Raw genomic sequence first — 72,089 nt, 5'->3', positions numbered from 1 at the left:
TCTGGATTGGTTGAGTGGTCCAGTGCTTTGCTATGGGAGTTCAGTAAGGTTTCGAGCAGAGTGTGAGGCCTGGAGGCCAAGAAACCTGGAGACTGTGCATGAGGCCTCAATCAACTACATTTCTCGCTGGTCTCACTGATTAAAGCATTGAGCAAGATTAAAATCAATGAGGACAAGAGCAGAAGGTGAGTGGATGTCTAACGTCATCTACCTACATTTGACTGGTCTCTCTCTCCCTCTCCATCTCACTTGATGCCACTGGAGGAAGGTGCCTGCATTTGACTTTTCCCTCTCTCTCTCTCTCTCTCTCTCTCTCTCTCTCTCCCTCTTGCTTGCTGCTGCTGGAGGAAGGTATTGGGAGTCTTGAGTCTTGGGCAACATTTAAGAAGCATGGTTGTGGATTTGTGTTATGTACTTCATGTTATGATACATTTCTGGTTTCAGATAGCTCCTTTTTTATTGCTACTGTGTGCAATTTTGATCAGGGTGGATAGGCTGTGTGGCCTGCAGTCAACAAACGACAGCACTAACTTATGACTTAATGTCAGTGGTACGTTTTTTACACAGAGAGTGGTGAGTGTGTGGAATGGGCTGCCAGCAGCGGTGGCGGGGACAGAAACGATAGGGTCTTTTAAGACTCCTGGATGGCTACATGAAGTTTAGAAAAATAGAGGATTATGGGTAAAGTCTAGGTCGTTCTAAAGTAGGGACATGTTTGGCACAGCTTTTTGGGCTGAAGACACTGTATTGTGTTGTGTGTGTTTTAGCTATAAAATCCCCCTTGTGATGAATAGGTGTATGGATTTGTGCCAAGCTTGAAATAGTGCAAGTTGCTGAGTCTAAACCAAACAGCCTCATTGTCTGACCTGGGTGGATGTTTGGATCATCTGAGCTTGTATGATTTCTATCGCAAGCAATCTACCCAGTGAGAACGAGTGTTGACATAATTGAAACACTCAAGGTACTCGAGAAGGGTTGACAAGGTAAATACCGAGTGTTCACTTCATGGGAAATTCTTTTTTTTAAAAAAAAGTGGGTGTATTTTTTGAATAGGAATTTCCCATTTAAGGTGGAGATGAATGGATGTTTATTTTCAATGGAAGTGCATTTATTAAAGTAATGTGTGTATGTGGTATATAACCCTAGAATCCATCTTCCCACAGACAGCCACAAAGCAAAGAAACACAATGAAACACATTCAAAGAAAATATCAAACACCCAACACATAAAACAAATCGTGCAAATGGCAAAAAATGAGCAAAAAACATGATTGGTGACAGCCAATGCATTGTATGCCTTCTTAACCACAGAGTCGACCTGCACAGCAGCCTTGAGTGTCCTATGGACCCCGATCCCAAGATCCCTCTGATCCTCCACACTCCTCTGGTTCCATACACACTTTCCCACTGTCACACTTGATTGGACCTATTCCCTCACATTTTATCTTCTTGCTCTTCACATACTTGTAGAATGTTTTGGGTTTTCCTTAATCCTGTCCACCAAGGCCTCCTCATGGCCCCTTCTGGCTCTCCTAATTTCATTCTTAAGCTCCTTCCTGCTAGCCTTATAATCTTCTGGATCTCTATAATTACCTAATTTATTGAACCTTTCGTAAGCTCTTATTTTCTTCTTGACTAGATTTACAATAGCCTTTGTACACCACGTTTCCTGTACCCTACCATCCTTTCCCTATCTCATTGGAGTGTAGCTATGCAGAACCCCATGCAAATATCTGCTGAACATTTGCCACATTTCTTCTGTACGTTTCCCTGAGAACATCTGTTTCCAATTTATGCTTCCAAGTTCCTGCCTGATAGCCTCATATTTCCCCTGACTCCAATTAAACATTTCCCTAACTTGTCTGTTCCTATCATTCTCCAATGCTATAGTAAAGGAGATAGAATTGTGATCACTATCTCCAAAATACTCTCCCATTGCGAGACCTGACGCATCAGCAGGTTCATTCCCCAATACCAAATCAAGTACAGCCTCTCCTCTTGTCGGCTTATCTACATATTGTTGTAAGAAACCTTCCTGAACACACTAACAAACTCCACCCCATCTAAACCCCTTGCTCTAGGAAGATGCCAATCGATATTTGGGAAATTAAAATCTCCCACCACAACAATCCTGTTATTATTACACTTTTGCAGAATCTGTCTCCCTATCTGCTCCTCGATGTCCCTGTTACTATTGGGTGGTCTATAAAGAAAAACACTCAGTAGAGTTTTTGACCCCTTCCTATTCCCAACTTCCAGCCACAGAGACTCCGTAGACAACCCCACCATGACTTACTCCTTTTCTGCAGCCGTGACAGTATCCCTGATCAACAGTACCATGCCCCCACCTCTTTCTCCTCCTTCCCTGTCCTTTCTGAAACATCTAAAGCCTGGCACTTGAAGTGGCCATTCCTGCCCTACACCATACAATTCTCTGTAATGGCCACCACATCATAGCTCCAAGTGCTGATCCACGCTCTAAGCTCATCCACTTTGTTCATAATACTCATTGCATTCAAATAGATACATCTCAAACCTTCGGTCTGAGCGTGTCACTTCTCTATCACCTGCCTATTCTCCCTCTTGCACTGTCTGCAAGCTTTCTCTATTTGTGAGCCAACATCAGTTCGGTTCCCATCCCCCAGCGATTCTAGTTTAAACTCTCCCCAGTAGCCTTAGCAAACCTCCCCACCAGGATATTGGTCCCCCGGGATTCAAGTGCAACCCGTCCTTTTTGTACAGGTCACACCTGCCCCAACGAGGTTCCAATGATCCAGAAATCTGAATCCCTGTCCCCTGCTCCAATCCCTCAGCTGTGCAGTTATCCTCTACTGCCTTTGTGGTCCTGCTTCTCAGCTTCCTTCCTAACTCCCTGTAGTCTGTTTTCAGGACCTCCTCCCTTTTCCTGCCTATGTCACTGGTACCAATATGTACCACGACCTTTGGCTGTTCTCCTTCCCACTTTAAGATATCATGGACACTATCAGAAACATCCCAGACCCTGACACCTGGGAGGCAAACTACCATCCACGTTTCTTTCCTGCATCCACAGAATCATCTGCCCGACCCCCTGACTATAGAGTCCCTTATCACTACTGCCATCCTCTTCCTTTCCCTCCCTCTGAGTCACAGGGCCGGACTCTGTGCCAGAGGCACGGCCACTGTTGCTTCCCCCAGGTTGGCTGCCCCGCCCCCAACAGTAGTCAAGCAGGGGTACAGCCCCAGGGGTGCTCTCTAGCTTCTGACTCCTGCACTTCCCTCCCATGACTGTTATCCACTTATCTATCTCCCCAGGCCCTGGTGAGACTACCTGCCTATAGCTGATCTCTATCACCTCCTCACTCTCCCTGACCAGACAAAAGTCATCGAGCTGCATCTCTAGTTCCTAACGTGGTTCCCAAGGAGCTGAAGCTCGATGCATCTGGCACAGATCTGGCTGTCCGGGAAGCTGGGAGTCTCCCGGACCTCCCACATCTGACACCGAGTACAGAAAAACCGGTCTCACACACGTACTTCCTGTCTGTAATCTACACAGATAACCTACCTCGTCTTGACCCGTTATCGCCGATGCCCCGTTGAGCCAAAGCCTTCCTACTCAGTCTCCCTCTACTCCGTCACCCGGTCCTCTGACACCCGCTGTTTAAATCTGTCTTCTTCTTAAACTCTTCTCGCTGTTCTCACTGGCTGACATCCACACGCTTGTGCAGTCGTGCCCCGATCAGGCTGCTGAAGTAGTAACTGGGAGCTTAATATCCAAAGATACGTATTGTATTGAAAAGACAGGCAGGTAGGCAGAGAAGTTGCGGTGCCTCTTTTGGTAAAAAATGAAATCAAATCCTCAGAAAGAAATGACATAGGAGTAGAAGATGTAGAATCATTGTGATTAGAGTTAAGAAGCTACAAGTGTGAAAAGGGCCTAATGGGGTAACAGACAGGCCTCTGAACAATATCCAGGATGTGGGCTACAAATTACAACAGAAGATTGAAAATACATATCAAAGGGCAATTTTATGATCATGATAGAGAATTACAAAATGCAGGTATATTGGGAAAATCATGTTGATGCTGGATCCCAAGACAGAGAGTTTGCAGAAAGCCTGCGAGATGGGTTTTTAGAGACCTTTGAGGTTGAGCCCACTAGGGAAAGGCTATTCTGGATTGGGTGATGTGTAAAAAACTGGATTTGATTAGGGAGCTTAAGATAAAGGATCATAATAAAATAGACTTTACCCTGCAATTTGAGATTGAGAAATTAAAGTCGAATGTAGTAGCATTTAAGTGGAGTAAAGAGAATTATAGAGACATGAAAGAGGAACTGGCTAAAGCTGATTGGAAGGGGGACACTAGCAGGGAAGGCAGTAGAATAGCAATGACTGGAGTTTCTGGGAGAAATTTGGAAGGAGCAGGATATATACATCCCCAAGAAGAAGCATTTTACAGGCAGGATGAGGCAACCGTGGCTGACAACTGAAGTGGAAAACAATATAAAGCAAAAGAGAGTTCATATAATAGAACAAAAATTAGTGGGAAGTTAAAGAATCATAGAACCATAGAACATTACGGCACAGAAACAGGCCCTTTGGTCCTTCTTGACTGTGTTGAACCATCCCTCTGCCTAGTCCCACTGACCTGCACCTGGCCCATATCCCTCCATACACCTCTCATCCATGCACCTGCCCAAGTTTTTCTTAAATGTTAAAAGTGAGCCTGCATTTACCACTTCATCTGGTAGCTCATTCGACACTCCCACATCTTTGTGTGAAGAAGCTCCCCCGAATGTTCCCCTTAAACTTCCCCCCCTATCACACTTAACCCATGTTCTCTGGTTTTTTTCTCCCCTAGCCTCAGTGGAAAGAGCCTGCTTGCATTCACTCTATCTATACCCATCATAATTTTATATACCTCTATCAAGTTTACCCTCATTCTTCTACGCTCCAGGTAATAAAGTCCTAACCTATTCAACCTTTCTCTGTAACTCAATTTCTCAAGTCCCGGCAACATCCTTGTAAACCTTCTCTGCACTCTTTCAACCTTATTAATATCCTTACTGTAATTCTGTGACCAAAACTGTACAAAATACTCCAAATTCAGCCTCACCAATGCCTTATACAACTTCACCATAACATTCCAACTCTTATACTCAATACTTTGATTTATAAAAGCCAATATACCAAAAGCTCGCTTTACTACCCTATCTACCTGTGATGCAACTTTTAGGGAATTTTGTATCTGTATTCCTTGATCCCTCTGTTCTACTGCACTCCTCAGTGCCCTACCATTTACCTTGTATGTTCTACCTTGGTTTTTCCTTCCAAAGTGCAATACTTCACACTTGTCTGTATTAAACTCCATCTGTCATTTTTCAGCCCATTTTTCCAGCTAGTCCAGATCCCTCTGCAAGCTTTGAAAACCTTCCTCACTGTCCACTACACCTCCAATCTTTGTATCATCAGCAAATTTGCTGATCCAATTTACCACATTATCATCCAGATCATTGATATAGATGACAAATAACAATGGACCCAGCACTGATCCCTGTGGCACACCACTAGTCACAGGCCTCCACTCAGAGAAGCAATCCTCCACTACCACTCTCTGACTTCTCCCATTGAGCCAATGTCTAATCCAATTTACTACCTCACCATGTATACCTAGCGACTGAATACTCCTAACTAACCTCCCATGCGGGACCTTGTCAAAGGGCTTACTGAAGTCCATGTAGACAACATCCACTGCCTTCCCTTCATCCACTTTCCTTGTAACCTCCTTGAAAAGCTCTAATAGATTTGTTAAACATGACCTACCAGACACAAAGCCATGTTGACTCTCCCTAATAAGTCCCTGTCTATCTAAATATTTGTAGATCCTATCTCTTAATACTCCTTCCAATAATTTATCTACTACCAATGTCAAACTTACTGGCCTATAATTTCCTGGATTACTTTTAGAGCCTTTTTAAAACAATGGAACAACATGAGCTATTCTCCAATCCTCCAGCACCTTTCCCGTAGATACTGACAGGGCCACTGCAATTTCAACACTAGTCTCCTTCAAGGTCTGAGGGAATACCCTGTTAAAGGATTGGGAAGCTTTTAAAAACCAACAGAACACAACTAAAAAAGTCATAAGGAGGGAAAAGATGGATTATGAAGGTAAGCTAGCCAATAATATCAAAGAGTATATGAAAAGTTTTTTTCATATACATCAACAGTAAAATAAAAGAGAAGTGAGAGTAGATGTAAGACTGGAAGGATATGTTGCTGGAGACATAGTAATGGGAGACAAGGAAATGGAATAAATAATTTGATGAAATTAATCAACATTTTGCATCTGTCTTCACTATGGAAGACACATGCAATATGCCAAAGGTTCGAGAATGTCAAGGGGCAGAAGTGAGTACAACTGCAATTACTAGAGGAAGGTGTTTGGAAACTGAAATTTCTAAAGGTGGATAAGTCACCTGGATCAGATGTACTATACCCCAAGGTTCTGAAAGAGGTGGCTGGGCAGATTGTAGAGGCATTACTAATGATCTTTCACGAATCACTAGACACTGGCATGATTCCAGAGAACTAGAAAATTGCAAATATCACTCCAAGAAGGAAGAGAGGCAGATCAAAGAAAATTATGGGCCAGTTAGCCTGATCTCAGTGGTTGGGAAGATGTTGCAGCCGATTGTCAAGGATGAGGTCTCAGCACACATGGAGAAACAGGATAAAATGTGGTGTAGTCAGCATGGTTTTCTCAAGGGAAAATCTTGTCTGACAAATCTGTTGGAATTCTTTGAGGGAATAATAGCAGAATAGATGAAGGAGAGTCAGTGGATGTTGTGTACTTGGACTTTCAGAAAGCCTTTGACAAGGTGCAACACATAAAACAGCTTAACAAGTTAGAAGCCCATGGTATTATAGGAAAGATACTAGCATGGATAGAGGATATACCAAAATGATAGAGCATTGGCTGATTAGCAGGAGGCAAAGAGAGGGAATAAAGAGGGCCTGTTCTGGGTGGCTAGTGGTGTTTTACAGAGGTCGGCATCAGGATAGCTTTTTTTTCCATTATATGTCAATGATTTTGATGACAGAATTGATGACTTTGTGCCCAAGTTTGTGGACAATATGAAGATAAGTGGAGAAACAAGTAGTGTTCAGCAAGTAGGGAGGAAGGATTTGGACAGATCAGGAGAATGGGCAAAGAAGTAATACAGTGTCGGGAAGTGTATGGTAATGCACTTTGGTAGAAGGAATAAAAGTGCAGACTATTTTCTAAATAGACTGAAAATTCAAACATCAGAGTTGCAAAGGGACTTAGGGATCCTTGTGCAGTATTCCCTAAAGGTTAACTTGCACGTGGATTTAGTGGTGAGGAAGGCAAATACAATGTTATCATTCATTTTAAGAGGACTAGAATATAAAAAGAAGAATGTAATGCTAAGGCTTTAAAAGGCACTGGTGAGGCCTCACTTAGAGTATTGTGAGCAGTTTTGGTTCCCGGCCCTAAGAAAGAACGTGCTAATGATGGATAGGTTTCAGAGGAGGTTCACAAGAATGATTCCGGGAATGAAAGTGTTATCATATGAGGACTGTTTGATGCCTTTGGGCCAAGACTCACTGGAATTTAGAAGGATGAGGGGAAACTCATTGAAACCAATTGAATGTTGATAGGCCTAGATGTGGAGAAGATGGTTTCCATTGTGGAGATGGCATAGCCTCAAAATAGAGAGACACCTATTCAGTACAAAGTCATGAGAAAGAGGAAGGAGAAGGGGGTTGAATGGAAAAAGGGATCAACCATCATGAAATGGCAGAGCAGACTTGATGGGCCAAATGCCCCAATTCTGTTCGTATGGCTTATGATTTTATGGTCTAAAAGAGCAGCAAAACATTTTGGGCTGAATGGCCTGTACTGTGCTGTATTGTTCTATTTTCTACGTTAACCCATTAAATCCCATTCTCAGTCACAGTGCAATACCAGAAGATGTGAATCTGGAATTCCCATTTATGGAAGCAGACACCAATTAATTTTCTGAAGCTGGAGACGATAAACATATTATCTGCCTCAAATGGAGAGATCCTGGTGGTTCAGTTTCTACAGGACGACACCAATTCACAGGAACAGAGTAACCACTGAGTCTTTCCAGCCCATCTCACCATCCAAAGGAATCTGGGTTATCTTCAGCTTAACACCACTTGACCTGACAACTTCAAGTGTTTTTCTAACCTGGAAGTTAATGAAAAATCCATTGATTTCTGTAGTAAAACTGAGCTTTCATCTGTTGCTTTTTGTGAGTAAGAGTATTACCAGTTATCTTCCCAAGGGAGTTTCCTAACCTTCTTCTGGATGGCTGTGGCTTTGACTTTACTCTTGTGCCACCTTGTCTTGGATGCACCAGGTCATAGAAAATACTTCTATTTACTCAATTAATTCCCTTCAAAAGCCAAAATAAATTAACCTGAGCCTTCCACACCCAGATCATAGGAAGCTGGTTTTCACAATTTCTAACAAGAGAAAATCTGCTGATGCTGGAAATCCAAGCAACGCAAAAAACAGTGGAGAAACTCAGCAGGCCAGGTAGCATCTATGGAACCTGCTCAGTGTATCCCTTGTAACACTCTACTCAAAGTGTCCCTCAATTCTTCTGACATCAACTTGTTCTTTCAAAGCAGCATTGGTCAAAATAGTGCATTTCTTTGGATACAGTCTTCCTATAATTATACCATAACTTTATATATTCAATATCTCATGAAGGGTCTCAGACCAAAACTTCAATTTGTTATTCCTCTCAAAAGATGCTGCCAAACCTGCTGAGTTCCTCCAGCATTTTGTGTGTGTTACTCTGATCTTGCTGCAGATCTCTTGTGTCTGTATCCAACATTCTAGCTTCCTACTTATAAAGTTCATGACTCCATCAGACTTCATTGGCATAATTTCTCATCATAAGGCAATTATCTCCTTTCATTGGTAACAGCAAAATTGCACAAAATACTCCTGGTGCGGTCTGACCAAGGCACTGTATACAGTTCACTAACCTTGCTTGTGAACCTACACTGGGTTCAGTTTGTCACACTGTAGGAGTGTTAAATTGGTGAATATGTAATGCTAAGGTTGATAGGCCCTTGATTAACTAGGGTGTCAAATATTACGGGGAGAAGGCAGGAGAACAGAGTTGAAAGGGATAATAAATTAGCCACGATAGAATGGCACTGCAGATTCCATGGGTTGAATGGCCTAATTGTGCTTCTATGTCTTATGGTCAAGGGCAAGTTCATTTGACACTGGTGAAAATGTAAAAACTGGAATTTCTACAGCAGATTCCAGACATTTTGGGTGGCCATGTAGACCTGAGACAGTGTGGAGTCTTTTCTTGTTTCCCTTTGGATAATTTCTTCCATAAAAGGGAGACTTTCGATTTACATTAGAGAGGAGATTTGTCAGAAGGAATGCCCACTTTCATAAATTTTTCAGGATTTCTTTTTCCAAGGGTAAACAGGATCATCTGTAAGCATTTCCATGATTAGCTGTCCTCTTAAATTCCATCTTATAATTGTATCCTCCAAGAAACACTGCCCATCTCTGCATTCATGCTGCTGCTAGTGGTACACCAACCTGTGGATGGACAATGGACACTAGTAGCTGATGTGCAGTAATAAAGATAAACTCTCTTCCATAGAAATACCAGTTGAAACGTTTTACACCCAAAACCAAACACAAGGCCACTCAGACAATCTGTGTGTAATTCTTCTCTGCAGTGGCTAGGGAATGTGATGCAAATACTATGTGGCACTTACTTCCATCACTGATAACATGGGATATGACTGGACCTCTACCATAAGACGAAGCGTCACCAGCAAGCTTCACTGGATGAAGTGGATCATGATGTGTGAGTACAGCATCTGAAGTCACCATTTCCTTTACCATTTCTTCCCAATCTGTAGTAATATGTTCAAAGGGTGGAGCACAGTAGCTAGGTTTGGCAGGATTTTGTTATAGTAATTGACAAATCCTGAAAAAGGACCACAACTCTGATGTCCTTCGAGCTTGGGGCATTCACTGCTGCTGGACTTTACTCTGCACACTTGCATAATTCTTGAGTGCCAGTGATGTATCCACAGTAAGTGATGATTGGTTCAAGAATTCATTCTTGTTGCATTGTTCTATGTACCCATAATAATTTTAACACTGCCTTGAGATTTTGGAGACGCTTCCTGTCATCTTCACTGACAACAATGTGGTCATCCAGGATACACTGAGTACCTGGGCAGCCTTGTAGCACCTGGTCCATAGCTTTCTGCCAGAGTGCAGGTGCAGCAGCAACTCCAGAAATATGTGTATTATAGTGATAAAGTCCTTTGTGGGTGTTTATAGTGAGAAACACTTTGGTCTCTTCTTCCATCTTTATCTGTAGGTAAACCTTAGACTTTGCTGAAGAGTTTCCCTCTAGTAAGTTTGCATCAATATCCTCTAACCTGGGCAGAGGGTATTGATCTACTTTCAGTACTGGGTTGATGGTGACCTTAACATTACCACAGATCATGATAGACTCATTTTTCTTGGCTACTTGGACCACTGGCATTGCCTGTGAGCTCCATTCGAACTTGGAAATAATTCCTCAGTCTCCATGCAATCGAGCTCACTGGCTACTATCACAGTTGATAAAAGGAACTGGGCAGGCTTTGTAAAACTAGGGGGTGGCATTTTTACCCTTGATGTGTTTGAGTTTTCCAATACCATCCTTGAAATCTACTGTGATATCATCCAGTGCCTTTCTTAATTTGCTTTCAGTTCAAAGTAGATTTATTGTCAAAGTACATATTAGTCATCTTATATAAACCTGAGGTTAATTTTCTTTGTGGACATACTCAATAAACCCATAACAAAATAATAACCATATTAGAATCAATAAATGACCATACTACCATGGATGCTAAACCAGTGTGCAGAAGAGTGCAAAAAACAAAAAGAAATAATAATAAGTAAATAACCAATAGATGTCAAGAACATGAGATGAAGAGTCCTTGAAAGTGAGTGCATAAGTTGTGGGAACATTTCAGTGATGGGGCAAGTGAAGTTGAGTGAAGTTAACCCCTTTGATTCCGGGGCATGATGGCTGAAGGGTAATAACTGTTCCTGAAAATGATTGTGAGAGTCGTGAGGCTCTGGTACCTTCTTCCTGTTGCAGCAATGAGAAGAGATCATGACCTGGGTGGTGCGGATCCCTGATATTGGATACTGATTTCTTGCTACAGCGCTTCATGTAGATTACTCAATGGTGGGGAGGGCTTTACTCGTGATTGACTGGGCCGCATTCACCACTTTCTGTAGGATTTTCCTCTCATGGGCATTGGTATTTCCATACCAGACTGTGATGCAGCTATTCAACATAGTCTCCGCTACACATCTATAGAAGTTTGTAGAAGTTTTAGATGTCATGCTGAATCTTTGCAAACTCCTATGGAACTAGAGGAGTTAATTGCCTTCTTAATTGCACATATGCTGGGCCCAGCCAGGTCCTCCAAATTATTATGTTAAATTTGCTGACCCTCTCCCGCTCTGATCCTCCGATGAAGACTGACTCATGGATCTCTGGTTTCCTCTTCCTGAAGTCAATAATCAGTTCCCTGGTCTTGCTGACATTGAACAAGAGGCTTTTGTTATGACACCACTCAGCCAGATTTTCAATCTTCTCTTATATGCTGATTTGTTAACACCTTTGCACCACTGTTGCAATGGATGTGGCATACAAACTGTGGATGGATTTGCAATCAAGTTGTATTTGTCTCAGCAAAAATGCTGGCCTTCTTGTTTTTAACCACATACACACCTAATGCTACTTGTTAGCTGTTGTATTTCACTGTTATGAATGTCATGCATATGATACGAATGTCACTTTCAAAGATGTATCTGTATTTGCAGATCCCTTTACTCTACCAGACCCATCAGAGGCAAACCATTCACCGTGTACATATTACCACCTCACACTTGTCTGCATTAAATTTCATCTGCCATTTTTCAACCCATTTTCCCAGTTGGTCTGGATCACTTTGCGAGCTTTGATAGCCTTCCTCCTTGTCCACTTCTTTTCTGATTTTGGATTCATCTGCAAATTTGCTGATCCAGTTTACTAGATTATCATCCAAATTATTAATATTGAAGATAAACAACAATGGACCCAGCACTCCTTGCAGCACACCACTAGTCACAGGCCTCCAAACAGAGACAACTACCTACTACCTCTCTTCTGGATATTACTGTTAAGCAGGTGTTGAAATTAATTGAATCCTTCATCCTGAATGCCAAACAACTTAAACTTCTGGACCAGCATTCCATACTGGACTTTGTTAAAGGTCTTGTTAAAGTCAATGGAGACAATGTCCACCACCTTCCCTTCAAAAACCTTCTTGGCAATCGCCTTGAAAAAAAATCTATAAAATTGTGCATGGCAGGTCATGTCTAATCAATGTCAAGTTGGCAATTTCTAATCAGACCATGTCTATCCAAATCCTTTACATCTTAAACACAAAAGATTAGGCAGATGCTGGAAATCCAGAGGAACACTCACAAAATGGAGGTCAGGCAGCCCCTATGGAGAGGAATAAAGAGTCAACATTTTGGGATGATACCCTTCATCAGAACTGGAAAGGAAGAGAGAAGATGCCTGAAGGAGAAGGTGGGGGAGGGAAAGGATTATAAGCAGGTGGGTGATAAGTTAAAGTTAAGCCATATGAGGCGTAGGTGGTTAGGTGGAGGAAGGAGAAGGAAGTGAGAAACTGGGAGGTGACAGATGAAAAAGGTAAAAGGCTGAAGAAGGAACTTGATAAGAGAGGAGAGTGGACTATGGGAGAAAAGGAAAGAGGAGGAACACCAGAGGAGGTGATGGGTAGGTTAGAAGAGTATGGGAGAGAGTGGAAGTAGGATGGTCAATGACAGAGATAAATGGGAGGGGGAGAAATTGCCAAAGATTAGAAAAATTGAAGTTCATTCCATCATGTTGGAGGCTGCACAGTCAGAATATGAGGTGTTGCTTCTCCAATCCAAGAGAAACCTCATCATGGCAGTGGATGGAGTAGGCTATGGACCAACATATCAGAATGGGAATAGGAAGAAGAATTAAAACAGGTTATCACATAGAAGGGAAATCAGTGGGGTGGGACGAATGGACAAAGGAATCATGGAGAGAGTGATCTCTGCAGAAGGCGGAGAGTAAAGACTAGCAAAAGATGAATTTTGTGGTAGGAACCTGTTGAACTTAACAGAAGTAATGGAGAATGATATGTTGGATGCAGAGGGTCATGGGGTGGGAGGTAAGGACAAGAGCAATTCTATCCCTGTTATGAGGGTGGGAAGATGGGTTGAGGGAGAATGTCCAGGAAATAGGGGCAATGCAGGTGAGTGCAGCATCAATAGTGGAGGAAGGGAAATCAAATTTTTTGAAGGAGGATGATATTTCAGATGTTCTGAAATGGAAAGTTTCATCTTGAGAGCATTGGAGATGAATGGCATGAGAAGGGGAATAGCAATTTGACAGGGTGTGAGGAGGAATAGTCAAGGCAGTTGTGAGAGTCAGCAGGTTTATAAAAGATATCAGCAAACAGTCTGTCTCCAGAAGTGGAGACAGAGCTATGAAGAAAGTGGAAAGAAGTTTCAGAGATGGACCAAGCAAAATTGTGGGCAGGGTGGAAATTGGAGTCAAAGTTGATGAAATTGTCAAGCTCAGTGTGGGTGTGGTAAAGAGCATCTAGGTGGTCATCAGTGTAGCACAGAAAGAGCTGGGGATCATTATCAGTGAAGTCTTGGAACATGGTCTGTTCCATGTAACCAATGCAAAGGCAGGGATAGTTGTGGCCAGTTTAGGGCCCATGTTTCCACCTTGGGTTTGGAAAAAGTGGGAGCAGACAAAAGGAAAGGGTTGTCGTGGAGGGGAATTAGTTAGATTGGTTTTCTCTTTAAAGGGGAGAGCCTTAATATCTTTTTGATGGGGTGTATAGGGACTGAATATCCATAATAAAAAAGAGGTGATCAGGGCCAGAGAACTGAAAGTGGTTGAAGAGATTGAGATCATGTGAAGTGTCACAAATCTAGGTGGGAAGGGATGGAACCAAGGCGGATAAAATGGAGTCAAGGTATTTAGACACAAGTTCAGTGGGGAAGGAGCAGGCAGAAACAGTGGACCTACCCGGACAGTCAGGTTTGTGGATCTTGGTAGGAGGTAGAAATGAGCAGTGTCAGGATAAGGGAATTACCGTAGATGTCGGATTATAAGCCGCTACTTTTTTCCCACATTTTGAACAGCTTTGAACACTGCGGCCTTTACTACGGTGCGGCTAATGCATGGTTTTTTTCCATGCCGCCAAAAACATTTTGCCTCGTAACAGTAGACCAATAAAATTGATGAGTAGTTCACAGAGGTCCAATGAAATTGTACGATAAATCAAGCGCACTTTCACAATTAAATTATTGTAAATCAGTCATTTGTACTCACCCTCATCAACATGGAAAACACTTGAAGAAAAGCATTGTGCTGTCTTTATGGCAGTTATTTAGTTTATAATATTTTCGCTTAGTAATTCGTTTGTTAGTATTTTCTAGTTAAAGTTAGAAGTACTACATCCCGGGATACTATGACGTCACATCCGGTTTCGCTGCATCTTGTGGGAAATACCGGTTTGCGATAAACGGGAAGGTGGGGGGGAGCGGCATTAGACCCGATCGAAAACGCTGCTTTTAAGTTAAAGGCGATCAATAACTTTTCCTGGTAGGCTGCAGTATATATTTTTTTTACCAGTCCTAAGGAGATATTGGAATGTTGTTTGTGCACTGTTCAGTAAAAAAGTATACGCAACGTAATTTGTGTGTTACCGATACGTATGTATATTTAAAAGTAGCCGTGTTAGAGGCATGGTTCGAAAAAAAGCATTTGCAATATGTATTTGTTTATGTTACCATATGGATTTAATTAAAAGTTAAAAAATCCTCACGTGTAGTATCTTTCTGTGTAAATATCTCATATTACAACGTGGGACACCTGCGGCCTAAAATCCGGTGCGGCTTGTACAAGTACAAAATTGATTTTCTTTCTAAAATTAGAGCCAGCGGCTTTTAATCAGGTGCGCTCTGTAGTGCGAAATCTACGGTATAAGGTTGGTGGTAGTGGATGGGAGATCTCCAGAGTTGATGAGGTTGGTGATGGTGTGGGAGACAATGACCTGATGCTTCTGAGTGGAGAATATTTATATATCCTGTCATTTATAATACCTTCCAATAATTTAATTTAATTAATTAATGACTCTGTCTGTCTAAGTAGACAATGGATGCACTCATTTCCGGGGCGCAGATCTGAGCGATGAATATGAAGATCCTGGGCTACACAGACATCAAGACCCCCCTCTCGGCCTAACGGACGTGGTCCAAAGGAATGTGAGGCAGTACATTTGGCATTAGCTTGGCTGCAGGAGCTGCTAGGAGGTGACGTGATACATTATCCAATCGCCTTAGGGGCTCCACTCTGGATTTGTGTAGGGTTTACTCCTTACACTTCTCTTCTCCCGAAGATACCCACAAGGCAGTGAGATCCTTAACCCTGGATCGAGGCCCATACTGGGTACTGTCAGCCGGAGCCAGCTGAGCCCAGGACTCATGTAAGGCAGGATCGTCATGCCCGGTAGTATAATAACCTTCCAATAATTTTCACACAATTGACATCAGGCTCACCAACCTATAATTTTCCAGAGTCTTTCTTCAACAAGTGAACAACAATAGCTATCCTCCAGTGCACTGACATCTCTTCTGTGGCTAAGGACATTCTATATATCTATGCTATTTTGCAAATTTGTACACTATTCCCCCCAAAAGGTCTGAGGGAACACCTTGTCATTGACCTGGGGATTTATCCATCTTAATTTGCCTCAATATAGCAAGCATCTTCTTTTCTGTAATCCAGATATGGCCCATGAACTTACTAGTATTTTTCCTCAGTTTTATAGGCTCTGTGACTGTCTCCCAAGTAAATACAGAAGCAAAAAAAAATCATTTATGAACTTCCCCACCTCTTTTGACTTGATGCATGTAGTAGATAACCATGCTGGTCTTCAAGAGGACCAATTTCATCCCTTGTAATTCTTTTGCCTTTAATATAGCTACAGTAGCCTTTGGGGTACTGCTTCACTTTGTCTGCTAAAGCTACTTCATGTCATTTTTCAGCTCTCATGATTTCTCTTTTAAGTGTTCCTTTAGGTTTCTTTTACTCCTCAAGTGTCTTATTTGATCCTTGCTGCATACTGTATACTTAATATGCTCTTCCTTCTTTTTCTTTACCAGTGTCACAGTATCCTTAAACTTGTTAGCCTTGCAGTTTATTCGAACAAGAACATAGATTCTGTACCTCTAATATTTCACTTCAAAGGCTTTCCACTGACTAAGCTTCTTTTTGTCAGAAAATCATTTATCTCAATCCACCCAACCAGAACTGTACTGATTCCAGCAATATTGGCCTTTCTTCAATTTAGAAACTTAACCAAATGATTAAACCTATCCTTCTCCATAATTATGTTGAAACTAATGGAATGACAATCACTAGATCCAAAATATTCCCCAACACTCACTTCTGTCACTTGTTCTTACCTTATTCCCTGAGAGAAGATCCAATAACCCGTTTGCTCTAGTTGGGACCTCCAGATATTGATCTTAAAACTCTTCTGAATACATTTGACAAGATCCATCCTATCTAGTTCTTTCACAGTATGGGAGTACCAGTCAATATGTGGAAAGTTCAAATCACCTACTATCACATCTTTATATTTCCTGCCACTATCTGCTACCTTGCGACAAATATCCTCAGCTAAGTACCACTGATTATGTCATCAATCTAATGTGGTCATCCTTTTTTACTCCCCAGTTCCACCCAAATTGCTTTGGTAGATGAGCTCTCCAGTCTGTCCTCTGAGAATTGCTGTGATATTTTCCCTGATGAATAATGCGACCCTCCCCTTTTAATCCCTCCCACTCTATATGCCCCTCCAGCAACCAAGCCTTACTAATGGACACAACACCATAATTCACGCTCTAAGTTCATCTGCCCAACCTACAATACACCTTGCATTGAAATAGATACAACTCAAGAACACTAGTTCCACCATGCTCACCCTTTCAGTTTCTATATTTGATTGCAGTTTAAACATCTACTTTCCCCACAGGCACTCCTGCCACTCTGATTCCCATCCTATGCACTCCAGCTTAAAACCCCTGGAGCAGCCCTAGCAAACTTTCACACAAGGATATTGTTCCTCCTCCAGTTCAGGTGCACATGGTATGGGTAGCAATCTTGAGATCACCACCCTGGAGATCCTGTCTTTTAACTTGCATCTAACTTCTTGAACTCACTTTGCAGAACCTTGTCACTTTTCTTGTCAATACCATAGGTAGCAATGTGTACCACAACCTCTTCCCGTTTTCCTACCAGCTACCTTCCTTTGATTTCAAATCTGTTTTTCATATCTCTGCTTTAATTCTTGATGTTATTTTAAACTTAATCATTGTATTTTACAACATGGGAATGTGCAATACTTGAATGGGCCAGCCACTGGTTCTTTTAATGTTACAGTTGCTTGGTTTTATTTCTGTTGTGACTTAAATGTCATTCTATATAACTCAGATATCATTTTAATTTTAGTCATTGCGTTCTTAGTAATTGAATTGTCAGTATGCTGTTTTGCACTGCATGGAGTAGCACTACAGTCTTGTTGTCCTCAACAATGACCATAAAATCAAATGAATTAACTCTGGCTGCTCACCCTTCCCCTTAAATATGCTATGGACTCATTCAGAGACCTCTCTGGCCCTAGCACCTGGAAGGCAACATACCATTTGAGAGTCTTGTCCTTATCCTGTCTGCCCCCTTAACTAATTTTAAAGACATTTTCTTTTATAGTTACCTGAATATGAAAAGTTTAGAGGGATACAGACCAAACACAGAGAAATGGAATAGCTCAGTTAGGCAATTTTTAGGAGCATAAGGCCATAAGAGAAAGGAGCAGAATTAGGACATTTGTCCTACTGAGTCTATTCTAGCATTCAATCACGGTTGATTTATTTTCCTCTCAACCTCATTCTACTTTCTCCCCATAACCTTTGACATCCTTACTAATGTAATATTGTTTGGTATGGGTGGGTTGGACCAAAAAGTCCAGGTAGGAGAGAAGCAGGTATCCATAGTTTATAAATCTGGGGCAAGGCATGAATCGATTCAATTGGCAGCAACATTTGATATTTCACAAAATTTTCTGCTTTAAACTTGCAAGACACAGACATCACAACATTGCAATATTTATCTTTTTTTGCTGAGACAGATGCCTCCATTGTCTGTACAGTCCTGGTCAGCTTCCTTGCATTGCATCTTGGTGCTCTGCATGTTGTTTATCTGCTCAGTGATTTTCCTTTTTATTGAAGACGGCAAGGTGCAACATTTATACGTTTGTCTTAGAGCAATCTGAACAATGAGGCTGAAGAGGTCTGCACTCTCTAATGTAGACCCCTCTTCAACTCCTGACTCCTATGCTAGCAACAACCATCTGTTCTTGCTCACTTGCGAATTGTGAGTTGAGAGATAAAAAAACAAATGATCTTCTTTACTAATCTTATCAAAACATGAGGTGAAACATAGTCTGCATTTAATACTGTGATAGTTCACCCCAAGTAATTCAGAAGAATTGGGAAATCTGTGAACTACTGTTGCAACATGAAACTATTTTAAGAGTAAATGATGTAAAAATCCTGGCAAATTAAAATATGTAACTAATTAACATTATGAAGAGAATCATGTTTCAATCAATTCGAAGCCAGTGCAGTTTAGAATTAAAGTGCATATCAATCCTATGGTAAACCAAATTCACTGCCAGGTGTTCTACATTTACAGCAATTTTATTCAGAATACCTCCAACAAGTTTCAAAAGTTTTAAAGTACATTTAACATCAGAGTATGTATCCGGTACACAACCTGAAATTTGTCCACTTTACAGACATTTATGAAACAAAGAAACACTATAGAACGATAAAATCATTGAAGACCTGCAGCCCCCTTCCTTCACACAAGCATCAGTAAAATCATTGAGCCTCCCACCACCCACACTCACACCAGCAGAAGCACTGACCCCCTCCCACCATGCAAGCAACAGCAGAAACACCAACAAGCCATTGATCCAGAATCTATCAAACTACAGTCCACAACCCAGCACTTTGGTATCTCATACAGGCTCTCTCTCTTTCATCCCATCTGCTCCACACCAACTGGCCTGGAAGTGGTGAAACCTGAAATGAGCAGAGTTAACAGGTTGCAAGAATACATCATCAAAACATCACTTTCCTGGATTGTTTAGAGCAGAAGGCAAATTTTATTTTTCCATAAAAAATTCCATAACTCAGTTTTGTCAATTTGTTACACAACTTTGTCATTATTACTGATGATGAATGCAAGTGTGCTGAGATAACCTATAGTCATGGAATATTACTGAGTCTGATACAATGTTGATGATGGTTGTATGACAGATGCCAAGTTTGAAGTGCCTGTTTAAACAGAAAGATTAAGGAGCAGTTTTTCGGTACTAAGCTCAATTATAAATAATTATCAAATAGATCCGTCAGTTTGAATGGGAAAGGCAGAGCATTTGGAAGTAGTTATTTAGACAATATGAACTTAAAATAAATCTTTTCACTTTGGTGTAATGATTTCTTTTATACTTTATTAAGGGAAGCATTATCAACGTGAAACACATGTTCACCAGACCTTTGCTCTCTAGTATGGAAAGCAGTTGAAGAAATTTTTGCAGTTTTTAATTATCAAAAATTGAGTGAATAAAAAGCTAATATATTCTGATGATTTATATTTCTGGAGTTTATATGCAGCATTGAGATTAATTTGTCGGAAACAGTGACACTATCTTTAAACCTATATACTCTCTATTATGTTTCCTGCTAAATAATTGAACAACTCTAAATTACAATGAGTTTATTGCAAATTATGAATAATATATTGCTATTTATGTTTCATGGGAGTGTTTTTCCACTCTGTCCATTTTAATGCTTTCAGTGTAGCCTTTAGCTTAAAAATTTGGACACAGTGAAGAATAGCAGTAAGTTGATGTGTTTTGGACCACGTGAACAAATTTGGGATCAGTGCTGGGAGGTTTGTGTTTTGACTTAGGCTTTGGGGTGCAGAATAAAAATTCAATGTCTGCAGATGATACAAAGCAGAGAAATATTGTAAACAGCGAGAAGGATTGCAATAAACTGCATGAAATTTAATGTGCAGTGATAATCTTTGGCAGAAAAAATAAAGAGAAACATATTGACATAATGAGGTTGTGGAATGGAAGACCTGAAGTATTGGTGTACAAAGTAAAGTCCCATGACTTGTCAAGAGGATGATTGTTAATTCACAGATAAATTCACTGAGTAAGCAATAAAATGTTGAATCAATGTAAATGGTGGTTTTGTCCCACCTGGAGTATTGTGTCCATTGCTGGTTTCCTAAGGTTAAAAAGGATGTGAGTGTCCTGTGACACTGTAAGCAGGATTTACCTGAATGGTTCCAGTTTTGAGGGATTGCAGCTATAAAGATAGACCAGGAAAGCTGAGGATGTTCTATATGGAAGAGGAAGATGAGTAGGCAATTTGACTTAGGTTACTTGTTTTAGATGTAGTAAATAGTGTAATTGTGCTCCTATTAGTAGCTGATTAGCAGCCAGAGAGCACAAGCTTAATTTGGAAAGAAGATCCAAGGGTGATGTGAAGAAAGTTCTTCCTCAGATTAAATCTGGTATTCACCATGTATTAAGGAATTGGAGAATCGAACAATGGCTTGCTCTATTATAAGCCGGCATAGATTTAATGGCAAAGTGGCCTTCATCTGTGCAATATCAATAATGAATCCTCAATTCCATGTTTATCATGTTAAAATGATATTTACATACTGTACATATTGTACCATGTCATATGATTTAGCGATTATGTTCCCATGGTTTACCATTGCCTTCTTCTAGCCAGTGCCTTTACAAGACAGGTGACCCCAGCAATTATCAATACTCTTCAGAGATTGTCTGCTGGGCATCAGTTGTCACATAACCAGGACATGTGATATGCATCAGCTACTCATATGATCATCCATCACCTGCTTCCATTGCTTCATGTGAACCTGATCAGGGGCTAAGTAGGTGCTGGACCTTGCCCTGCAGGCAGGTGGAGGGAAGAAGTGCCTTACACCTCCTGTAGTAGAGATGTATCTCCACCCCAGCAGCTACATTTATATTCAGTCTATTGAATTAAGCAATAAAAGCATCATGTTAAAAGTGTATTGTGAAAATTGAGAATGATCTATGCATTTTGAATAACCATAAGAATTAATAGACTGTTTTTGATCAAATTTGCACAGCCATGTTATATCGATTTTAATGAACTTGGAAAGATGATGCTTAAGAATAATTCAAATTAGTTGTCTGGTTAAATCCTCTCACTTGACCCACACTGATGTGTTATGACCCTCATGTTAAATGAAAACACTTTAAAGATGAGAGCATTTAAAGAAGACGCACTGATAATTTTAAATGAATAATTTAGAGGAGTTCTATGCTGCCACACTTGTAGAGGATGTGCAGGTAAAACATTAAGTGATTATGTTAATTGCGTGATCATTCCAACATTTCCTTGAGCTGAAATGCTCCCTGCAGCTTTAACAAGAGCAAGACTTTAATCTGCATTTAACAAGCATGAGTTGCTTTCCTTGCCGGTGCGCAAACATCCTATGTAACTAAGAAATTACTTGTACAAGAATTTGTCAGGTGAGAAAAAGAGAACGAGGAGCAGAATCCTTTAAAACATTCAGTGCTCTCTTTAGTATTTTCTGGTTTTCAGTTCATAAATGATAAATGAAGATCTAAAAGCTGAACCAGTTCAATTAAAGACAGACTTTGCAGACACTAGAATCTGGAACAACAAAAAAATCTGCTGCTGAAACTCAGCAGGCTGAGCAGCATCTGTGGGGGTAAAGGGATTATTGATATTTTGGGTCAGAACAAAATGGAGAGGATTGATAAACAATATGAAGAGGAGATGGAGACTGGTGGGACAGGGTCATGTAGGTGAACTAAAGAGAGTGACTGAAGGATGATGAGCAGATCAAGCCTGGTTGAAGAAGGTGAGGGGTGAAGTTGGGAGAGGTGGGTAGATGATAGACAGAAGCAGGCTTCAATAAGCAAGAGAGAGAGGGATGGCTACCAGCGATGGATACTAAGTGAGGAAGGTGATAAAGGGAAATAAATATTGTGTGTGGGGTGTGGGGTGGGAAGACAGTGTGTGTGTGCATGCAGTGAAAATCAAAGGAGAATCAGTGAAAAAACCTTAGAATTGAGTTATGCACAATCTAGGTAGCTTCAGCAATGATCTAATGCCCAACTTTAGAATTCTATGTATGGAATAATTGAGGTCATTGGGACTTTGTACTGAGTAATTTTGACTGCAGCTTTTATTGCTGGTAAATGTGCAATTAAAGATAGAAATTAGCAAGTTACTGTGCTATTAATTATCTTGCATGAGCTTCACTGCACTTGTATTCCATATTTACATTATGCACACCTAGCATCATTATATGGACATATAATCTGTGTATAAGCCATCATATGTATTTATATTTATTGTGTTTTATTATTCTGTTCAGTAATTCTTGTGTTTTTTTATGCTGCATCTGATCCAGAGTAACAATTAGTTCATTCTCCTTACATTTGTATACAGAAAATGACATTAAATAATCTTGATTTTACTGCTGGTTTAATATTCAGATAAATAATTACACACAGACAAGTTATGAAAATGAGAATTTACACATTCAGGTGCAAATAAATTGCTAATGATATAAATATTCCTAATTTGTTGTTATCATTTTTAAGTCAAGGTGCAACTTTGGGATGGAAGATCCACTCGAAGGACAGAAAAACCAACACCAATCTGACACTCAATATAATACTGAGGAAATGCTCTGTTGTCAGAGGTAGCATTTTTCATCAGATATTAAAATGAAGCTTCTCAGCTAATCAAACAATAAACAATAGAATGACAAAGAGAAGAAAATCTATCCCCAGTGTAAAAGATAATAGTTATCACTTGTCAACACTTCCAAAAGCACATGAACTGTTTTATCACAAAGTGTGAGAACTTGTTATTTACAAATAGGCTGTCTTACAAATCTTGCTCCCCTGCATTATAGCAGTTAGTATTTTTCCAAAGTGCTTCATTGCCTGTAAAGTCCTTTAGGATAAACTTAGTGCATGGCAAGTCCCATGTAAATGCAAGTTTTCCTTTGAAACACTATTAAAATACTTGGTATCTGCTTATCCAGCACTAAAAAATGAACATGTGGTGCCTCATTCATTCAGAATTTAGGGATGGTTGATGATTTATTAACATACTTTTGTTTACTTACTGTCTTAGTTTTCATTCTCTTTATGTACATAGTATCACAATGTATTAAATAATGAAACTGAAATTTCTTTCAGACTCTGCATAATTCAGTGAACATTCACAATTCAATGGGGTGAAGAGATAAGTTGTGGTTCTACCTGCTCCTGCATATCACAGGATTCCTGCAGAGAATGTAATATCAGGAAAGATGCTCAAGTATCACTCTTCCACAAAACACCTCAGAAAAGCTCAATCTCCCTGAGCTCCTCCAGTGGACTGTCTGTTGTGTTCTATCCCAACGAGACCCTCCAGCAGGCTGTCTGGAAGACATTGTGAAAATGATGGATATTTTGAATGCAGCATATTATGTCAATACATTAATATTTAATACCTATGAATGTTGATTCATGAATAGTATTGTGTCAAATTTTACTTTATCTCATAATTTGAGATGGCCATGTAACTGTTGCTTTGGCTAACAGCTTAATATAGGGAATGATAGCCCCCGGCCCGGCCAAACTTAAGAAATCTCATTTGGGTGGATGCTGCACGATGTGTCCCCTGTTACAAATCAGACCACAAAAATAACAAACAGTACACAATATGCGATTAAACGATTGAGCTTTATTATTCTTACTTTGACTATATGGTTAGTAAAGAAAACAAAACAATAAAAAGGGTCCATTCTCATGAAAGTCTATTGCGCAATGTTGGAGTTCACTGATAAGCCAGTCGTCCACCACTGACCTCCTCTGATCGTGGCTGACCTTCAGACCATCGCTCCAAGTCCACTCCATCTGGTGGTCTACTAACTCTGTCCATTTTGCATCTTCTCTCCTCATCTCTCCCTGGCAATAGACCGCGAAAATCTCTCTTCCATACTCACAAGAAAGAACATTTCTCTCATTGGATGCCCTAGCATGCCAAACCCCATTATCTCTAGTCATAACCCAAACATTGCTGCTACAGAGAAACCATTACATTAGCTGTGAAACCTTACAGCATGTTAGCTAGAATGACCACTGTTAATTCACTGTTAATGACCACTGATGAAAAAATGGCGGTGCGACGGTAGCGCGTGCAGCCACTCCAGGAATGAATATCTGTTATCTGTAAGTAGGGGCCATGTACAATCCTGATTTGATGGGGACGGATGTGAGAAGCACGGAGGAACATCTGGTGGAATGTCTGGCATGCCTGTTTCGCTGCCGCTGCTACTGTGCGATCGAGAAATCTCAGGGAGGAAGGCCCCGAATCCTCGGCTTTGCCTGTTGCTTGGTAGCCGGGGCCGATGTCGAAGCGCTCGGCAGAGATGGTGCTCGGTGTCGGAGGGCTGGTAGGAGGCTCGAAGTTTTTTGGACTGACTCAGAGTTGGCTGTGGTCAGATGCTTCCAGAGGCTGCATCGGGAGTTTATCTTCCTTCTACCATCTACCTGAGATGATGGGCTATCGAGGACTTTGAGACTTTCTTTTACGGTGTCCATGGTCTGCCCTTATCAAATTACGGCATTGCTTTGCACTGTTGTAACTATATGTTTATAATTATGTGGTTTTTGTAAGTTAGTCTTGGTCTGTCTTGTGTTTTTGTGATATCATACTGGAGGAACATTGGATCATTTCTTAATGCATGCATTACTAAATGACAATAAACGAGGACTGAGTGTCCTCACAATCTGAATTTCATTTCAGATCATAAGTCCATAAGATACAGGAGCAGAATTGGGCCATTCAGCTCATTGAGTCTGCTCTGCCATTCCATCATGGCTGATCCCGATCAGACTCAACTCCATACACTTGCCTTCTTGCCATATCCTTTGATGCCTTGATCGATCAGGGAACTACCAACTTCTGCCTTAAATATACCCACAGACTTGGCTTCCGCTGCAGTCTGTGGCAGAGCATTCCATAGATTCACTACTCTCTGGCTAAAAAATTCCTCCTTACCTCTGTTCTAAAAGGTTGCCCCTCAATTTTGAGGCTGTGCCCTCTAGTTATGGACACTCCTACCACAGGAAACATCCTCTCCACATCCACCCTATCTAGTCCTTTCAACATTTGATAGGATTCAATGAGATCCCCCCACATTCTTCTAAATTCCAGTGAGTACAGGCCCAAAGCTGAAAAATGCTCCTCGTATGTTAACCCCTTCATTCCAGAATCTCTTTCATGAACCTCCTCTGGACTCTCTCCAATGACAACACATCCTTTCTGAGATATGAGTCCAAATCTGTTCACAAGTGTATTATAAAGGTTCAGCATTATCTCCTTGCATTTATTTTCTATTTCCTTGAAATAAATGCCAACATTACATTTGCCTTCTTTACCACAGACTCAACTTGCAAATTAACCTTCTGGGAGTCTTGCACAAGGACTCCTAAATCCCTCTGCGCCTCTGATGTTTGAACCTTCTCCCCATTCAGATAACAGTCTGCACTATTGTTTCTTTTACCAAAATGCATTATCAAACATTTCCCAAAACCGTATTCCATCTGCCACTTTTCTGTCAATTCTTCCAATTTGTCTAAATCCTTCTACAATTGCATTGCTTCCTCAGCACTGCCTATCCCTCCACCTAGCTTCATATCATCTGCAAAATTTGCCACAGAGCCATCAATTCCATTATCCAAATCATCGACAAACAATGGAAAAAGTAGTGACTCCAAAACTGACTCCTGAGGAACACCACTAGTCACTTACAGCCAATCAGAAAAGGTCCCTTTTATTCCCATTCACTGCCTCCTGCCTGTCAGCCATTCCTCCATCCATGCCAGTATCTTTCCTGTAATGTGATAGGATTTTATCTGTGTTGGTGCATGGCCAGGTGGTTAAGGCGTTTGTCTAGTTATCTGAAGGTTGCTAGTAAGAGCCTTGCATGTGTGTCCTTGAGCAAGGCACTTAACCACACATTGCTCTGCAATGACACCGGTGCCAAGCTGTATGGGTTCTAATGCCCTTCTCTTGGACAACATCGGTGGTGTGGAGAGGGGAGACTTGCAGCTTGGGCAACTACCGGTCTTTCATATAAAAAAAAACCTTCCCCAGGCTTGCGCCCTAGAAACTTTCCAAGGTGCAAATCCATGGTCTATCGAGACTAACACAGGCCTATTACAGGATTTTATCTTGTTAACCCACCTCATGTATGGCACCATATCAAATGCCTTCTGAATATCCAAGTAACTGATAGCCACTGCCTCTATCCTACCTGCTTGTTACTTTTGGAATGTTGCCATGGAAATTCAACCACTGTCCCCATTACATCCTCAGTTGGGAAATTTCTGAGAACATATTTGCTCTAAATTGGAACTCTACTTGCATAAGTTGCATTAATTACTTCCTCTCCCATGGACTTTCAACTTCGAAGTAATTTCCCTAATTCATTGAATTCTTTGCTCAACTTCTCAATTAGAACCAATGTCCTAATCTTTACCACACTAGTTAGCCTAAATATCAGCTGCTTGATAAATCCACTTAATTATCAGCCTTTTTTGATCACCCTGTTCTTGTCTCAACTCCTCAACCACTTCCTAACAGCTTTATACCTAATAAAAGTTATCACAAGCAATTAAAGGACCCTGATCATGCCCTGTCTCTCACCCCAACTTTCTGCACAAAGCCATTCAGTCAGTGTTCTTTGACATGGTCTGCAGTGAAATTACATGCAAAGGTTAACTTATCTTCAGTAGAGCTTGAGGTTTTCAAAAAAAAAACTATCATTAGCTCCAAATACAATGGCCCTATTAAGAACTAAAACAATTTCAACACATATGCCTTCAAAGCACGATTATTCTGAAGTGCAGCTGCTTATAATTTAATCAACTCCTTTAAGGCAACTGGCTTTAATTAGTTTAGTTAATTAAAAACATTTTTTTGTGGTCAGATCCTCAGGTCAAATGAAAGTCATTCATCTTACTCATGTAAATAGATAGTTACATCTGAAAGAAGCTTACTGTCAGAACTACATTCTTTTCACCCACTTCCAGTATTGGAAAAAAAGAAATATGGTTGCTCAACAAGATTTTTGAAACCTTTGCAAAAAGCTATCCTGAAATTGGACTTGAATCTGGACTTTTGTTGTCAGGATTCATGTGTTTGAAAGCATAGAGAAAAATATAAATGAATTAACTCACACCAAGATTGTGCGATTAAGTAAATATGGAGATTTTTTTTCAAATTTTCAATACTGCTAGTGTCTTTCTTGAAAAATGACAGTGTAGATTTCACTGACAGTATTGAGGATAGAATACACACTGGTTAATGTGATTTATAGCTCCCGTCAGACTGTCTTTTGGATAAGCGTGCAGTGGATAGTTTAAGAAAGTCCATTGAAAGGGTGTGCTATGTATTTTGAGTGTGCATGTGCCTTTAAGAACAATGTGCCCCATGTGACACACAAAATGCTGTTGGAACACAGCAGGCCAGGCAGCATCTATAGGGAGAACCACTGTCGACGTTTTGGGCCAAGAACCTTCATCAGGATCAAACGAAGAGTCTCGGCCCGAAATGTCGACAGTGCTTCTCCCTATAGATGCTGCCTGGCCTGCTGTGTTCCACTTGCATTTTGTGTGTGTTTCTTGAATTTCCAGCATCTGCAGATTTCCTCGTGCCCCATGTGCTTTATTTTTGAAATATTTTTGTACCAGCTATAGTTGGTTAAGACTTCATCATCTTCATTTAAAAATGTACTTAGTGCAGCTCCACCCTTGATATTTGTCTTACACCATACTCATACAAAAAAAGTCTATGTTCACTACATTTCAGAATCAGAATCAGATTTAATATCATCAGCATATGTTGTGAAATTAGTTAACTTTGTGGCAGCGGTACAATGCAAAACAATGTGTTATACAATACAATGCAATATACAGAGAATAAAACTGTAATGACTGTGTATGTATATATACATCTCAGACATCCACGCTCACCCCATCTTCCCACTGCCTTAACAATGATCGAGATCCTCTTGTCCTTACCACCCCATGAGCCTTTGCATCCAACATATCATCCTTCACAACTTCCGCCTTCTCCAAAGGGATTCTACCACTAAACACATCTTTACCTCCCTCCATTCTCTACTTTCTGCAGGGATCACTCCCAATGTGATTCACTTGTCCATTCATCCCTCCCCACTAATCTTCCTCCTGGCAGTTTTCCCTGCAAGCAGCCAAACTGCTACCCTTACCCATTGACCACCTCTCTCACCTCCTTTCAGGGCCCCAAACAATCCTTCCAGGTGAGGGAGCACTTCACCTGTGAATCTATTGCTCCCAATGTCGTCCCAGCAGCATTGGTGAGACCCATCAATAATAAGGTGACTGCTTCATTGAGCACTTCTGCTCCATCTGCCAAAAGCAGAACTTCTTACTGGCCAAAAAATTTTATTCCAATTCCCATTCCCATTCTGACATGTCAGCCCATGGTCTCCTCAGGGTGGAGGAGCAATATGTTATATTCCATTTGGTAAGCCTCCTACCTGATGTCAAGAATAGTAATATCTCCTTCTGGTAAAAAATGTTCACTCTCCCTCCTCTCTCTTCTATTCCCCACTCTTGCCTCTTCTCGCCTGCCTATCACCTTCCCCTGGTGACCTTCCTTCTTCCCTTTCTCCTATGGTCCACTCTGCTGTCCTATCAGATTCCTTTCTCTCTAACCTTTTAACTTTTCCACCCACCTTGTTTCACCTTCTAGCTATCCTCCATCTCTCACCACCTTTTAATTCTGGCATCTTCCTCCTACCATTCCAGTCCTGAAGAATGGTCTTGACCCAAAATATCAACTGTTTTTCATGTCCATGTGTGATGCCTGACCTGCTGAGTTTCTCCATCATTTTGTTTATGTTATTTTCTCACAAACCTATCTCCAGTGGTTCCCTGCATACTACTTACACCAGGGATAAGTCACAGGACAATGCGCAAACAGCACACAGAGAACACTTGGATAAGCGTATTTGTTGTTTGCATTATACCAGAAAATTGATATACTAAAATGTCACAGTGACTTTTACTAATGCTAGTATCTAATGATTGTGGTGAGGCTGTTTCAATCAAATAAGGTGATAAAACAGTAGACGAGAATATGCAAATTATTAAGTTGGAAAGAGTGCAAAGCAGATTTGTGAGGATATTGCTGGGACTCTGAAGACTGAGTTATGAAGGGAGTATGACCATATTGGAACTGTTTTCTACAGAGCACAGGAGAATGAGGGTTAGTCTTTGTATATAATCATGAAGGTCAAGGCACTTAATCTTTTTCCCAGGCTTGGACAAGCAAGAACAGGAGGACATAGGTTTTGGGTGAGCGGGAGAGAACTAATAGGAACCTGAGGAACAAATATTTCAGCTGGAAAATGGCCAGTATATGGGTGTTCTTCAGGGGTCAGTATTGAGACTGCTACTTTTCACTGTCAATGATTTGGATAATGGAATTGATGGCTCTGTGGCAAAGTTTGTGGATGATACAAAGCTAGGTGGAGGGGTAGGTAGTGCTCAGCAAGCAATGTGATTGCAGCAGGACTTAGAAAGATAGGAAGAATGGGCAAAAATCTGGCAGATGGAATACAGTGTTGGGAAATGCATTTTGGTAAAAGGAACTATAGTATTGACTATTCTCTAAATGGGGAAAAGGTTCAAACATTAGAGATGCAGAGGAACCTAGGAGGATTTGTGCAAAACCCCCAGAAGGTTAATTTATAGGTTGAGTCTGTGGTAAAGAAGGCAAATACAATGTTGGCATATATTTCAAGGGGAATAGAATATAAAAGCAAGGAGATAATGCTGAGCCTTTATAAGACACTAGACAGGCTGCACTTCGAGGATAATCAACAGATCTGGGCCCTGTATCTCAGAAAGGATGTGCTGTCATTGGAGAGAGTCCAGAGGAGGTTCATGAAGGTGATTCTGGGAATGAAGGGGTTAACATAGGAGGAGCATTTTTCAGCTTTGGGCCTGTACTCACTGGAAATTAGAAGAATGTGGGGAGGATCTCGTTGAAACCTATCCAATGTTGAAAGGACTAGATAGGGTGGATGTGGAGAGGATGTTTCCTATGGTGGGGGTATCCAGAACTAAAGAGCACATCCTCAAAATTGAGGGGCAACCTTTAAGAACAGAGGTAAGGAAGAATTTTTTAGCCAGAGAGTAGTGCCACAGACTGCGGTGGAGGCCAAGTCCGTGGGTATATTTAAGGTGGAAGTTGATAGTTTCCTGATCGGTCAAGGCATTAAAGGATATGGTGAGAAGACAGGTGAATAGAGTTGAGTAGGATCTGGGATGGAATGGCTTAATTCTGCTCATATATCTTAATGTCTTGTAGAATAAACTTCCATAGGAAGCATTTGAAGCTGGTACATTAACACCATTTAAAAGGTATTTGGATATGTGCATTAGAAGGCACTGGGCCAAATGCAGGAAATGGACTAGATTATATGGGAATCTTGGTCACATGGACCACTGGGTCAAAGAGCTCATTTTGACTCCATGACCTTAAAGGTGTGTAGTGTCTACTGGGTTGTTCCTAGAGTTACTAAATAGACTGAATCAAGTGCAGGCTGAAGTGGATTCTTTGGGGAAAAATCATATTGTGATGTGGAAGTGACTGAAGAATTCCGTGGATCTTTTGTTACATTGGGCTTGGATTAACTGATGTTGATTCAATAGAGTGTAGCTAAAGCGTACTAACAGAGTACTAAGATGAGTAAAAGGTAAATATTAAACATAATCCAGAGCAGGAAATTCAAATAATGGCTTTGATTCACTGGAAGGAGCATCGGTACTTATTTTATTTAGCGATACAATGTAGACTAGGTCATTCCAGCCCTTCAAGCTTTGCCAGTCCAGCAACTCCCAACAACCCCAATTTGACCCAACCTAATCATGGCAGTGTTCACTCTAAGGTTACATGTGCAGACATCTTTTACTCCAAACGTGTACGTGTACAAAACTGACTGTAAAAGCTTTTATAGATATGTGAAAAGAAAAAAAATTGGTCAAGACAAATGTAGGTCCTTTATAGTCAATAACAGGTGAATTGATTATAGGGAACAAAGACATGGCAGACCAATTGAATAACTACTTTGGTTCTGTCTTCACTAAGGAGGACATAAATAATCTTCCAGAAATATTAAGGGACCGAGGGTCTAGTGAGATGGAGGAATTGAGGGAAATACATGTTAGTAGGGAAGTGGTGTTAGGTAAATTGAAGGGATTAAAGGCAGATAAATCCCCAGGGCCAGATGGTCTGCATCCCAGAGTGCTTAAGGAAGTAGCCCAAGAAATAGTGGATGCATTAGTGATAATTTTTCAAAACTCCTTAGATTCTGGATTAGTTCCTGAGGATTGGAGGGTGGCTAATGTAACCCCACTTTTTAAAAAAGGAGGGAGAAAGAAACCAGGGAATTATAGACCTGTTAGTCTGACATCGGTGGTGGGGAAAATGCTAGAGTCGGTTATCAAAGATGTGATAACAGCACATTTGGAAAGAGATGAAATCATCGAACAAAGTCAGCATGGATTTGTGAAAGGAAAATCATGTCTGACAAATCTTATAGAATTTTTTGAAGATGTAACTAGTAGAGTGGATAGGGGAGAGCCAGTGGATGTGGTATATTTAGATTTTCAAAAGGCTTTTGACAAGGTCCCACACAGGAGATTAGTGTGCAAACTTAAAGCACATGGTATTGGGGGTATGGTATTGATGTGGATAGAGAATTGGTTGGCAGACAGGAAGCAACGAGTGGGAGTAAATGGGACCTTTTCAGAATGGCAGGCAGTGACTAGTGGGGTACCGCAAGGCTCAGTGCTGGGACCCCAGTTGTTTACAATATATATTAATGATTTAGACGAGGGAATTAAATGCAGCATCTCCAAGTTTGCGGATGACACGAAGCTGGGCAGCGGTGTTAGCTGTGAGGAGGATGCTAAAAGGATGCAGGGTGACTTGGATAGGTTAGGTGAGTGGGCAAATTCATGGCAGATGCAATTTAATGTGGATAAATGTGAGGTTATCCACTTTGGTTGCAAGAACAGGAAAACAGATTATTATCTGAATGGTGGCCGATTAGGAAAAGGGGAGGTGCAGTGAGACCTGGGTGTCATTGTACACCAGTCATTGAAGGTGGGCATGCAGGTACAGCAGGCGGTGAAAAAGGCAAATGATATGTTGGCATTCATAGCAAAAGGATTTGAATACAGGAGCAGGGAGGTTCTACTGCAGTTGTACAAGGCCTTGGTGAGACCGCACCTAGAGTATTGTGTGCAGTTTTGATCCCCTAATCTGAGGAAAGACATTCTTGCCACAGAGGGAGTACAAAGAAGGTTCACCAGATTGATTCCTGAGATGGCAGGACTTTCATATGAAGAAAGACTGGATCGACTAGGCTTATACTCACTAGAATTTAGAAGATTGAGGGGAGATCTTATTGAAACGTATAAAATTCTAAAGGGATTGGACAGGCCAGATGCAGGAAGATTGTTTCCGATGTTGGGGAAGTCCAGAATGAGGGGGTCACAGTTTAAGGATAAAGGGGAAGCCTTTTAGGACCGAGATGAGGAAAAACTTCTGCACACAGAGAGTGGTGAATCTGTGGAATTCTCTGCCACAGGAAACAGTTGAGGCCGGTTCATTGGCTATATTTAAGAGGAAGTTAGATATGGCCCTTGTGGCTAAAGGGATCGGGGTATGGAGAGAAAGCAGGTACAGGGTTCTCAGTTGGATGATCAGCCATGATCATACTGAATCGCGGTGCAGGCTCGAAGAGCTGAATGGCCTACTCCTGCACCTATTTTCTATGTTTCTATGTTACACAAATGAATTTGAACTGTACCCAAAAGGTTGTCACCCTCCACCTTGTTGGCATGTTAGGTGTATTTCATGAACGTACACAATCATATTTCCTTTTCTGGTTTCTGATGTGAACAACGTTGGCGATGTGGAGATTGTGATGATTTGTCTGCAAATTTTAGAACTGGCTTACTAATGCTGTTTGTATTGAATAAATTACTCTATGTGCATATGTTCTTGTCACTGGGCAAAAAATTGCACAGCACAAGTTTTTTGCACCCACAGGTCATTAGAAATTAGAGGGATCATTGAATCATGGGACAATTTACAATGGCCAATTCACCTAGCCAGTACAACTTTGGACTGTGGGAGGAAACCAGAGTATCTGGAGAAAAGCCCATGCATTCCACGGGGAGGACGTACAGAGGATGCTTGAATTGAACTCCAAACTCTGATGGCCCACGCTGCTGCAGCATCATACTAATCGCTATGCCACCTTGTGACTATAGGTAATCAAACTAAAAGTCTAGGTACGAGACAGTATCTGCAATGGCATAGACACTGGAGTTGTAAGAAAAGTTCGACTTAGAAAATGCCATTATTGAGCTAGTTTTATCTGTGGAAATATTGGAATCATAATGGATATACTGGTAGATTGGGTGTATCGGTCTATGTTAAGCCTGGAGTTACGATTAATGTTTAGGCCATGGTATATTATAGATAAAAAAGTCAGAGTATCAATTAATTCTTCATGAAGCTGGTTGGTCAAGTGACTTTAGGCCAATCTAATAATAGTAATATAACTAATCCAGAGCAATAAATTCAACGGTACCTTTATAATTAATCAATTAATTGTATGATTTTATATTTATGTAAATAATATGTTCAACACCATCTGCCCTGCTCTGCTGGGTGAGAAGCTGACAGTGATGCAGGTGGATGCTTCCCTGGTGTCATGGATTATTGATTACCTGACTGGCAGACCACAGTATATGCGCTTGCAACACTGTGTGTCAGACAGAGTGGTCAGCAGCACTGGGGCTCCACAGGGGACTGTCCTGTTTCCCTTTCTCTTCACCATCTGCACCTCGGACTTCAACTACAACACAGAGTTTTGTCATCTTCAGAAGTTTTCTGATGACTCTGCCATAGTTGGATGCATCAGCAAGGGAGATGAGGCTGAGTACAGGGCTACGGTGGGAAACTTTGTCACATGGTGCAAACATAATCATCTGCAGCTTAATGTGAAAAAGACTAAGGAGCTGGTGGTGGACCTGAGGAGGGCTAAGGTACCGGTGACCCCTGTTTCCATCCAAGGGGTCAGTGTGGACATGGTGGAGGATTACAAATACCTGGGGTTATGAATTGACAATAAACTGGACTGGTCAAAGAACACCGAGGCTGTCTACAAGAAGGGGCAGAGCCGTCTCTATTTCCTGAGGAGACTGAGGTCCTTTAACATCTGCCGGACAATGCTGAGGATGTTCTACGAGTCTGTGGTGGCCAGTGCTATCATGTTTGCTGTTGTGTGCTGGAGCAGCAGGATGAGGGTAGCAGACCCCAACAGAATCAACAAATTCATTCGTAAAGCCAGTGATGTTGTGGGGGTGGAACTGGACTCTCTGACGGTGGTGTCTGAAAAGAGGATGCTGTCCAAGTTGCATGCCATCTTGGACAATGACTCCCATCCACTCCATAATGTACTGGTTAGGCACAGGAGTACATTCAGCCAGAGACTCATTCCACTGAGATGTAACACTGAGCAGCATAGGAAGTCATTCCTAACTGTGGCCATCAAACTTTACAACTCCTCCCTCGGAGTGTCAGACACTCTGAGCCAATAGGCTGGTCCTGGACTTGTTTCCACTTGGCATGATTAATTTATTATTATTTAATTATTTATGGTTTTATATTACTATATTTCTTCACTATTCTTGGTGCGGCTGCAATGAAACCCAGTTTCCCTTGGGATCAATAAAGTATGTCTGTCTGTCCGTCAAAAATTTTTGTATAACTTTGTTAATCTTTAAAATGGAAAGCGGTGTTGTATATATTCTCTGTATGTACCGTTAGGAACTTTGTGCACCATGTGGTATGACTTTTCTAACATTGTTGCTGTTAAATTCTTGTTGTCTGCCTTCAGTAAAGGGTATGCAATGTATAGTTTTTTCCTTGTTTTTTTGAATAGCAATTCAAAGGAGCTTCAGGTACTTCGGTGTTTTATTTACTGGAAAGTTATCTGTGCAGAGGGACTTTAGTTATGAGGACAGGCTGGGTAAGTTCAGTTTGTTTTAAAAGAAGTGCTCATCTAACAGTTTTTTTCAGATGATGCTGAGTTGTGAAGGAGGAAAAGGAACTCTTAAAGGTTTCAAACTTCTGTGAGATGGGTAAAATCTTCAAAATGTTTTTATTTAGAGAAAATGAAAAGCTGCTTCCAAAAGCAGAAAGTTTTTGATTGAATTATAAAATGAATTTAAGATAACTTATTTTTCACTGAAGTTAATATACTTGTTGAATTCAAAAATGATCACCTTAATCTGTGATGCTACTTGCAGACATCAAAAAGCTTATCAGTGATGTCAAGTAATTCATTAGGATTTCTGCAGCTTGGCTATGGCACTTGACATAGTGGAAAAAAGCACGAAAAAAGTTTTTGCAAGCTAAAAATCAGTGAGATAACTTACAGTGGGGATTTACTACTTGCCTTCTATAGTATAGGTGGAAGAAGGCACGGGTGTTGTTTGTTACCCTCTAAAATATTATTTTAAAAAAATCTTGGGTTCATTTAAATAACACTTGGATCTGTTTGGAATGAAGAATAAAGTTGGACACTAAATACTACTAATTAAATTTATGAAATTAATTTTGATCACTTTGGGTAAGTTGAATTGCATTTCCTAGTATTTTTTTTCCTTGTCTTGTATGTTTGATTTTCAGTCAATTTTGTAGGAATTTGGGTGAGGCAAAAAGTGAATATATTGTGATGCTTCTGTATCCTCCATCATTCGCGTTTTTATACTGTGGTTGAAGTGAAAGAATTTGCTGTACAGTATTTTCACCTCAGCTGAGTGATTACATTTATATGCTTTTTCATCTTCATATTCTACTTTAGGTTGGATAATTTTGTATCCATTTTCCTCTTTGGTTACCACTCTTCTGTTCTGGAACATGCCTTTAATATTCCAGCACCAGAATAAGCAGTCAATGAGCCTTGGTTCCCCCTGACCTTACTTAGTAGAATGCAGAGATATAAACAGAAAATGATGGAAAAACTAACAAATGGAGCTTCATCTATGAAAACTCCCACCTAATGTAAGTGCTTGACCTGAAACATTAACTGTTTCTCCTTCCATAGATGTAATCTAAATGGTTAACATTTCATATTAACTTGAGACTCAAGCAATAGAACAGCTGAAAATTTATTCATCGCAAAACACAAATCATATTCCATGCAAAATATATGCAGAAATTTACAAACTTTATCATTCTCTGTAGTGCATATCTCAGAACTCGAAAGTTGAAATCCTTTGTTATCTTTGTTCTCACTCATGATATACCCAACCTAGAAACTGGAATTTCAGACTTTTTTATGGTGCTATGTTATGAAGTTAAACTTACTTTCTTGCTGACAGTAGAATGGCTACCTTGTAAATACATATACTTGACTATAGTGATGTGTATAATGAATTCTCATGGATCCAGCTCACAGTTTGCCCACCTATCATTCAGGAATTGCTACCTTTTAGTGTCTGATATTTGAATCGGTACCAACTGTCTTGAAATTACAAATTCCAGAAGGCACTTGAATATAAAATTAATGAACATGCTAGCATTAAAATCGTTCCACCATTCTTTATTCTGTATTTATAATATCTACATCAGGAACTTCATGATTCAACATTAGCTCTCAATGATTTGCCGAGTCATGGACGTCCCATATTTAGCATTAAAATTGAGGAAGTATTAAAATTTAATTATTGTTGGCTGAACAAAAACTAGTCATAATTTTACTAAAGCACAGATATTTGTTCACTGGCATCTACTGGACTAACTGTTATGATGAGAGCTGTTGAAAGTGGCAAGAAGACTTACAGAAGTATTCATATCTCTGGTTTGATTGAGGTGAGTCTCTTAGCCTGATTGTTATGCAAATTCCCTCTGGTTCATGGAATATAGCAATCATAAACTAGACTTGATCTCTATTTCTCAGAGGCCTACTTCATATAAACTTGATTTTGCTGGAAAGATTGCATCTTTCTCCAAATGATATGTTTTGCTCTAACACTTAAACTTAATGTTAGAGAATTCATTTATATTCTGATTTGAACCATAAGTTTTCATCTTGAGTGTGAAGGCAGCTTAGTTACCATGCTGCTTAAACCAGACTCCAAAAATACTTTCTTAGGTATGATGTGGCTGGTGGTGTGGTGAAGTACTTTTGCTAATGCACACCAAATCAATCCAGGACCAATGTAATCATTTTACATACAGTAAAAGTAAAGATTGACTACAGCAAAGACTCAGCATGCATCAAACCATTTTTAGTGCTGTGTTTTGGCATAGATGCCATGAAGGAAATAATACTCCTGGGCTGCATTCTTCCTTACAAGTTACAAACATGAGGTTCCATAACCTGACCTGATCTAGCAGAGTTTTCATTGCAGAGTCAAATGGCAATTGCATGTCTGCACAATCCCATTTCTCTTGCACACTCAGAGTAGATTTGAATACTAAAGGAAGTATGGCTGTTTAAATATCTACAGATATCTTAAAAATGTGGAAAGGATGACACAGTTGAATGTGCAGGGACTGATTATAAATTGTGTATTAAACATGGGTTCTTGCACACACAATTTGATGGAGACAATGTCTGCCACAGGTAAGAGTGTGAAGTTGTCTACATAGTGAGCTGCCAACATGGGCCAGTGTGTAAGATCCTGTATATACCAAACATTTAATACAGATCAATGTTCAGAAACTTAATACAATTAGCCACTGACCAAGATAAGTATAAGGGCACCTATGTTTTGAGTGGAGTGAGAGGAGTACAGATGTGATGTTATTAATTGTGACTTACGTACGGTACCTCTTTGCACTCTACAACTGGACGAGATTAAATGTAGGGGATCAATATACTGCAAAATTCCAAATGGGATGTGTTTTTAGGAACCTATGCCCATGGCATTTAGTTTCCTGTAGATTTTATCAGCACTAATTGCATAATATATGCAGATCCCTCTCTAAGCATCCACCTCTGTAACCGGTTGAGGTACAACGGTCCTGATGTACTTATCTGTGTCCATCGTTGCCTTTTCCACCTGAATTAGGAATTGCTGTGTAGAAAAATGGGCACATGTGTTTTAAAGAAAATCTTTAAAGTTCCTAAGTCCATTTTTTATAGAAGTTAAATCTCTCATGGATCCCTATTGATGCACTTCCTGGGAATCACAAACCCAAGTTTCATTATAATATCTATCATCATGTTCTTTGTCTGGGAGGCCAGCCAGTGACACTGGCTCAGTCATTTGGAATGGGGAGCAAAAGCTGTTCTTGTGAGGTGAAGCCAACTTGGCTTTCAAATTTTCCCTGTTTGTCATAATTTGGAGATAAAGCAAACAACTTTAAACATTGAAAAACACAATTCATATTTTGAATCAATCATAATTTGAAATTTCAAATTACTAAAAATTCAACTGTTCCTGAGCGAACTAAAGAATTAGAAGATTTGAAGTTAATGCAAAATTAGCAGTGTTATGTAATTTATGATTTCTAATAGATCTTTTTCTTTTGGTGTCATGCTAAGAATTAATGTAAAGTTGAAGAATATTAAAAGCTTTTCTCCCATTGTCTGTTTATATTTCACAATAAGGCTAATTAATTTAGTTTTTCAACTATCTATGCTGATTGTAAATTTTTGTATTGAGTTCCTCATTTCCCTTTTATTGAAGGACCTATATAGGTATATGTTTTATTTTCAACTTCAAATTATCAGTGTGCATTTTTTCAGCCAAAATTCTCACTAGTATTTATTCACTCTTTGCAAAGTGTTTGTTATCACACAACTTGATGGAGACAAGATTATAAATATATATATATATATCTATATATTTGTTTCTGAAAAATAAGAATGGTTCTTGACAAGGTGTATTTTAATTCCATCTAAATAGCCATTGGTTAAAGTATTGCGATCAGTCCTGTATTTTTTAAACAAGCTATTCTGCATTATAATTGTGCATCGTTCCAGTCTTTCGTATAGTAGTCAAGGTTTATTTTTAATGGTATTTGGGCATCTTTGTAAAGTTCTTTTCTTTTGCTTTTCTTTCTTATGCTCAGAAGCATATAAAGAGCAATAGTAAGGAAAATAACAGAGACAACGATCATTGCGACTGCAATAGGAATAACAGGAGGTGAGCAGGGAAAGTCCAATGTCTGCAATAAGGGGCATGGATTTGGTTCTGACTGTTTCTCTTCTGTGAAAACAGCTTGGCTGTGTAACAAAGCCTCCAAGTAACTTTTGTTGCTCACGGTCTCATTGACAAACAAATTGACCATTATCGTGGAATAGAGTGGTTGCGGTTGCCCAAGGTCGCTGACTTTAACCAGTAGTTGATATAAGCCATAGTCTTTATGCAATAATTTTTCCTGCAATGTAATATTTCCTGTAGCTGTATTAATTCCAAATATGTGAGGGGCTGGGCCATTTCTTCCAATGATATTATATGTCATGACAGCATTAATACCAGTGTCATAGTCAACAGCATAAATCTCAGCCACAGAGGCTCCTTGGGGTGTGTTAGGGGGCACAAAAAGCCAGGATGCATTGGATTGAGGAAGTAATACAACGGGAGGATTATCATTTATATCCAGGACAAACACTGTTATTTTTGCTGTTGCAGAGAGGGATGGTTGTCCACTGTCAATGGCCTCAATCCAGAACACGTGCATGGTATTTTTCTCTCTGTCCACTGAAGAATTACAGTGTAAAGTTCCTCTGGTGTTGTGCATTAAAAAATTATTACTCCCATTCAGGATAGATACAGTAACATGACCATTAAGACCTGCATCCAAATCTGTTACATTGATAATTCCAATTACTCCATGTTTCGGGAAGTTTTCTGGTATAAAGAAAGTATAGTCATTAGTGAGGAAAGAGGGTACATTATCATTTTGGTCTAAAATGTGAATGATTACAATTGTACTCTTCCTTCTCGGAGGGGTTCCATGATCAATAGCCGAAACAGTAAATGTATACAATTCCTGTTTCTCTCTATCCAAAGAAGTGGACACAGTTAAAATCCCAGTAAACTGTTCAATTGAAAAGATGTTTGGAGCATCAGATCCCAGCAGGTAAGCAACTTTTCCATTTTGACCACTGTCTGCATCAGTTGCAAAAACCTTCAGCAATAAAGCTCCTGGTACATTGTTTTCTTCGATCGAGGTTTCAAATGAACTTTGATGAAATTGTGGAGAGTTGTCATTTTCATCAGTAATCTGAACACGGATTGCTAGCTGATGAATGTTTCGGGGATCTTCCGCCTTAACAATGATTTCATACTGGTTCTCAAGCTCATAATCTAACTGCTCTGAAGTGACAACCAAGTGTTTATTCCCCGACTTCTCATATGGTTTTAGATAGAAGGGAACATTGCCATTGATGTAGAGTGAACCTTTTAGATAATGGTCAGGGTCAGTTACCTCCAGCAGAGCAATTGGTGTGTTTTCAGGTGCTGTTTCCTTTAAGAAAATCACACCATTTGCCTGGTTAGCGATGTAGCTGATTTCCACCTTTGGATTATACTTGCTACCATGAATGATGATCACTGTAATCTGAACGATGGCCGGGGCACATCCTGGACCATTGGCTAAGATAGTGAGTTTATGTTCAGGGTGCTTCTCTGGGCTTTTATTTCCAGAAAATGTGATAATTCCAGTGGCACTGTCCAAGTTAAATAGTTTCTTGGATGTATCCTGCACACGGTTGCCATAGGAATAGGTGATTTCAGCATTGGGTCCTAAATCTGCATCAACGGCATGAAGCTGTGTCACCATGCTGTTGGAAGACATATTTTCAGGCACCTGAACTACAAACTCTGATGCATTAAAAACAGGGCAGTTGTCATTGATGTCTTGGATGTTGATCAGAAGTGTGGCCGATCCAGATAAGGGAGGAGTGCCACCATCTACTGCCATAAGTTTCAACTCATACAGATTCTTTATCTCCCTATCTAGTGGCTGCAGAACAACAATGGATGGTGCTTCACCATCTTTCAAACCAAATACATTTTGGCTGCTTTCAAGGTAATAATTTTGAATGCCATTTATCCCGGCATCTTTGTCAGTGGCAAAGTAATCTATTCCGAATGATGTGCCTATAGCTGCATCCTCTGGAATAGAGAGCTCCATTACGTCTTCTTCAAAATGTGGTGCATTATCATTGACATCCAAAATGACTATCTTAACCTTCACCATTTTCAGATATTGGTTGGCACATAGTATAATTACATTAACTTCTTGGGTACAGGGAGTACCATGGAACTCAACAGGGCATAATGCTTCCCTGTCGATTCTCTGCTTTGTTGTATACAGCTCCCCACTCCCATTCTTCAGCATGACATATTCCATTTCCTTCATGAACTTATAATCCAGTGAATCACATTCCGTATTCATTGCTAAAACTATATCATTAGCTATATTTCCAATGAATACTCCTTCATCCTCATTCTCTTGTACTTTGTATTCATATTCTGTGCACAGGTAGCTTGGCATCTTGTGGAATAACAAGATCAAAAGAATGCAGATACATTTCTGTAAAACAAAAGAACAGTTACTTTATGTTTTGACAGTATATCTTTAATGTGAATTCTCCATATTTGATTTTAAATATGATACTGATATTGATATTTATTTGATACAAAAAAACTTACTGTTTTGTTTTTGCAGCTTCTTTTGGTTGTGAATTTTATATTTAAAAAAAATCAATGTTACTTCAGATAGTATGAGCATCCATTTAACCAAAGGTTAAATGATGACAAGGTTTCCTTACCGGATTATTTCACTAGTTACCACCTTCAAAGAGCAGACAATTCAAATAACATTACAGTCTGTATTACTGGCCTGAGTGAATGGGCAAGATGCAATATACTGCACCCATATTTTTTGATAATACAAAACCAGGTGGGAGAATATGCTATGAAGAGGACACATACAGATGGGCAAACAAACAAATCAGAAGCTAGGAAATGGGTCACAAAGGTAAAAGAGAAAAAATAAGTTTAAAAATAAGAGTAGCAAACAGGACACACTTGGATTTGTGATAAACTGGGAAATATGTAGGGAGTGCTAGTGCATAAAAGTGTTCCACGTATAAAAAATATAAACAATATAGGTCATATTTTGTTACAATTACAAAAATTGCATTTATGTGGGACTTTGGTGAGATAGTGTGAACATTGCATCCAACTTAGACTTTGGTACTGAAGGAAACACGTAATTAATTTGCAGACATTGAAATCAATACTTACTAGAGTTGTTGGTTCAAACAGGAGAAGTTGGAATTGGTGAGCCAATACTCACAAGGGTATAGAAGATTGAGCAATGATTTCATTGAAAGGCATGACTGAAAAGAATTGATAGTGTAGATTCAAATGCAATTTTCTTTAATTGGAGAGCGAATTAAGGAATTTAAAATGCCTTCTGAATGATCAAAGCTTAAACTAAAGGGTGTTGTATATAAGGCATTTGCAAAACATAGAAAAGGAAAGATATTGATGGCAATAGAGAAAAAATACTGGTAATTTATAAGACAGAAATAGAATCTACATAGGTGTAAAAATGAGGTGAAAGAATGTTAATTATGCCAATACTAATAGTCCAAAACACCTAATAATAGAAAAAAAATCATTTTTAAGAAAGAACAATTGTTAAGTTGGATCTTAATTGATGTAACCATCATTTAGTAAGATATCTCAGTAAAAGATGCAAGGGGATGTAATCTACTATGTGTACATGACTCCCTTGTGTAGAAGGCTTACAAAAAGTCAAAATCAAATACAAAGTCAATTTATTATCAAAATGCATATACTCTGTGTCCCCATATACAGTACAACCTTGTGATTCATTTTCTTGCAGCCATTCACAGAAAAATAACAAAATACTGATAAAAACAGAGAGAAAAAATGATGTGCAAAAGACGGGAAATAGTACAAATACAAAAATACTGAGAACATGAGTTATAGAGTCCTTGAAAGTGAGTCTGTAGGCTGTGGAATCAGATCAGAGCTGTGTTGAGTTAAGTTATCCATACCAGTGAAGGAGCTGATGGTTGTAGGTTAATATCTGTTCCTGAACCTGCTGATGTGACACTTAAACCTTCTGTACCTCCTGACTGTTGTAAGAAAAGAGCATGGCCTGGATGGCGGGGGTCCTTTATGATAGATGCTACTTTCTTGAGCCAGTGCTCCTTTTAAATCTCTTCAATGGAGGGGTAAGCTTTGTCTCTGATGGATTGGGCTGTATCCGCCACTTTCTGTAGGCTTTTCCATTCCTGGGTATTGGTGCTTCTGTACCTGGCCACGTTGCAACCAGTCAGGATACTCTGCATGTGCATCTATAGTTTTAGGTGACATACTGAACCTTGCAAACACCTAACAAAATAGAGGTGCTACTGCGCCTTCTTTGTTATGGCATCTACATGTTGGTGCCAGGACAGATCCTCTGATATGGTAACACCAAGGAACCTATCCTCTCCATCTCTGATCCCCTAATGAAGAATGGCTCTAGATATTTGATAATCAGCTTTTTGGTTTTACCGATGTTCTGTGCAAGTTAGTTGTTGTGGCACAACTGAACCAGATTTTCATTCTCCCTCCTATATGCCGATTCATCACCACCTTTTTATTTGGCCAACAGCAGTGGTGTCATCAGCAGACTTACAGTATGTACGGCATGGGAGCTGTACTTAGCCACACAATCATACGTATAAAGCAAGCAGAGCAGAGAGCTAAGCACACAGCCTGGTAGTGTACCTGTGCTGATGGTGCTTCATTATCAACCTCTCAAAGCACTGTATCATGGTGGATGTAAGAGATATTGGATAATGTTCATTAAGGCGGGTTTCCACGTTCTTCTTGGGCACCGGTTTGACTGAAAGCTTCTTCAAGCAGATGAGTTCCTCAGTTGGCTGAAGCTGATTCATGTAATTTAGGATATACCGGAGCGGATCTCTAGTACATAAAAGGAGGGGTATGTCCTGACAATTGTGATTATGGTATGGTTTAATATTATTATAGTTGAGAATTACACAAGCAGAATGAAGCTTAGAGTAATAAATTGGACAAAAATCATACATTTTGAGAAACATGCAATAGGTCATTGATTAAAAAAATGAATTTTTCTCTACTTTTTCCTTTCTGATCTGCTCTGGTGTACTACCAGAGTACTATCTGATCACTACCCTTGCAATGATGTCCTGGGCCTGAGAACTCTAAAATTCCTTTCTCCTGTGTATGGCATCAGTTAGTGACAAATTCACCACAAAATACAGCAATGGTTTTGCAGAATATAGATTTATCTAGCTCATAAATGATCTGATTTTACAATTTTGGTAAATTAAATGAGGTCCACATGTCATTTAGAAAACAGAATTTAAATAAAGTGCAGGAGAAAAAAAAATCCAGGATTAAAAATTCACAGAACATTAAAACTTGCAAAGCAGGTCAATAAGAACATTTAAAAAAAAACTTAACTCTGAGTTGTATCTCCAGACTGAAAAGGAACTATCAATTTATTGTGATTGCAATAGGCCTGCTATTGGCTTGAGAGCAAAGAATTTTGTTGCTGATCAAGTGTACCTGCAAGCAGACAAGCAAACTTGATGGACCGAATGGCATAATTCTGTCCCTGTGTTTTATGGTTTTATGATCCGAAAGATCTGTGGAATGATCTTATGGGATGGTAACAGTGAAAAAAAAAATAATGCAGTTGTGTAATATCTTTTGCATTTTGAGATTTTATCATTTTACTATAAAATATATGGATGAACTTTATTGATGTATTAATTCTTTTGTAGTTAAAGGCAACAAAGTGATCCAAGTGTACAAATCACTAAATCGAAAGACAGCTTAATAACGCCATAAAAAAACAAATCAAGCATGCAATTTTTTTCTAATAAGATAAAACTGCACAGTAGTGAAGTTAAAATAATTTTTGCATTCCTTTTGAATCTGGAGATACAGCTCAAATTAAATGTTTTTAACGATCTTAATGCTAAGTGTATGTGGTTGTCATATAATGAAAAAGATGTGTGTTTCAGAGAGAATGCAAAAAGATTAATACAGATACTAAAAATGCAGTTTATACCTATCAGGAAATGATAAAACAGGCTGGGTAACATTGCTCTTGAAAAGCAGTTTGAAATGGTGTAATAACTAAGAATGAGAATTTGGGATGAATAGTAACCAAGTTTTGCACTTCTTGAGAAGAGAAGAACTGAAATCCAGCAATGGGAGTTCATGAACAAGAAATCAGAAAAAGATATTTAGGAGTAACTACTTCTTTCCCCAAAGGAAGGTTATAATCTCTCCAATATGAAAAGTTGAGATGAACCCATACCAGCAGTTTGGTCAAGGGGATCAAGTAAGTAGGAATGAGTAAGGAGAAGCTCGTAAACGGTACAAGGGAATATAGACAAATGAATGAGTTAGAACAAAGCAAATTCATGTGGAAAATTGTGCCTTAGTGCACAAAACAGGAAAAAAAATAATGAGAGATTGGGTAGCAATGCTGTTCAAGGAACAGATATCCCTCAGGTTGGCTTTATGATATAAGTTCAACAAATGAGTAGGAGGGAAACTAGTATCTTAAATGTAATTACAAAATACATCCATCATCAGAATTCCCCACCACCCAGGCCATGTTCTTTTCTCGCTGCTGCTATTGGGTAGAAGGTACAAGAGCCTCAGGACTCACACCACCAGGTTTAAGAATAGTTACTACCTCTCAACCATCAGGCTCTTGAATTACACTCACATGCATCCATTGACACGTTCCCACAACCAATGATCTCACTTTAAGGTTTCTTTATCTTGTTATCTCTTGTTCTAATTGTTTATTGCTATTTATTTATATTTACACTTACACAGTTTGTTGTCTTAGGCACTGTGGTTGATCTTTCATTGACCCTGTTATAGCTACCATTAAGATTTTCAGTTTATGCCCATAAGAAAATGAATCTCAGGGTTTTTATATGGTGACATATATGTACTTCGATAATAAAATTTCCTTTAAATTTTACACTATTGAACTTTGACATTGGTGAGACCACATTGTGAACTTTATGCATGTTTATCATCCTTCATAAGAAATAATGAAATGGCAGCCCCCATATTATGGGTATGGGAGCATTGATAGAGAACAGTCTGCAATGCAAAGCTTATATTCTACACATACAACGAGTATAAGGTTTATTTGCTTTTTGCTTTATGCCACGTTTGAAGCCTTGATCTTCAAACACCCTTTTCCTCACATAGATCAAGGCACTTTGGGGAAAATACTGAATTTCAGTGCTTCTGATAGCTTCAGAGGCAAGAGAAAAAGGTTTATGCCTTCCAGAGTCTTGTCATGGAGGATTGTGATATAGAGTGGGACCACCGGGTCATGAACATTTTATTTTGCAGATTGTAAGGGGAGACCTGAATAACTTGAATTTGATGATTAAGAATTCAGCTTCAAAATATGTGTATTTGCAAGCATTTTCGGTGGATTGAATCCTGCCTCTTAATTAATTTTATTCCAGAGATGTATACAACTGTATTCTAAACTTGTTAAATTGATAGGTTGATTTGTTGTAGTATTTAAAATGTTAAAATATCTGGACCTCAAATGCAAGCATGCATTTGAGTAAATGTATTATTAATTAAAAGAGTGACTGATTTTGAAGACTAAGTGATAGTGTGTTTCTCATCAGCTTGTGCATTGCAGCTGAGCACTGATGATGATTTGTGGGACAATCATCATTAATCCTCTCCTGCATCAACCAGGACAAGTATCTGTACAAGCAATACTGTTTATCTAGTTAATATTATCAATGTCTTGTGACACATTGAAAACCTCAGTCTGTTTTTCTTTCTCAGTAGTAAGCAGTTCTGTATTTTTATACCTTGGAATGAACTAGGGTTCTATACTGTGTATTGTGAAGTCATTTATATGAATACAAGAAATTCATCTCATCCTTAATGATTTCAGTTTAAGATTGAACACAAAAATTTGGCATACTGAATAATTGAAAGTATAGTTTTAATATTTCAGAATATAGTTCTGATGCAAGACTACTTCATAAATCATTCATGTTAGTATCCTCCTTGATGCTTTCAGGAGTAAATATCTGTGTGATAAATGATCTCAGAGTGACTGAATACTCCTTAGATAACTATTTTGCAAATATTTATTCAATGATGTCTGGCAAAAGTAATTGGTAAGGAAATGACACACCAGACCTCTGATCTCCTTGCATCAAATGACTTGCCTTAAGGTGTAAGACTTTTTCTTAGCTGGGGTAGACCAGACAAATTATATGTTAATTGCCTAGAAATTGATTCAACATATGCCATATCTCTGTACCAAGGTTCTAGCTGGTGGAGATCTATAAGGACTTACCTCAAACTTGCAATCTGATGTCATAGCCAATTCATGAAAATAATATAAGAAGATACTTGTACATTAGGTAAGTTTAAATGGGGCATGAAAATACTCAGCAAAAGAGAGACTGCCTGCTCCTGTTGAATGGTCCCCAGGTATAATAGGATGGATTATTGACCTCACAATCTACGTCATTATGGCCTTACATCCTATTGTCTGCCTGCACTGCACTTTCTCTGTAACTGTAACACTTTATTTTGGATTATTGTTTCCCCTTGTGCTACCTCAAGGTGCTGTTGTAAAGATGGATGGCATACAAAACAACATTGTTCACTGTATCTTGGTACATGTGTCAATGATAAACCAATTTACCTTTTGATGGAAACCAGAAACTGGTAGGAATTAAGACTTCGCAATTAGTTCTGTTCTGTAGTTCCATCAAAGGACAACAAAGGAATTGCTCCATTCCAATGCTATATTTTCCTAAAACTTCATCCTTGAGTCTGAACTATCATGAGTTTAGTACAATTCCATGACACCCTATCTCATTCTTCTAAAGTCCAAAGATTAGATGGCCAGTCTATCTAATATTTTCTTGTTGGAAAATATACAATTCTTACAATCAGGGTCAACATCCTGGAGTTCTCTCCCCAACAGAATTGTGGACATATCAACAAAGGCAGCTCACCACCACTTTCTAAAGGGCAACAAGGACAGGCAAGTAATCCTGGCTCAGCCTGTGAAGGCAATCTCCCATAAATGAATTAAGGTCGTTGCCTGAGTTAATCCAATTGCCTGCATTTTCCCCTATTGCCTCCAAGCATTTTCTACCCATATAGCTGTCTAGATGTATTGTGAACATTGTAATTGTGCCATCTCTAAAACTTCACAACAAAATGCTGGAGTTACTCAGCAGGTCAGGCAGTATCCATGGACAGGAATAAACAGTTAATGTTTTGGGCCGATACCCTTCTTCAGGACTAGAAAAGAAAAGGGAAGATGCCAGAATAAAAGGGTGGTGGGAAGGGAAGGAGGCAACCTAGAAGGTCATGGTTGAAGCCAGCTGGGAAAAAAGTAAACGGCAGGAAAGAAAGGAATCTGATAGGAAAGAAGAATGGACTTCAGGAGAAAGGGAAGGAGGAGGGGACCCAAGGAGAAGTGACAGATATTTGAAAAGAAGTAAGAGGCCAGAATGGGGAATGAAAGAAGAGGTGAGAGGGAGAAGGAGAAATTGATGTTTAGGTCATCAGGTTGGATCCTAGCTAGATGAAAGATAACATATTGTCCTTGCAGCTTCAGAGTGACCTCATCATGGCACAAGAGGAGGCCATGGACTGACATGTCGGAACAGGAATGGGAATCAGGATTAAAATGTTTGCCCACTGGGAAGTTCCTATTTTGGTAGCTGGAGCATGGTGACTGATGAACTGGTCCCCCAATTCATACATCGTTTCACCATTGTGGAGGAGGCTGCATTGGGAACACCAAACATAATAGAGGACCCCAGCAGATTTGAAGGTGAAGTGTTGCCTCACTTAGAAGGACTGTTTGTGGGGAGGAGATAAATAAATATAGATATAGATAGATAGATACTGTTTATGTATCTAAATATTAATCTGGCAGTTTAGTCCACATATCCACTACCCTCAAGGTAAATAAAAAAGCTTACCCTTTCTGTTTACTTTAAGTCTTTTCCCTTTCTCTCTTCATATATGTCTTTTAGTTCTACATTCCCTTGAACTGGAAAAAAGACTGTAACCATCCACGTTATCTGTGCCTCTTTTAATTTTATAAGGCCACTCCTTTGCTCCACAGAAAACAATTGCAGCTTATCCAATCTCTCCTTAATTTGAGACCAAGAGCCTGGCATCCTCAATACACTCTCTGTACACATTATTCTCATATTTATATATACTATGGGGATACTTATATAATGCTTGGTTCTCCCATCCAAGGCAGTGATGAACCTTGGTATGAGCTCTGTGATAATCCATTGGTTGCAGCCTCTCACATGGAAGTGACTTATCTGACTTCTCTATCTGACGAATAAACTCATCTCTGGATGCCTGATGAAGATGGCGGAGTTTGTCATTGAAACATTGGTTACCATTGATATCTGGAAACCTGAAAAGAGATTATTCACCATGTACACTGGGAAAGAACTGGATCCCTAGCACTTTATCTATAGTTCTACATCCACTTTTTTTTCTATAATAATTCTTTATCTGAATGCTTCTAAAGATTAAATATACAACATCACTCATTCCATCTGAGCTCTTCACCTTTAAAAAAGCTCCAATTTAGATTTTCCTTTCATAATTCTACGTCAAATCTGTCCAATCAAATAATAGTGTTCTAATAATGGACTCTAGTACTTCCCTCCTACTGATCATAGGCAAACTGGTATGTAGTTCCCTGTTAATTTTCCACTTTCATAGTGGGGTTGTATTTGTTATCTTCTGTTGAATGAAAACACTTTATGGAAGGGAATAACTAGTCATTGTCTCTTGTTACCATAGTCACCTCTTATTAAATTCTGGAGATTTATTGTTTTTCAGTGTTATTTAGTCTGACTTGCATTCATTTCATTCAGCTTGTCATTAACTCAAGACCTGTTTTTCTCCCAAGGTTTAAGCATATTCATTAAATAATGATAATTTGGTACAAATTGTTTGTTTAATTTCTCTGCCATTACTTTATTCTGAAATACAAATTCTTATGAGAGATTTTGTAAGGAATCCATGTGAACTATTGCTTATCCTATTTTTATATTGAGAGAAGGTATTAATGTCATATACCTGTACCTCTGTAAACTGGTCGGAGATTCAAGAGATTGCTCTCATATTCACCTTTTCAATTCTTGGTCCTTCTTTGCTGAATTCTTGAGATGCTCCAATAAACTTTAGTGTTTGACCTTTATATTATCTCTAAATTATTGTAAGTCATGGTTGGATCACTTAAAGGAAGAAAGCCTTGATGTAGCTAACATCAAAGAATAACTAGAGAAGTGAAATGGCAAACTAGTAGCGAACAGTGAGAAGTAGAAAAAATAACAAGTTCATCAAAGGGAATGGAAAATAAATATCAGAAAATGTAGATGCTAGGGGAAATTTGATAGGGAAATTGAGGAAAACTGGGAGTGCTGGTTCATGGAAGAAATGGGATGAAGTTAAAAGTGATAGTTTGAATGAAGGACTGGAAGTTTGAAATTTTTGTTAAAAGAAGAGACTGCAGGTGAGTGTGCCTGTACAAAAGGAAGAGGAAAATTGTCAGCTTGTGGAATGTGGGGCAAGGGTGGTGGGGTGAATACGCTACCAATTAGACCAGAAGGAGCAGAACTGCTACCTTGAATGAGAGATGATGAATATTACAAAACTGAATTGGATTGGGTAGAGGAAGATTATCTTGAGTAAAACAAAAGATGTAACTATTCTGAAGACGAAAGAGGATAAAAGCATTAACAAGAATGTTGTCAGAATGGTGCATCTTAGTCAGAACCTGAGGAGTGGTATTTGCGACCTTTTTAATTAACTAAAAATGATGGAGTCCTTCCCCTCTGTGACCTGGCCTTGTAGAAGCTTGTCAGTTTCTGAAATCTTGTTACAGTCGGGTATTTGTGGGCTGTTTGATGAAACACATGGGAGGTCACAGGTGAATGCTGGTTATTAAATATTGGTCCATTTGAAAATCCAATTTTGATCTGTGTATTTTCTTTATTATGTCAAAATTTATAAATTTGTGTGGTGCTAAATTATTTCCAATTGACCTGAATCTTCTGATTCTCTTAATTCCCACAAGTGACAATACCCTACAACCTCATACACACTTCTGTTCCACCTCTACCACTCAACCTTTCCTGTCTCCTCCTGTCTCATGCTTCTAACCAAGCCTGATCTCCTACTGTCTGCCATTTTTTTTTTTTTTTTGCCATGTATTTATTTTGGAAACTTGCTTGACATTTACTGATTTCTTGGGTGGAAAACTGTGCTAGGCATTTAGACTGTCAAATTCACTGGAAAAAAATGCTAGGCAATCAAGTATGGTTTCATAAAACCAGAAGACATGGGAGCAGAGTTAGGCCATTCAGCCCATCAGTTTTGGTTCACCATTCCATCATAGCTGATTTATTATCACTCTCAACCCCATTCTCTTGCCTTCTCCCTGTAACCTTTGATAACATGAAATAATAATCAAGAATCAAGAAATTACCAATCTCCACTTTAAATATACTCAATGCCTTGGCATCTACATCCATGAATGGCAATAAATTCCACAGATTCACCACACTCAGGTGGAACAAATTCCTTCTACAGATTCCCTGTTTCCTCAACACCACCTGCCCCTCCACCTATCTTCATATCGTCAGCAAACTTGGATAAAATGCCATCAATTCTATAATTCAGAACATGGATATATATAGTGTGAAAATAAATGTGCTGGTGCATGGCCAAGTGGTTAAGGCATTGGTCTAGATATCTGAAGGTCGTTAGATTGAGCCTTGGCTGAGGCTTGCATGTGTGTCCTTGAGCAAGGCACTTAACCACACATTGATCTGTGACAACACCAGTGCCAAGATGGATGGGTCCTAATGCCCTTCCCTTGGACAACATTGGTGGTGTGGAGAGGGGAGACTTGCTGTTTGGGCAACTACCTGTCTTCCATAAAAAAAAACCTTGCCCTGGCTTGCGCCCTGGAAACTTTCCAAGGTGCAAATCCATGGTCTATTGAGACTAACGGAGGCCTACATACACATAGTGTGAAAATAAGCAGACTTCAATTCTGACCCCTGTAGAACAACATTAATCAATAACAGACAACTAGATTAGGCCCCCTTTATTCTCATTCTTTTTCTCCTGTCAGTCAGCCAATCTTCTGTCCATGCTAGTATCTATCCTGTCATACCATGGACTCTTACTCTGCACATTTTTTTCAATTGATTTCTATCTAGATTAGATGACATCACAGTTTTGACTTTATTCAGAAAACTCTCAAAATATATTGTACAAGAAGTTTATGAAAGGAAAAAATCATCCTTATTTTATAAGTAGCAAATATATCTTGTTTAAAGAGTAAGGCATTGGCAGATTGTATTTCCTGTCCATCATGTGTTTCTGATGGTTCATTTTCGCTCATTACCACAGACGGTTGTGGAAGCCACGTCAGTGGATTTATTTAAAGTGGACATTGATAGATTCCTAGTTAGTTTGGGCACCAAAAGATATGCGCAGAAAGCAAGAGAATGAGGTTGAGAAGGATTATAAATCAACAATGATGGAATGGAGGAGCAGACTCAATGGACTGAAAGGCTAAATTGTGCCCAATGTCTTATGGTTTTCTCTTGCTTTTCAATTCAACTTTTAGGTAAAATTGGACTTTAAAGCAAACTGCAATTCCTGTGGTTTGCATTATTTGTATTCCCACTCTTTCTTCCAATGATAAAGTGTGGAATTCTTGAGAGTACGTCTCTAATCTTTCCTTTCCAGTAAAGTCCCTTTCTCCATTGAACCACAGGTTAACACTCAAGCTTTCACCTCTCTTTTTAAAGCTCTTGCTTCTGTTTTATCTTCAGTTTTGACTAATTCTGTCTTCACAGAGTTCTTGAAATGATTTTATACTTAAGTATGCTGTAAATTGCAACTTTTTTGTTGCTAACCTGCTTTACTGCAAACTTTCAAAAATAGCTGCTGGATTTTAATCTTGCTTCATAATGACTGAGTAATATATTGAGAGTGAGCAACACCTCACAAATGTTTGTCATTTCAATTTTCTCTGTTTACTGTGCAGGAGAATTGAATCGGCACAGTACCATGAATAGTTCAAGGGCTCTGAAATATTTGACAGGTGTCCAAATGAATTTGCAGGATTACAACCCAAAGGAAATCATGGAGTGAGGTAAAAATTGTCAACCATTCATTTAATTTTGACAGCTATTTTGTGGCCATTTCCTAACAAGTATGCATATCTTATTATCATGAATTAAAGGTTTGTTACACACTTAAAAACTGATTGATTAAATCAGATATGGTTACTTTGCAAAGCTTCATTATACCATTTGCATATGATTTTGGTAAACAAAGCCATTTCCAGTTCTTCTGTTTCACAGAGAACATATAGTAGATATACAAACCCATTATTTCAACAGAACTTGCCTATAATAGAAAGGTGATATTAACACTTGTGACTTGTTCAGCGAGTTACTAATGCAGTAGCATTACTTTGAAAGAGGAGGGAGACAAGAAGAAAATTAGCCTGCCATTTTTCTATTAATTTCACTTGCAACCGTTGAAACTGTGAAGTCCACTGAGTGCATTGTTCAGGTGTGGGTTACAAGAAGGGGCTGGAACCACTACATATGATTGTTACAGAGCTCTATTGGCCAGGTAAAATGTAATGTTTTGGCCTCTGTTAAAATGCAGAGTTCTTTTTCTGTTGCACCATTCACCCATTATTATCTAGACAAGTTATGACTTGAACAGCGATTCTAGAATGCAACAACTCTTGTCAAGCAGCCAACAAAAACTTGCTGCAGGCTTGACTATTGACTTATTTATGAGTAGGAATTTTTTAAATGTAACTTAAAAAAACATACTGTTTGTAATTTGTTGTAAAGCTACATAGATTCCCTGGACCAGCTTATGTGTAAATGTAACAAACAACGATCCAAGGAGGATGTTTCAATTTAGATTTTTAACAGTAGTGATACATATGCATTTGTGACTTGAGGACAAGAGAAGGCTACTCACTCCCTTAAATTTGCTCTGCCATTTAGTATGAGCATACCTGATGTCATTGTAATTTCAACTCCATCTTCCTGTCTACCCGGTAGCCTTTCATCTGCTAAACAGGAATCGATCCACCTGTGCTATTCAAACATTAAAGAATTCTGCTTATGCTGCCTTTGAGTTCTAAAGACTTGCAAGCTTTGGGTTTTTTTTCCTGGTCTCATCATTGTCTTAAATAGAAACTATAGTTAAGTGGGCTTTAATGTTGGTCAGGAAGTAATAGATCAGCTGATATCATTACATTTTGTTGTTCTTAATGTTAAACATTTATATTTAAGACCTGTATCTCAGGAACAGACAAATAATAAGCATAATGCCAGTGATATTAGGGTAGGTGTTCAGGCTGGTTAGATACTTTATTGTTGACATAACCCACCTGATGTCTCTTTCATTTATATCTCAAGGAAGATACAAGAATGAGTCCTTTCCCACTAAATTTCTATCCAGGTAGAAATGCCCCTGTAACTCAGCAAGAATGGGAATAAAACAGATTATATATTTTTTTTGCATTTCTGTAATTGTGTATTGCAGTCTTGAAAATAACCTTTCAATCTAAGTAATTTTAATTTACGTTGAAGTTATCAAATAGAACCAACTCAGTACTAACTCAAAAAATGTACTGTTAAACATGGAAATGCACATTATTCACAGTTTTATTCAATTAAAACTATATTTCCGGAAATACCCAACTTTGAGTCATATTGCATCATCCAGAAATCCAACCATGTGCTTTCTGCCTTCGATCATTCTTGTGATCTGTAACCCTAGTTCTATATGATGACATTCCTCTTGTTGAATTCTCATGAGACAACATGGTCTTCATACTGAGAATGATAAATTAACTCTCTTGAGATCCAGTAATCTCTAAGTGTCTTCTCACAACACTCCTCCTAACTCTGAAATTCCTCTTTCCTTTGTTACTTGCACGGTTTTCAATAGCTCAGCAATCCACTAACCACATTGCCTCTTTCCCCACTTTAATCTATTAGTCTACAATTACTACACCTCTCTGCTAGCCAATCCAACCTTGCTACTGCTTCTGATTTGAGCATTCACAAACTTCACCCCACCGAATAATCAGCTCCAGTGCTTTAACTGATCCTTGGATGATCATGTTGAACATTTTCCCTTCTCCAACGTATTCAGCATGGGCTGGGTCTTGGAAACAATTGAAGTTTTACACTATGAAGTAACAACCAAGACTTGTTGGTCCACACATCATTGCTAATCCAACACTGCCCAATGAATGCATGAGAACTTTTTAAGACTTATCTGTTCGAACTGCATTGTACTGTAATTGTTTCACCAGCTGAGTTACTATTTGATTTGGTACAGATGATTATAATAAATGAACCCTCACCCAACCAAACACAAGGCATAACTGGACACAGTTTCTTACATACACTCAGTGGCCACTTTGTTAGCTACATCTGTACACCTGCTTGTTAATGCAAATGTTTAATCAGTCAATCATGTGGTAACAACTCAATGCATAAAAACATGTAGACATGGTCAAGAGGTTCAGATATTGTTCAGACCAAACATCAGAATGGGGAATAAATGTGATCAAATTGACTTTGACCATGGAATGATTGTTGGTGCCAGAGGGGGTGGTTTGAGTCTCTCAGAAACTGCTAATCTCCTGGGATGTTCACACACACCAGTGTCTAGAATTTACAGAGAATGATGCAAAAAGCAACAAACATCCAGTGAGCAGCAGTTCTGTGGGTGAATATGTCTTGTTAATGAGAGAGATGGGAGGAATATGGCCAACTAGTTCAAACTGACAGAAAGGCAGCAGCAACTCAAATAACCATGTGTTACAACAGTGGTGTGTTACAATATTATATTATATACTGTAATTGATATACATATTTTTCCCTATATTTTCATGTATTGCTTTGTGCGATTGACATTAAATTAACAAATTTCATGACATATGCCAGTGATATTAAACCTGATTCTGATTCTGACTTCAGGGGCATTACAAACTTAGATATTGATTTAGAGAAATGCATTGCCAGGCCAGAATTCAGAAGTAATTAAACATAGGACACTTGCTAATACAAGTTACAAAGATAGAGAACAAACACTGAAGCTAAAACTTGATTGAAATTACAAAGAACATAATACATAAGATTAATGATTACACATTACAGCAACTAACGTATTTCTAGAACCATGGTCATATACACAAGACATGTAAAATCTTTTAATAGTGAGATCACTAAATTAGGCAGATTGTTCAGATCAGATAACCAGAAGCCCTACTTAGTACATAACCAACTGTGTTGCAAGGTCTGCTGCTTGTAACCTGTTTTCGACTTCTTGGAGTGAACAGTTGAGAAGCATCTTTACAAGGTCAAAATTAAAGGCAATTTTTCATTGGCCAGATGACTGCTTGATAAGGTTATCATAATCAAAGTAAGCAAAGTCTGTGGAAAACTGAAGTAATTATTTCTATTTGTCTCCATTAAAGAAGCAGAAATTAACACAGTTAATGCCCAAAGATTTCCCAAGACGCAACACCCAATATGTTGGCACAGCATATATGATGAAAAATTAGCAACGTGAAACATCTGTTTTTCTCTCCATGGATGTTATCTGATTTCAATTATTTCAATCTTTTTTTTTACTTTACCCCTGTCAGCATTCTCACCAAGATGTACATTTCCCTTATGAACCAACATGCGACACAGGAGGTCTTCAAAACAATTTTGTAAACTTCCAATTGTTTCTATCTCTGTTTTGAAGTTCAATATCGATGACCTTCAGCTACATACGTGTTTGCTTCCCAAAAACGGGGCATCAATTACAATAGATGCACATTAGTTGAAAATTTTGAATTTGGGTTGGAACGTTGTTCCACTGCATGTCATTTGCACGCTGAATTCTACCTATGTGAAACTGGATTTCTTGTCTGCTCAATTATCAGTGGATGATGATAGGCACCAATAGATGGTGTTGACATATGTCCACCATGACCTATTGTGAGATGACAGAATAACCAACTTTGAATGTCCAGAAGTTTTTCTTAAGGATTATTCTAGGCTGTTTGATTCTAATCTACACGACTAATTTGTGAAAGTTTTGTAAGTGATTTTATGTGGCATAGATATCATTTTGCTTGTTGTCTGATCTCTAAAAACAGGAGGCAAGTAGAACATTTGCATGCAGATAGTATTGATCCCTGTTGCTAAAATGACATTAATAAAATCATAAAATAGGAAGGAAAGCTTGGGCCCCAGTTTATTTCAATGGTTAGTCATGGCTTACTTCTTTATGACAGTATTACTTCCTGAATACTGAAAAAAAATCCTGACCTGCTAAACATTTTTCAGGATCTTGTTTTATTGTAAGTAATGTAACTTCATTGCAAGAGTCCTGGCAAGTAAATTGTTGGAGAAAATATAACATTGTAAAACGTTTTAGTGTACATTGTGAATATGAAGTGAGTATTTAGTGAACTGATTCATTGTTGAAAATGTGAAATAAAACACTGAAAAATAATTGCAACTGAAAATGAATGATATATTTAACCTGGCATTTAAGATTTGGGGAATAAGCCATTTGTTGACATTGAGCTTTTTCCTCCTTCTGAAAATTGCCCATGTTATTTGTACAGTACTAGATAAGAACATTTGTTTGTTTGGAGACTACTAGCTAACTGCTTCAAATTTTGATCCCAATTGGATCTCTTTTTCATATATTTTGTTGTACAACTGATGCTATACTCCACAGTGGCTTAAAAATACACATTCATATTCGGAAACTTCAGGGCTTTTAAAGTATTTAATTCAAAGGTGACTAATACTGTGAAAGTACTAATCATTCTAACCTGTTGGTAAAATTTAAACAACTTCAGTAAACTGAACATTTGCATTTAGTTAATTCTTAGTAAATTTATGGGAAATAAAAGACTGTAAATCTTAATGCTGCTGCTAACATATAAAATAGATATCTGTGCATTCTTTCTGTTTTTCTAAACTTATCCAATTGAGTGTGCTGACATTTGAGATATAAATGTAGCAAATTAACAATTGATCAGTGTTAAATAACATCTCCACAGCCCAGTTCCTCGTATTCAATATATTGTTTGTACTTCAGTGCTGCTGATGAAATACAATGAAGCTAAGCTCTTAAGTCCAGAAAATCTCAGGTAATCAATTACTAATATAATTATAATAGGCTTTACAAATGCACTGTTGTCATACTTCCTGAAGTGATCAGAAACAGATGAATCCTGAAGACAAGTGAAAAATAGAAAACAAATACAATTACCTGAAGCACAGATCCTGTAAAATCCATACAGAAGGTACTTTTTAGGTCCATATTTCCAACTACCAGAATTTAGTCTGCTAATAAGGAACCGTGTGCTTACTTCAGCAGTGTCTGAAAGTGTCAATGCTGCAGTATAGCAGAAATTCCTGCTTTTGATGCTAGCAGCTGTAGGTGGGGCTAATAGTGTTTTAGCCTTTTTTTTAAATGTGAGGCACATAATTCAGGAAACTGGCAAGAATAGCTCCCCATCCAGTTTGTCTTCATTATTCATTGCACTTAAACTTTTAAAAGATTAGTAAAGTTTTCAAACATCATTTGAACATAAGTAGTATGTGGGGAGAAACAAGTCACTAAAGTATTTGTGTGGTATTGCAATGCTTGATCAAAGATTTACTGTAGTAAACTAATGAATTTTGTGCACAAAACAGACACTGGGATTCTGCCATAGGGTACCAAATATGAAAATGCCTTTGTCAGTGTTTCTGTCAGCACTATTTCATGAGAGGTGATTATAAGTTTGTTCCAAGTACATTGTTGAAAGGTGCCAGCATCCCACATTGCAATTTCTGGACAGTCATGTTATTTGCTTTCTTTCTTTCATTCCAGCTTGTCATTTAAGAAAAAAATTGCTCAATCACAGTGAACCTGACCGTAACATGGACTATGAGTTGTATATTGTTTATTGAACAAAATTAAAGACATCCGGATACAGCTGTCAAGAAAAAAATAAGTGAAATGTTAAAAAAAATTCAGAATTTGAAAAAGGATGAAAACTTTTTAAACAATAATACAATCTAGCAGCTAATTTACATTAACTTGGAAAATATATTAGTTGGAATTGGTTTATTATTTTTATATGCACCAAGATACAGTGAAAAACTTAGTTTTGTAAACCATCCAAACAGATTATTTCAAAACATGAGGAATCATAATTGAAAAGCAGTAACCAAATGCAGAATATAGTGTTACAGTTACAGAAGAAGTGCAGTGCTGGTAGACAATACGATACAAGTGTAGATGATGAGATTAAAAGTTCATTTTTAATGTGCAAGCAAAGTGATAAGAGAAGCAGCAATTCACCATTGTCCAAGTTGCCCAGTAACTGGTCGAACAAGATGGTAAACATACAGAATAAATCCTTTGCAGTAAGCAAATGTACTTCAGGAAGAGGTCAACATTTGTTCAATTACAAAGGAACACAAATTGTTCATCAATGTCCAGCAAACACATAGAATTCATCAATCCAAAATAGCTATCTATTTTTAAAGAAAATTGTAGAAAATATGAAGCTGAATGAAGTCCAAGACATTTTTAGTAAGCCTTCAGATGCAAAAGTTGATGATGTATTGTATTTATAGGCACAGTATGGAATCAGGTCCTTCTGGTCCAATGAGTCTGCTTCACCCATTACACTCATGTGACCAATTAACCTACTAATCCGTGTGTCTTTAAATGAGGGAAAATGCATCTCGGAGGAAACCCAAGCAGTCACGGGGAGAATGTACAAACTCCTTACAGGCAGTGTCAAAGTTATACCAAGTTTGCTGGCAGTGTAACAGCATTATGCTAACTGCTATGTTACTGTGGTACTCCCACATTAATGTTATTTACTATATTAATATTATTTATCGATTTAAAATGTGTGAAATGCATGTTCATTTATCTTACCTTTTTGTTCTCTATCTTTTTCATTCAACTATTGGAATTGTTTCAAAGTAGTTGTCAATCACATTATTCAAAACTTTAACGTTTTTGTTCTGCCTTAATTTAATCAAAGAACATCTATCTGATTGCCCTCCAATAATTCAGAATCAGAATTAGAATCAGAATCAGGTTTATTATCACTGGCATGTGTCATGAAATTTCTTAACTTAGCAGCAGCAGTTCAATGCAATACATAATATAGATGAAAAAATAAATATAATAATAATAAATAAGTAAATCAATTACTGTATATGTATGATGAACAGATTAAAAATCATCAAAAACAGAAATTATATATATTAAAAAAGTGAGGTAGTGTTCAAGGGTTCAATATCAAGGGTTTAATGTAAAGGCAGTTTCTCATTTACTTCATTGAAGATCTTCACAGTTAAATTAATTTTTCCTTTCAAACGTATGTCTAAAGTTTAAAATATCCTTTGTGCAAGTTTCTATCATTTTGCAGAAGTGGAAGTAGTTGTGCAATGACCTCTTATCTTCTGTGCATCTTGCTTCTCTGATTCACACTTATCATTCATGGTGAACTCATGGTGGTGTAACAGCAAACTACATATACATTTCGATAATAAGGAGTCGTGCAACTTCAGCAGCTTGAGCGCACAATGTACCAAGCAGAAACAGTAGATCCTGAAAGTTAAAATGTAAAACTCCATTGGATACTGACAACACCATCAATGAGCAGAATGTGGATTCGAATGAGGCAATTTTAATGATGTCCATGAACTCTAAAGTGGTATTTAAATATTAGTTGGTGCGATTGTACTAATCAGACAGTATAACAATTGAATTGGGAAGCAATTGTTCACCATACACAGCAGAAGAAATGCTTCACAGCTTTTTATGGGATGTTCACATAAAGAGGATAGGCTGACAGGCAATGGGTTCTGCCTCACAAATCTACTGTAATTTATCCAGAAAATCACTTAATCAGCAGACAAGGGCTATGCCATGAATATAATTTAGTTCAATATGCAGGAGGTTTTGCATTACATTCAGGATATGTGTTTTTTTTACAATATGATAATGGTTTGTGAAAATATTGTCAAATTGACTGCCAAAATGGAAGCTGAAAGTACCAGGTGGAAGTGAAAAGTTAGGATTAAGCATTAATTGAATATCAGAAAAGTTAGGAAAATAGTAGCAGATGAAATACAGGGAGAAGCAGGAATTCCATTTCACACACCAGCCCCTACCCTGTCACTGAGAAATCCAACTTACTGAAACAAAGCAGCTTACACCAATTAATCTCCAGTGACGCATTTCATTATTCTCCACATGCCCATTCATCAATCTAGGGGGCTGATTTGAAAGTATGATACTTTCTACTCTCAATGGACAGAGGTCTATTGTTCCCATCAAGTATCAGATTATTTCTGCCTGTACAAATGGTCATAGCTGCAGTCATAGTTATCTATCATATTTTTTAGGAAAAAGAATGTCAACCAAGGTTCAATTGAGCATAATTGGCATACATAGATAAAGTAACTCATAACTTCTTTAAATCACTTTTCTACAAGGCTGGAAATTTTGGACTTTGAGGTATGGTTGTGTGGTAGTTTTGTAATTTCCTAGCAATCCAGAAACCAGGACTAATAATTCAGATTAGTTAACATTGAACTATGGCAATTTAAGAAATTCAATTCAGTTTAATTACACAATTGTATTAGAAAAAGTGAACATGAGATAGTAGGATTATCATTAAAACAATTAGTCCATTAACATCCTTAGAGAAAGAAGCCTGCATTCCCTACTTGATCTGGTGAATAAATATGAGACTCCACACTCAGCACTGTAGTTGACGCTAAACAACCCACTCACTGATATATAAAAAAATTCTTAGCTGCATCAAACCACTGGAATGAAAAGCCAGAATTAAACACAAAGGGACACTGGGATGTAACTTTAGTTTTGCATCATAATATGACAAAGGCAAGTGACAAGAACTGAATAAAGAAATAGGTGAGGCTATTGGATGGAATATTCATTATTTTAAACTTCTTTGATGAATCAAATACTGTAACAAACTCTCTAACTAAGTAAATAGCTCAGACTCTGGATTTGTTCATACCGGCTGGTTCTCCACATCAGAACCTGCTATTTTTAAAAAAATATATTATTTTAGCCATTCCAGATTATCCTCTCTGTGGTGGTCTATAATCAGCAGCATCTCTACTTTCTGCGAAGGCTGAGGAAAGTCCATCTCCCACCCCCATCCTCATCACATTCTACAGGGGTTGTATTGAGAGCATCCTGAGAAGCTGCATCACTGCCTGGTTTGGAAATTGCACCATCTCAGATTGCAAGACACTGCAGCGGATAGTGAGGTCAGCTGAGAAGATCATCGTGGTCTCTCTTCCCACCATTACGGACATTTACACTACACGCTGCATTCGCAAAGCAAGCAGCATTATGAAGGACCCCACGTACCCCTCATACAAACTCTTCTCCCTCCGGCCGTCTGGGAAAAGGCACCAAAGCATTCGGGCTCTCACGACCAGAATGTAACAGTTTCTTCCCCCAAGCTATCAGACTCCTCAATACCCAGAGCCTGGACTGATACCTTACTGCCCTATTGTCTTGTTTATTATTTATTGTATTGCCTGCATTGTTTAGTGCACTTTATGCAGTCCTGGGTACGTCTGTAGTCTAGTGTAGCTTTTTTTTCTGTGTTTTTTTTTGCGTAGTTCAGTGTAGTGTTTGTACTGTGTCATGTAGCACCATGGTCCTGAAAAATGTTGTCTCGTTTTTACTATGTACTGTACCAGCAGTTATGGTCAAAATGACAATAAAAAGTGATGACTTGACTTGACTTTGCCATGGCTACTTCACATCAGAAATAAAACTAGAATTACACTGCAAATACTTAGTGGACCTGGACAGTGTCTGCAGAAGGACAAACAGAGTTAATGTTTCAGGTCAAAGAACTGAAAATGGGTGAAAACAAGTTTTATGTTGCATGGAAAGGGAGCATTGCACAGGACAAAGGGATTTAGGTGAACGTTATATTTGCCCAGGACATATATTGCTTTTGCAGACAGCTAGTAAACTGATGAATAAGATCAATCAGAAAGAGGAAAAATAAAATAACCCCCTACAATCAGTATGTACACCTGCTCATTAATGCAAATATCTAAACAGCCAATCATGCGGCAATAACTCAATGCATAAAAACTTTCAGATGTAGTCAAGAGGTTCAGTAGTTCTGACCAAGCTTTGATTGTGGAATGATTGTTGATGTTAACACATGGTGTTTTGAGTATCTCATAAACTGCTTATCTCCTGGTATTTTCAAGCACAGTCTCTAGAGAAGCCTTCCTTAACCTTTTTACCCTGGAGGAGACCTTGAAATAATTTTCAGTTCTCAATGGACCCCTGTGTAAAATTTATTTTATCTACAGCTCACGGTACGTTAGCATGATCAGTAAGTTGTAGGTGTAACAATGCAAAAATAATTGTCAGTCCTCTTTTGAGTAGAGAATAAATTTTTAACCATTCTTTCTTGAAAAAAAACAGGCATTAAGTTCAGTTTACCTTTCTTGAAATGAATCTCTTTCTTTCCCTTTCATAAATTCTAAAAACTTAGTATTTCTATCCTTGCTTTTGATGCTTGTTAAACGAGAAAAATCTTGATCACGCATGTAAGAATTTGAGAACTGCAGCAAAATGTTCACTGTTCTCCTATGAATGGCAGGATACTGTTCTGTCACAGAAATCCAGAACTTGTCCAGGTCAGTAAATCTCATCTTGAGTGCATGATCAGAGTGCCGCTCACAAAGTTCTTCCTCTTCTCTCAAGGTCAAGTTCTCTGGCTGAGCAGAAGATTTAGAGAAAGGATCCCTCACCCAGACATGCACTTGTGTTGAACGGGAGGAAAAATACTGTTCAATTTTGTTCTGCAGTCCTTCCGGGTGGTTTTCAATAAGACCTAAGACTTGCTAGTATCCTTCGTCACTCTCAAGCCCAAGCAGCAGTGGGAACATTTCAAGATTTCCTTTTGCAACATGATGTTTCCAAAGATTCAGTTTCCTTTTAAATCCAAGAATCTTGCTATTTGAAGTCAGAACATTTTCTCCAGGGCTTTGCAGAGACTTGTTCAACTGGTTCACATGAAGATAAATGTCTGCTAAGTAGGCTAGCTTCTGCAGCCGTTCTTCATCTTCTAGGCACCCAGCAAGATCTGGCTTACTATTTTCTTGAAAGTTCTGCTGCAATTCACCTTTCAGCTCAGGCACCCTGCTGAGAATTCTTCCTCTGCTAAGCCACCGGATTTCTGTGTACAGCAAGAGATTGGTGTGATCTTTGTACAGGTTTTCATACAGTTTTTTAAACATTCTCGAGTGAACTGGTCCTTTTTTACTAAAGTTAATAATTTTTGTAGCATCATCCAGAACTATTTCCATTTCGTCTCCAAGTGTTTTTGACATCAGCACCTCTCTGTGAAGAAAACAATGTATTATGACAACATTAGGGCTTTCTTTTTTTTTACAAGAGAAACAAAACCTCTCACGAAGCCAACCATTGATGGGGCACCATCGGTATAGACACCAACACAGTTACTCAAAGACAGACCTCTTGTTTCCAGATGTGAAGACAAACCATTAAAAATGCCTTGATCTTGGCAACAGAAAAAGCTTTCTTGAATTTCACCATAATTTACAAATCTTACAAACGCTACAACATAACATTTACTGGTGAAATCTGTTGACTCATCAACCTACTTAGAGAAGCTGTTGTTTTTCAGTTTATTACACAAAATCTCTTCAGCATGATGTGGTTTGTCATCAGAACTTCGACTTATCATACAGTTTGAGTGAAACCGTTTCAAGTTCTCTTAATGCATCTTGCATTTTGCCCACCATAATTTCACATATTGTCATTATTAGGTTCTTACCAACTGTGTGACTTTTCCTTTTCTGGGTAAAAAGTTCTGCTACGAAATAACTTGCTTCCTGAGCCTCTTCACTTGGATTTCCGGTCCTTGTAAAACCTAGTGATCAGTAGCTTTCATTGTGAAGACAGAGGATTTTCTGTCCACTGTTGCACTACAGCAGTGAAATGACTCAGAAAATAGTAATTCTTCATCAGTAACCTTATCAGAATTGTCCACAGGTGTAGGCCTAGAATCCTCCTCTTCCACTTCACACCGTCTCTTCAAAAATTGGCATGTTGGACCATCTTTAGAATGAGAAGTTCCCACCAATTTTCTACTGCACCAGTGGTGTTTGTTTGCTCCCATATGTCAGTTGGCGGGGCATAAGGGTATGTTGGGGAAGTAATTTGGGAGTAATGGGCTGACATCGCAGCCTAAGTTCGATGAGTCAATTCAATGCTTGGAAAACACACTTCACTCACCTCATCAGCATACCATCCTCCCCTCCAATACAGCGCTCACCAATTATCAGCCTACTGTCCTCCCCTCTGTGCAATACGTTAAAGTTAAAGTCTGCCCGAGCCTTATAGGCTCATCAGGCTGGTGCTTATGCCGGTTTCCGTGGCGTGAAGCGACTGAGAATCCCGCCCAGATAGGATGCCTGGGTTAACCCCCAGCATTTTGCTGGTACCCATTTTCAGCTGGGTGGATTGGAGCAATGTGCTCAAGCTACACAACACGTTGCCTTAGCTGGGGCTCGAACTCACGACCTTCAGATCACTAGTCCAACGCTTTAACCACTTGGCCACACGCCACACTCTGTGCAGTACAGCACTCACCAATTATCAGCCTACCATCCTCCCCTCCATGCAATCCAGTGCTGACCAATTATCAACAGCCTCCCCTATTACATGAGATTACCAATGGAGCTGCTCAGTAACTGTCCACCACTGCGAGTGCTAGCATCACATGTTGTAGGAAGTTCAAAAAATGATGTTTATTTTGTTATCATAATTTCTTTCAGAGCCCCGAGGGAGCTCTCACTGAACCCTAGGGTTTAGCAGAACCATGGTTGAGAAACACTGCTCTCGAGTTTACAGAGAATGGTGTGAAAAGCAAAAAAAATCCAGTGAGCGGCAGTTTTGTGGGCATAAATACTTTGTTAATGAGAGGGGTCAGAGTAGAATTGGCAGGGTGGTTCATGCTGACAGGGAGGTGACAATAACTCCAAAAAGCATATGTTACAACAGTGGTGTGCAGAAGTGAATCTTCAAATGCACATCCCGTCAAAGCTTGAAGTAAATGGACTACAGCAGCAAAAGGCCATGAAAATATATTTAGTGGCCACTTTATTAGGTTCTGAAAGTACATAATAAAGCAGCCATTGAGTGCTTTTAAATTGTGAGTTGAAAAACAGGATATCTGGAACAAAACTTTTAGTTTAAGAAGGCACTGGTGAAGCCCAGAGATTACTTACTGACAGGAAGAAAACAACTAAGAATACAACAAAATACTCTATTAGTAACATTTTTCTTGTAAAACTTATGGTAAATGATTACTGCAAACAATGGAAATGTGAGTGAAGGAGAAGCTGAGATGAGGGTCGAAGTGTGCGGACGTGAAGTGAAATAGAGGCAAGTCGCGGCATGCTTGAAGCCAAGTTGGGGTGAGGCCGAGGCATATTCGAATCAAAGTCAGGGTGAATGGAGTGGAGCAAAGTCAAATCAGAGGAGAGGCTGATTTGAGGTCTGTCCACCTAAACAGGGAGTGAGATTTAACATAGAACATATAATAGTACAGCACAGTACAGGCCCTTCAGCCCACTATGTTTTGCTGACCCTTAAACTCTGCCTCCCATATAACCCCCCCACCTTAAATTCCTCCATATACCTGTCTAGTAGTCTTTTAAATTTCACTAGAGTATCTGCCTCTACCACTGACTCAGGCAGTGCATTCCACGCACTAACCACTCCCTGAGTAAAAAACCTCACTCTAATTTCCCCCTTGAACTTCCCACCCCTTACCTTAAAGCCGTGTCCTCTTGTATTGAGCAGTGGTGCCCTGGGGAAGAGACGCTGTCTGTCCACTCTATCTATTCCCGCTTAATATCTTTTATACCGCTATCACGTTTCCTCTCATCCTCCTTCTCTCCAGAGAGTAAAGCCCTAACTCCCTAGTCGATTTGATCCATCTAAGCGCTGGCCTGATTTTGGAGGGGTTGAGTCTGAGCCAAAATATGGCAGCAGGGTCCAGGCCCAGAGCACGTCGGGGTGACAGGGCCAGGGTCCTAGTGTGATTAATGACCTGAAGTTTGGCTGATTTTAATGCCTGGCCAGATGGATTGAAAAGGCATGGGGTCAGGACAAGAGGCAAGGGTTGGGCCAGTTCTGCTTGCCACTCTGCTATGGTTACTCAGCTCTGCACTGAACTGAAGCTGAGGCTGTGGCCTGCTTCATCTGCTCTGGACTTTGTGGCTATGGACTCAGTTTTCCTCTGAATGCGACTTGCTTACTTTTATTGTTTGCATAATTTGTTTTGTTTCTCTCTGCACGTTGGGTGTTTGACTTTTTTATGGGGTCTTTTGGGGTTCTTTGTTTTGTGGCTGCCTGTAAGGAGGTGAATTTCAAGACTGTATAATGTATACCTACTTTGATAATAAATTTTGAACTTTGAACTTCAAAAGGACAATCTTGAAATACACAGATGAAGCAGCATCACTGTAGTGGGTGGATAATCTTGCATCAGAACCAGAGGAAAGCAATGGCTCTTGGCATCATGAGACTGAGGTAGAACTAAAGATCTGTAATTACACTGACTTATGAGGTCAATGGGGTAAACTCCCCACCAATAGGATTCATATACGAGACAAAGGAAAAGACATGTGTTAGTTGGGAACTTTGGCACTTGGGTTATGAGGAAAGCATCCAACAGTTTTCAGCCTTTCATCAATAGTCTTTATATTGAACTGCCCACTGGTGTTTTTGCAGTGTGTTCAATTCCTCTCATAATCATCGCTCTATCAGACCTCTAAGTACTAGCTGGAAGAGTCAGTCTGGCTTCTTAAGGCCCTGGGATGCATATCAGAGGAAATACAGGGAATTTTTGGAAAGATGTTTTTAAAACCTTATCAAAAGTGCTGGATCTGCATTTACAACCAAACTGCTTTACAGCAATTTTTGGGATTATTCCATTGGAAGCAGGATATATTCTTGCTTCCGCTCAGTGGATGATAGCCTTTTCAACCTTATTGGCTAGGAAAGCCATTTTACTTAAATGGAAGGACCCTAACCCTCCTACTGCCTTTTATTGGCTTTCCTCTATCATGTCCTGTTTAAGTCTAGAGAAAATAAGAAGTCAGCCATTGGATACATCCTTTAAATTTGAAGAAATTTGGCGACTTTTTATTTAATATTTTCACATGATCTGATTTTTGTACTGACTCTCTTCCAGCTATTTTTTCAGAACCTTGTATTTGATCAGAGAGTCTATCTTCTCGGTTTTACTCTCAGGATGGACAGCCCAGTCCTTTTTTTTCTGTTTAGAATAATGTTTTTTTCTCTTTTCTTCTATATAAAAATTTCTAATAGCCCTTCCTTTCTTCATAGATTGATAAGAGGAGAATTACACATTCTATATCAAATTTATACTTCGTAGATTAATACTATGTGTGATTCTTGTATTGTTTATTTTACCTTCTGTATGTACTGCTATTGACATATATACCAGAGATATTCTCCTCTTGTTTGTATACATACTTGTTTAAAAAAAAATCAATAAAAAGATTGAAAAAAGAGAAGATGGAAATACAGGAAAGACTTCAGCTGCTGGAATGGAGCAACACAAACACACGCACGCATACAATACATGCACATACATGCACACGTAAATGAGATGCTGGCTTTCAAGTATGGTATATTTGATTGAAATATTGAATATCCTACTCAGAAATGAATTGTGTTTCTGAAACCCGTCCATTTGTTTGCAAGTTAGAACAGGTCTTTAATGTCAGTGTTTGCTAACAAAAGTAGTACTGAAGAGGTTTATTGTGTAAGTATTGGAGTTCAGTAAAATGTGTTTCATTAAACATAAAATGCTTCACTTTATTTTATTTGCAAAAACCTTTCTTGGTGACCCTGATTCTCTAGGATGATTCTGGAGTTGTTGGTCATGTCGGCCAATACAGTCACTTTGAAACTGCTGGAATTTTGGGAGTAAAGTGCCATCACTTGTTTTGTACAAGCGGAGGCTCAGATCAATCTGCAAGAAATCTCTGCCAATGACACCAAATTCTACTACATGGTAGCATCGCTCAGCAATTTCATGGCTGCGAGGCTGGTGAGTCTGCTTGAACATCTGCCTGACACATTAAATATTGATCACTGATAACTCACCTTTTACAGACTTTTGGACTATTGGAGTCTGAGCGTGCCAAGCAGTTGCTCTCCTTACCCAGTCTCGCTGATGCTAGGCCTACAGAGCTAATGGACCACATGTTGTCTCTCTTGGGAAATCATCATCCTTGTTTTATTTTTAAAGAACTCTCCTTGCAGTAAATGCCTGATCAGGTTCGCATAGCCCTCACTAATGCACCAATGACATTCTATAGGGAGCTTGCTAAAATGGCTGGTAGTCCACACTCAGCCAGGAAGCAGTGTATCATTCCTCCTCCTTTCCCTGCCTCAGTAAATACGGTCAGCAAGGCCCCCAACATAATGACACCTGCGGCTGTGAAACAGACAATGCTGGGCCTGAGTTTTTACCATGCTCACTTTGGTACGAACGCTAGGAAGTGCTGACTGCCTTGCAGCTTTGATAGTGTCAGTGCATCAGGATATCAAAAGTCTGTGAACACCATGGGTTGCAGCTACCAGGGTCGTCCACTGTTCATTTCTGACATTCTTGCAGGATGTTTCCTGTGTGACACAGGTGCTGAAGTGAGTGTCCTGTCAACATCTGTGAAAGGAAAGAATGAGAAAACCTTGCTGGAGGCTGCCAATAGCAGCAGGAACCAAACTTATGGGACACCACTTGTCACGCTCTGCTTCAGTGAGCGACGTTACACGTAGGACTTTGTCCTGGCTAAAGTGGCTAGACCTCTGCTCGATGCAGAATTCTTTTGTGCCCAAGGGACTGTTGGTCGATCTTAAGGACTATCAGCTTGTAGATGTCAAGGACTTTGGGTCATTACCCAGCTCACCCAATAAGTTCCCCACAATGACTCTGTCAAGCGCAGGCACCACTGCATGTGAACTTATTCGACTGCTGAGCAAATTCCCAGAACTCACCAAGCCCTCGTTCTGCACTACAGTCACAAAACATGGGGTTGAGCACCACATTTCCATAACTAGCCCGCCAGTCCATGCCTGCGTGTAGCCACCCAAGTTACGGAGCCAAAGTTCCAGGCTTACTAAACAGTAGTCATGGACCTGCAGTTGGTTGACATTAAGTTCGGGGAAGCTGAGGTTTATTCCTCCTGTGCAATGTCTAAACCATTTGCCCACCCCATCTTGCCCACAAACTGGAGGCAGACTGTTTTTGCCTCCATACATGGCCTTTTGCATCCAGGCCGCAAGGCCTCACAGAAATTTGTTGCAGTAAAGTTTGTTTGGCACAGCCTCGGAAAGGACGTGTGATTGGACTGCAGATTGTGTGAAGTGCCAGTGGGCAATAATTAACTATCATGTTCAGGTGCCATTGGCACCTTTTGAGGTCCCTGAGCGATGGTTTGACGATGTCAATATGGACCTAGCTGGTCCTCTTCCCCCACCGCCCCCCATCATTTCATGCACCCTCTTACAATGGTGGACTGTACCACTGTGATGCCAGAGGTCATTGCTCTAGCATTGATGACAGGGGCTTTCATCAGCACCTGGAACATTATCTGATATTTCCTCTGACCATGGTGCCTAATTCATTTCAGACCTCTGGGCTGCAATGGTGCAGAATCTTGGTGTTAGGCTACATCACACCATGGTGTATCATCCACAGTTCAATGGCCTATGCGAATGGTTTCACCACTTCTTAAAGGCTGCTGTGAGGGCATCCCTGAAGGATAAGTGTTGGCATGATCATCTCCCAAAGGTCCTGCTGGGGCTTAGAACTCCTCCAAAAGAGGATCTGCATTTGTCAGTGGCTGAGTTGGTATACGTACAGTCATTATGAGTGCCAAGTGCTTTCATTCCTGATCCAATGATGGTTTCTCAACAGTTTTCAACCCTCCTCAGTAAATCCAATTCCTTTTCACCTATTCCTACCTCCCATCATGGCATACCACACTTTTGGTTTCCTGTTGACTTATGTTCTGCCTCGTTCATTTTGTCTGCTATGGTGTACACTAGCATCCCTTTGAGCTCCCTTATGATGGCCCATTCCGCATTTTGAAATGGGGAGAAGACTTTTATCATGGGTAAGAGAGGTAAACTTGAACGTATTTCAGTAGATCGCCTTAAACCAGCCCACCAAGATTTGGGGTATTCTGCTGCTGTGAATATATACATAATTCACAACCACTGACATTGATTTGAGGTCTCACTTTAAGAGACTGGTCTGACATGATGATGCTATTAAGTGTAACCCTCAGGCTCGGCC

General features: G+C 39.2%; 1 protein-coding gene across 2 annotated transcripts; it reads right to left on the bottom strand.

The window, feature by feature from the left end:
• Nucleotides 1-36,642: 36,642 nt before the first annotated feature.
• LOC140734452 (protocadherin-20-like) lies at nucleotides 36,643-59,029 on the bottom strand. 2 transcript variants are annotated; one of them, XM_073058407.1, is made up of 2 exons: nucleotides 58,910-59,029; nucleotides 36,643-42,017 (listed from the first exon to the last, which is right to left on the bottom strand). In XM_073058407.1, exons 1-2 carry the CDS (start codon nucleotides 58,958-58,960, stop codon nucleotides 39,435-39,437), a joined length of 2,634 nt encoding a protein of 877 aa, XP_072914508.1. In that variant the 5' UTR covers nucleotides 58,961-59,029; the 3' UTR covers nucleotides 36,643-39,434. The 2 variants fall into 2 exon arrangements, with proteins under 2 accessions (XP_072914508.1, XP_072914509.1); XM_073058408.1 differs by lacking the exon at nucleotides 58,910-59,029 and adding an exon at nucleotides 55,005-55,072.
• Between the last annotated feature and the right edge of the window lie 13,060 nt (nucleotides 59,030-72,089).

Source organism: Hemitrygon akajei, chromosome 10, assembly GCF_048418815.1.
Source record: "Hemitrygon akajei chromosome 10, sHemAka1.3, whole genome shotgun sequence".
NCBI lineage: Eukaryota > Metazoa > Chordata > Chondrichthyes > Myliobatiformes > Dasyatidae > Hemitrygon > Hemitrygon akajei.
This window is presented reverse-complemented; position numbering and strand designations above follow the sequence as displayed.

What these genes read in the sequence shown, in the direction of transcription:
- LOC140734452 (XM_073058407.1), bottom strand. Translation starts at nt 58,960, where the DNA reads ATGGACCTAAAAAGTACCTTCTGTATGGATTTTACAGGATCTGTGCTT. An exon ending in TTACAGGATCTGTGCTTCAG is followed by an intron (nt 42,018 to 58,909) that starts GTAATTGTATTT and finishes TTTGTTTTACAG; the next exon opens with AAATGTATCTGCATTCTTTT.